We start from the raw sequence: 51,610 nt of genomic DNA on the forward strand, positions 1-51,610 counted from the left end.
ATTAATTAATTAATTAATTAATTAAAATAAATATTAAATTATTTATTATTTTATTTGACTACATTAATTATAATTAATTAATTGTATTAATTATTTAATTTAATTAAAATAAATAAATTAATTTTATTTTAATTTGTATTAATTTTTTGTCTTATGTATTGTAATTAACATTTTTATAAAAGTATTATAATTAATTATTTATTTAATCTGATTGAGATAAATATCAAATTATTTAATATTTTATTTGACTATATTAATTATAAATAATTAATTATATTAATTATTTAATTTGACTGGAATAAATGAATTGATTTTGTTTTAGTTTGCTTTAGTCAAAACTAATTTTTCACGTAGATTTTGGAGTCAAATATAACTCTAAAGATTGTTTTAATTTGTTTTATTTAATTATCGTTTTTTCTATTTTAGTTTTAAAGATTATTTATTAATATAATAAAAAAATAAAAATATCAATAATCACTCATATAATTAAAATAAATAATATATATATATTATTATTATTATTATTGTAGAATAGTGTGATTGTTTGCTTTTCTTTAATGGCAACTTTGTCGATTAAAATAGTATAAGAAATTCAAGAAAAATGTGTTTACCAATTCAAGAAATAATAATTTATTTTTTAATAAAATAAATTATTAAATAATAAATGTTATTATAATTTTTTTTACACAAATTAATATTTAAAGATGGTATTCTATTAATATTATCAAAAAATATAAACCAATTTAAATATCTAATAGCTTTTGTAAACATAAGTTTTTAAATTTAAAAATTTAAAAATTATGTCATAAAATATGAAATTTTAACCGATAACAACTGTTCATACCCTGGCCCAATAACAAAGGTCCAGGCCCAAATAAAAGGCCTAGTCCAAAGGATTAAGCCTTGTTACGTACCGACCTTCACATAGGAAGTCGGTAACAACCACGACTTACTCTAAAGAAGTCGGGCATAAGATTAGCTGGCAGATAAACACTCATTCAAATGAGTAACTGCCCCTAAAATCTCTCTAACCGCTTCATAAAACCATATCTTAACCTCCCAAAGATAATGGGACGGTTAACACCCTAAAGATACGGCACTACTCCAACGGTGGTTATTGGCTCACCACTATAAATACACTGACACCCCTCAGGTATCTCTAAGCCCAATACTCTCTAGACCTGCTCACACTCTTGCTAACTTAGGCATCGGAGTGTCTTTGCAGGTACCACCCCCCATTCACTCGCGAGTACAAGTCGGACGGAGTCTCCCGAGTTGCACACTCACACGGAAACCTCCTCCTTCACACATACGGGCCAGCCAGCGCCATCCATTCAGGCAATCTCCGGTTACCCACCGTAACAACAACGTTGATCATATTATTTTGATTTTAAAATGAATATTACTATAAGTATGCTATCGATGAGAAATTGTTCTACTTTAAAGACAAATATTATTTTTTTACGGTATTTTTTAACTCGATAGGCCAAAGGCTAATTTACCGTAGATTGACGTTCTATTTAAGAGTCTACCGCGAGCTAGTGAATTGCTGCACACACATGACAAAATTCAAATTCTTGATACTTTAGTTAAGTGGATAAGTGATATAAATACTCAACCAACCCAAATTATTTGAGACAATAATTTTAATGTTTTTAAAATTAAAAATCATTAATCCTTGATTTTAATTGTAATTTTATAAAATATTTATACTGATAATTATTATATATTTTTTTTTGCTTAATTTTATTTAATAAAAGCTTTATATATATATAAAAGTGGGCGTGTGAATGATAAACCTGAAATAATGTTAGTATGATCCTTTCTAATTATAAACTAGGTGTTTGTTGAGTCCAATCTTTGCACCTCTTCTCTTCTGAATTCTGATCCAGTGTGTATCAATCATAAATAAATAGTTATTAATATTAAATAGTGTTAATTATTGCAATGTCAAATTTTCTTTGCTGAAATATGCAGTTTAATTAGGTTTGAAAAACGCTAAGATTAGACCAGCCAACAATATTGGCAACGGAGGAACTCCGCTACAGAATATGATCATATCAGCAATTAAAGAGAAAATGACGTCATAAACTCTACATACACCTAAATATGATCCAAGCAATTTGAATCTACTTGATATAAAAGTCATTCTGAATGAAAATATTTCTAAAAAACAAACGAAATAAAGTGAGATAAAGTGTACATGAGAGAATTCTAATATTGAAGTCAGTAAAAAATTTGAAAATAACGAACGGTTATTAACTTGAAAAGTAAGTAACTGTTTTAACTGCATGTAGAGTTTATCTAACTACCTGCTATGCTTAAAGTCCCAAGTTTAATTTCGAAATGATTATGTAAAAATATTTTATAGAGTCATCTAATTTTTTATAATTATTCAACCAATCAATGTAAAAGATAATTATTTTATATTAATAATTTATGAAAATTAAAATCTTTATAAAAATACAAAATCAATTATAATCTATAGGTCAAAATATGTAAACAACTTTTATAGCATGAAAACATTAACTTTCATTCTCTACTAACATAAATATGTTGAAAATTCAGGTGCAGTCGATTTTAAGTAAAGTTGATACGTAAAAGCCATTAGATGATTTGACTGATTTAACTAAATTTTCATCTAACGACTCTCAGATATCAACTTCACATGAAGTCTGACTTTACCTGAGTTTTTACCTATAAATATAGATATAAAAAATAAGAAAAATTAATAATTATAAAAGGCAATTCTTACTATATAGATATTGATAAAGTAAATAAATGTTGATTATTATGGAACCATATGTTGGTATGTATATAAATTAATGGTTGTCCTGTCCAACCAATGTAGAGGAACAGAACAAGGATGGTGGTGGCTGGTCATCTAAGCTTAGATAATTTGTGTGTTTTTCTTTTTCAAATCCATTATATTAATTAATATTAAAATATTCAGAATGATGTTTCCTATGTATCTTCCTTCCTTATTCTTGAAACACATGCACTCACACCACTCTGCAATTTGAACCCTCAAATTCGAATCATGGATCTGGAAAGTACCTTCCTACACAAAACAATAATATTAATTCGAATACTATAAACAAGACAGCTTTTTCTTTTGCCTGTAAAATTATTCTGCTACATTTTTTTTAATTATTTTACACATATTATCTTCTTATTAGATGTTCTGAATTTACTCTTTTATTTATTGTTTTTTATTTAACATAATAAAAAATGTTATAAATTAATAATTTAAAATTCGTAGAAATATAATTTAAACAGAATAAGTTTAAAACAAAAAGGAGAGACTAATATTCAGATCAAATTATCTCAATTTTATGTATATACCTATATATATACATCGATTTTTCCAAAGTACTTGATACTGGGACCTTCTTTAATTCTTTTGACCTTTTAAACTCAGTTAGAAGAAGAACAATGCGATGCCTCTTTTAGATTTGTAAGACTACATATCATGGATCTGGAAAGTAGGATTTTTCAAAACTCTAATAAGGTAATTGGGCACCCTAAAACAAGTTCAAGTTTTGTTTTTTTTTTTTTGTTTTTTTATTATTTGAAGAATGTTATTAGTAGTGTCTAACAAGCATGTTTGTTTGTTTGAACTTTGAAGCAGAAAGAATCATGGAGATCAGTTCTGACACTGGCATATCAGAGCCTTGGAGTGGTGTATGGTGAAATAAGCACTTCACCACTTTTTGTGTACAGAAACACATTCTCTGAAGACATTGGTCACACTGACACCAATGAAGAGATTTTTGGCGTTCTGTCTTTGGTGTTCTGGACTTTAACATTGGTTACTCTTGTTAAGTATGTGTTCATAGTGCTTAGAGCTGATGACAATGGTGAAGGAGGCACATTTGCACTCTACTCTTTGCTCTGCCGCCATGCCAGGCTTCGATCATTCCATAATTGCCAGCTGGAGGATGAGGAGCTCTCCGAGTACCGGAGTAGCCGCTGCTTTGGCGCCGATGTGCCGGAGAGAAGCCTTAACTGTAGGGTGAAGAACACCTTGGAGAAGCACAAGTTCTTGCAGGGTGTTCTGTTGGTTCTTGCTCTCATTGGAACTTGCATGGTCGTTGGTGTTGGGGTGCTTAAACCTGCTATTTCTGGTAACTATGACAAGTTTTCTTTTTATTTTTTGGGAATCAGAAATTGAAAATTTTGGGGCTGTGAGTAAGTGTGTTTGTCTCTGTTAGAATATAACCATTAATGTTACTTTTTCCTATCAACTTAAGTTTTTGGGATAAGTAATTTTATGACACAGTAAATCAAACAAACTCAGAAGAGGTTCTTGTTTGAAAGGGAGTGTTAGAGATATAACCATTAATATTTTTTTCTCCAGCCAGATTAAGTTTTTGGAATGAGTAGTTTCGTGAATTGAATGCAGTTTTCTCAGCTGTGTCTGGCCTTGAGCTTTCAGTGTCCAAGGAGCATCACAGATGTGAGTTCATCATCATTTACTTTTATGGTCTCAATTTCTCAAGAATGATAAGGCATTTGTATTGTTACTTTACACCTTGCCTTTGGTAATTTGCAGATGTAGAAGTTCCAGCTGCATGTTTGATATTGATAGGCTTGTTTGCACTTCAACGTTATGGTACACACAGGGTTGGCTTCATCTTCGCCCCCATAGTTCTTACATGGCTTCTCTGCATCGCCGCCATCGGCATATACAACATTTACTATTGGAACCCTCATGTATACAAAGCACTCTCCCCATATTATGTTTTCCAGTTCATAAAGAAAACAAAGACAGCAGGGTGGATGTCCCTTGGTGGAATTTTACTATGCATAACAGGTTAGTTTCTTTTCTTCATGCAGAGTTTTGAAGTATTACTATGTTTTTATAATACGCAGCAGAAGTAATAAAGTAATCCTAAAGATCTATTTTGTGCTGTAACGGACTCTTTCAATTTTGACAGGATCAGAGGCCATGTTTGCTGATCTTGGACACTTTTCGCCATTATCCATCAAGGTATGTCTACCTTACCATCATATTTTTCTGCACAACCTTCATTCAAAGTTTGATTCATTTGCAATTGTGTAGATTGCCTTCACTGCTGTGGTTTATCCATGCTTAACTCTAGCATACATGGGACAAGCTGCATATTTTTCGAGACATCACGACATCAAACACGAGTATGAGTTTGGGTTCTATGTATCTGTCCCAGGTAGGTAACACAACACAAGTGTTTTCATTCTGAAAAAGAAGAGAGTGGAAGGAAGTCTCAGTTTCTTGTGTTTTTGCAGGGAAGTTGAGGTGGCCTGTTGTGGTGATAGCAATACTAGCCGCAGTTGTTGGCAGCCAATCCATCATCACAGGAACTTTCTCAATTATCAAGCAATGCTCAGCACTAAACTGCTTCCCAAGGGTTAAAGTGGTTCACACATCTTCAAAGATTCATGGCCAAGTTTACATCCCTGAGATAAATTGGCTATTGATGCTGATGTGTTTGGCTGTAACTATTGGTTTCGGAGACATAAGGCGTCTTGGCAATGCATCAGGTAAACGTGCCTTCTCCTATCAGCTTAAGCTTTTAGAAAAAACAGTGAACTAAACTCATAAGTCATAACAAGTAAACTCATGACAGGTTTGGCTGTCATCTCAGTCATGCTGGTAACTACCTGCTTGATGTCACTGGTAATTATACTGTGCTGGAAGCAGAATGTTTTGCTAGCACTGGCCTTTGTTGTTTTCTTTGGAACAATTGAGGCTGTGTTCTTCTCAGCTTCCATTATGAAATTCTTTGAAGGAGCATGGGTACCAATTGTTATGTCAGTTGTGTTTCTTTCAGTAATGTATAGCTGGCACTATGGAACTGTAAAGAAGTATGAATTGGATGTCCAAAACAAGGTTTCAGTGAACTGGCTACTGAGCCTTGGACCAAGCTTAGGCTTTGTCCGAGTTGGCGGCATTGGGCTTGTCCACACAGAGCTAGTTTCCGGCATTCCAGCAATATTCTCACACTTTGTAACCAATTTGCCTGCTTTCCACCAAGTGCTGGTGTTCCTCTGCATCAAGCATGTTCCAATTCCACATGTTAGACCCCAGGAGCGGTTTCTAGTAGGCAGAGTAGGGCCAAGAAACTTCAGAATCTACCGGTGTATCGTCCGATATGGATACCGTGACATCCACAAAGACGACGATGAGTTCGAGAAAGACCTTGTATGCAGCATAGCTGAGTTCATAAGAACCGGGAATTCAAGCAATGAGGGTGAGAAGGATGATCATCATGATGTGATGGCAGTTGTAGGCACATGTTCTAGTTCTACTCATCACATTATTATGAGTGATGAGAATGGAACGTTAGAACACAAGGGACAAAAGAAAAAGGTACGGTTTATTGTGCCGGAGAAGCAGAAGATGGAGAGTGATGCAATGGAGGAGTTGAAGGATTTAATGGAAGCTAGGGAAGCTGGGGTGGCATACATTATAGGACATTCATACATGAGAGCCAAACCAGGTTCCAGCACTTTGAAAAAATTGTTGGTTAATTTTGGTTATGAATTGTTAAGGAAAAATAGTAGGGCACCCTCCTATGTACATAGTGTACCTCATGCATCAGCTTTAGAGGTTTCCATGATGTACTATGTTTAATAAACTTCATGTATTATTATCTTATATATATATATATATATATTTGTACATGTTTATATCCCTAGCTTTAGAGGAAAGTATGCAACTCATACAATCACTAAGCTTTGAAGATGCTGACTGCTGAGCATAGTAATGGGATTTACTTGTCAGTAGGGGTGTCAAAAATCCCCAGGCATCGGCGATCCCCGCGAGAATCGCTCCGAACGGGCTTCGATGGAAGGGAATTTTTTCTGCGGAGACGGAGATGGGAGATAAGATTTCCCCGAAGTAGATGCAGGGACCCGAGCGAGGATCTCCGTCTCCGTCCCCGTATTCCCCACAATTCCCGTCCACTGTTGTATGTAGTCCAATTTCATTAACTAATCCATCAACTAGAATTCTTGACCAGTTAATGATTTTGTTAATTTATTTTGACTATCCCACTTGTTTAGTTATTATTTCATCATCATCACAAGCTTCATTCTACTATGCTACTTGTTTAGTTATTATTTCATCTATTTTTTTATTAGATTCTATCTATCAGCCTTTAGCTATGTTGTACAAATTAGCCTTTAGCTATGTTGTACAAATTATTATTATGTATAAAATTTTAATTTGATACTGTTTTATTAGTTTTGATTTTCTAGTCATTTAACTTGAGTCTTGTCTTCTTCAATTGTTCTTTTGCTATTTCTGTTTTTTATATATCTTTGTTTCTTGTTAATTTATTTCTAATTCTATAATTTAATTTATTAATAATTCTGAGTTGATTTTGAGCTGCTGGATTTAATTTATTTTGGCTTGTTTTAATTTATTGTTTATGTAGTCATTTTTAATTTGATATTTCTGTATTAAAAATTACTGTATAGGATGGATAGCTTTAACTCAACTCCTATTGAAAATAATAATGAGATAGAACCAACTCAAGATGATGAGGGTCGAGCAATTGAAGCACATATTCAAGGAACACAAGAGGAATGACACGAAGAAACACAAGAGGGAGGACAAGAAGTTAGCCAAGAAGTGCAAAATAGTCCTAACAAAAAAGGATTAACTTCTGAGGCTTGGAAATATTTTAGGAGGGAGAAAATAGATGGAAAGTGGAAGGCAATATGTAAATATTGCGAAAGAAAGATTGGAGGTGACACGAAGCAAGGAACTAAGCACTTGCATGATCACATTAGAATTTGCCCGATTCGTACTGTTAGGGGACCAAAGCAGTCAATATTAAAAATAGTGCAACAATCATCAGGTTCTACAGGAACGGGAAGGCCAACGGATTCACTTTTGGTTGGAAACTTCACATTTAGTCAAGAGGCAGCACGACGAGCACTCACAAAATGGGTTATTAGGGATGAACACCCTATGTCATTTGTTGAGCAAGTGGGTTTTCATGAGTTTATGGTTGAGACTCAACCTTTGTTCAAATTTTATACAAGAAATACATTGAGAAATGATGTTGAGAAGATGTATGAAGCTGAAAAGCCAAAGCTTCTAAAATTGTTGGGAAAAAATTCAAGCCGCATTGCTATAACTACTGACATGTGGAGTGCTGATTGTCAAAACAAAGGCTATATGGCGATTACGGCTCACTTTATTGATGATGATTGGAACTTGCAATGTCGACTTATAAGGTATTATTTATGCTTTTAGCATCTTTTAAATATTTGATTTTTTAATGTCATGATTGTTTATTATATTTACATTATTCTAGGTTTGCATATGTGCCTGCACCTCATACTGCTGAAGTTCTTAGTGATGCTTTGGTGAATTTCTTGTATGATTGGAACATAGATAGAAAATTATCAACTTTAATGATTGATAATTGTAGTACAAATGATGCCATGATTCATCTTCTGCTTGATAAGATTTTACCATCTAACTTTGTTAAGAGAGGAGAATTTTTTCACATACGTTGTTGTGCTCACATTGTTAATCTGATTGTGAAAGATGGCATGAATGCAATATATGGTTCTATTGAAAAAATCAGAGATAGTGTTTCTTTTTGGGTTGCAACACAGAAGAGGGAAGAAAAATTTGTAGAGACTTGTAGGCAATTGAATATAAATTATAGGAGAAAGCTTGCACTTGATTGTAGAACTAGATGGAATTCAACTTATCTAATGCTTGCTTCTGCTTTGCCATATAGAGAAGTTTTTGAGCGTTTAAGACACCGTGAATCTCTGTATAAAGTTGTACCATCTGATGATGAGTGGGAAATGGCAAATGAACTTGTTGATAAATTAGAAGTCTTTTATAGTGTGACTGAATTATTCTCTGACACTTTATATCCAACGACAAATGTACTTTTCCAAGGTGTGTGAAATGAGATTGACATTGAATGAGTGGTTGTGTAGTTCAAATGAGATAGTTCATAGAATGGCAACAAATATGATTAGTAAGTTTGAAAAGTATTGGGATCAAATTAATGAAGTCATGGCTGTGGGAGCTATCTTAGACCCTAGGTATAAGATGAAGTTATTGAAATTTTTTTTCCCTAAAATATATGGATCTCAAAGTGAGAATCATCTGAGCAAGGTGAAGAAAATGATGGAAGAATTAGTATGTGAATATCAACTTAAGGCTCGGGTTAAAAGAAGAGCAACAAATGATGATAATTCAGCTTCTACTTTGGATGTTGGACATGATGAAGGATCTTCAAAGAGAAAATTTAACTCTATCTACTTGCAATTTGTGGAAGATACATCTGAAGACTGCGCCGCGAAAACTGAGTTGGATTTCTATTTGGAAGAGAGTGTTATGGTAGATAAAACAAATTTGAAAAAATTTGACATTTTGGGCTACTGGAAAAATATTGGAGTGAAATATCAAACTTTACAAAAGATTGCAAGAGATTTTTTAGCCATTTCTATTTCTACTGTTGCCTCAGAGTCTGCTTTTAGCACCGGTGGTCGAGATATACATCCACATCGCAATAAATTGGATTGTGAACTTGTTGAGGCGTTAATTTGCACTCAGCACTGGATACACTCTTCAGGTAAAAGTACTAAAAACTCAAATTTTATTTCGTATTAAAGTTCAATTTCTTGTTAAATTTAACTCTTGTAAATTGTTGGTTGATATAATATAGATAAATCAGGGTCGAAAATTCCAATTCCTTGGGACTATGTGATGGATATGGGGATTTAGGAGTTTAGGTAATTATTTTTTTATTATGTCAAATTCATATTAAATATATGATATTCTTTTTTATGATGTATGTTAACATATTTATATTTGTGTTGTATTTTAACAGAGAACATGGAGTTGTTTGTTGGAAGTTGAAGACTTTATTTTATGGCTTTTTTTTTAAGAATGGAAGTTGTATTTTAAAATTTCGTTTTATGGATTATGATTTCTTATTTTATATTTCTTGATTTGTAAGTTGTAATCATGGATAAGATATGTATGTTTGTGTGTTGTAATAATGTTTTTTTTATTTTTTTATATTTTTTTAAATTTTTTATTGTAATTTTCATATAAATATTCAACATAAAGAGATGGGGAATGGGGACCCGCGGAAAACACGGGAAACGCGGAGAATGAGGATGGGTGCAATTATCTCTCCACAGCGGGGATCGGGGCGGGGACGGGGAATAAATCTAAGGGCGGGGACGGGGAGCAGGGAGGCATCCCCCGCCCCCGCCCCGCCCCATTGACATCCCTACTTGTCAGTATAATGCCATACCCCTTTTTTTTAAGTTGGAGTCCAATGTTTAAAATGAAAATTATTTAGAGAGTAAAGAGACAATTAAATTCCTAAAGATTTTGACTTTAGAATAGTTAATTTTTTTAAGAAAAGAAATATTAATTTAGTTCTCTATAATAACAAAGGATAAACACGTTGTATTTTTTTATCAATTTTATCACATAAAATTTAACGGTGATACTTATATGTATCATTAATTATTGTGACATGTCTATTTATGAAAGATTGTTATATAAATAATAATTTTTGGAGCGAAATTTCACATGCTTTAGAAAAAATTTTAATAAATTGATAGCGGTTGATAAATATTATATACAAACTTCAAAGATAATAAATATTTTATTGTCTAAAACTACATTGTTTCTATTCTCATGTGATAGTAGGGGAACACACACCACTATAAATAACAAAAGAAAAAGTATAGGTAACCAACAACATTTTTAAACAATATGAATTAATAGGGGTACCTAGCACTCCCCATAACGAAATACATAGATAATTTTATTTCGTTTTATACTATCTATTAATGGAATGACATACATATCTATTATTTATTATCATGAAGGGCCTAATTGATACTTTTTTTTTTTCTTTCAAAAATCTAATTAATACTAAGTTACAATTTTGATGATCTAGTTATCACTTAACTCTTATTTAAATATCTAAATTTAGGTGTTAAAGACACTTGATAAAATTTAAGGATTAGGAGAGAAAGCGAAGTTAAATATTAAAATTTAAAAATGTGTAGTAGATATCAATATACAATGAGTAAATAGCTATTTTTGATCATAAAAAATTCGAACGTCAACAAAATTGAACACAGAAAAACTAAATGAACTTTATCTCCATGAAAGATAACATGAGGTTAAAAGTTGAAAATGATTAATAGTAAGATTAATTTTAGAATTTAATATATTTTTTAAATAAAGTTAATAAAAATTTAACGGATTAAATATTTTTGTTGAACATAACTTTTAAATTTTTTATGATAAAAAATAACTATTTATTTGCATACAATATATGATTAGGTTTTTTTTTTCACTACATACAATATATGATTAGTTAGGTTCAACGTAACTCTCACATCAACAATAAAGTTATGGGCTTGATGCACGTTGTCTACAACCCAATAAGAAAAAAAGAGTATGGGATAATTTTGCATACTGACAAATTTAACACATTACATATATGATGACAAAAGAAACCCATATATAATGACAAAAATAATTACATGTATAAATATATCAGAAGCCAATTTTTTCAATTTAATTTTATTCTATACATATATTCACTTATGTTTGTATAAGTCTAATATACTTCGCTCACAAAAAAAAAAAGTCTAATATACTTTAAATACAATAAGCAAAAATTATATTATCTATAATTTTAGGAATAACAATACCACTCGAATCTGTAGTTATTCACTCCGCTTCTACCCGTTCGAGGCAGGTAATTACCCGCCCCGCACTGGAGAGGGTTTTTGAGAGAGGCGGGACAGGTCGAGTTTAGATAATACCTACCCCGCTATATATATAATATATCATTTTAATATATAATATGTATAATATATGTAAAATAATTAGTAAATGATTAATAATATTGTATCATATTTAAATTTTTACTTTAATTTATGTTATATATGTGATGATGGTTATATAAATTTTGAAATTTAATTTTATTTATTAGATTTTAATAATTATAGGGGCGGGACGAATACCCACAAAGACGGCAAAGTCTCGCCCCAGTGCGGGGGATGGGGACCTTCCACTTGAACAAGCTAAAAGGAGACTTCTCCTCTTAATAGGTGCCCAGTACAGGCATTACCTGAACAGAAGGTGGCCGACTTACCTACAGATCTTCGACCTGGAGACTGAACAACTGTGTGCCAACATAATTCTTGCCGACTTGGAAATGCAACAAGAGAGTTTATCCGACTACGAAAGCATGTACACCTGTTTACTCGAGCAGCCCTCCACGTTAGATATCCTTTTTAGGGATTCCTTTAGAAGGTAGAATAGAAGGTTTTCATGTTTGCGCTCATTTCGAATTGTATTTCTCTGCCTAGTTAAGTAGTTGAGCCCGGCTTTTCAAAACATTCTAAGGCTCATCCTGGAGGACAAATGATTCTTCTAACGCTTCTATTGACTTGATTTGGTTTATATTGCTATTGAAGCCAAATATTTGTGTGGTTAACATGTTTGGGTTCTCAGGTTTATGTTACCATTTTGCTAAATGAACAGACCAATGTCAATATGTTTTTAAGGTTTGCATTGAAGTAAATATAACTTTTTTTTAACATCACGAATTATAGGTTAAATAGGTCCACTAAGATACTATTATAAGATAAATAGGTCTCCCACATGAAAATGGCGCCGTTTGCATTCTCTGTCTAAGTATGGACGAATTTGTCCTCCCCAAAACGACGTCGTTTTGTCCTTGGTTCCAATACGACGTCGTTCTGTCCAGCATGGATGGGACCAAAATGTCCTAAAGGTGACATGTCACAGTTAACCTGACATGTCACCATTTTAACTGGATCAAACGATTTTGAGGACGTATCTGGGGGATATCTGAAAACCTCAGGGTCGAAATCTTAGTTAAATTTTGTGGAGGATAAAACTGTGATGATAAATTTTTTGGGGACCTATTTAAACTATTATTCAATAAAAATTAAAACTATGACAAAAGATCGAATACGAATATTTAATAAATAATTCTCGAATATTTTATATTTGACTCGATGAAGCGTGGACTTCCTCCAAACTTAACCTTTCAATAACAATAATAAAAGAAAAATCAACATCGGAATATTCCTATACTAAGCAAGTTCCTGGCATAATTAAAGGAACATTCTATGAAGGGATGCGATTTAGTACTTCTCAGTTGATTGGAGTATTAAAACTCCTCGTAGAAAGTTAGGAACAAGTTACGGATGAATTAAATCTCAAAATAATCTCTGAAATTGATGTCGTGCATTAAAATTGTCTTTGAGATTTCAATTGTACCAATTAGTCTCTGATCCATTTTTCATAAATGACGTGATAACATGACATGATAATGTGAACTGTAAATGACACGTGTCACTTCATAATTTGACCACGTATAATGGTATGATGATGTGATGACTAGTGACACGTGACATGCTGACGTGGATGGTTATGCCACGTGTCATAATATTATTTGGCCACGTGTCTGTTTGTGACACGTATCGCAACAGTATTCGTCCACGTGTCATCCATTATATCATAGTTGTATATGTACCAAATTAGTCCTTTACTTTGCATTAAGTGACTCATTTTAATCACTGAAATTGAATGTCGTGCACCAAACTAGTCCCTTCACCAGTTTTTTCTCATTTTTTTCTATAGATTCAAAATTTTCAATATTTTTTAATGCATTAATTTCAATTCTATTTTTTCACATGTTCTTCAAATAAAAGTGTTTTTATAAAATGCTTTTTCTCTTGCGAATACCCTAACCGCCGACTTGGAGTTGACGTGAAAGATTTTCAAGCACATTTACTGCCATCTCCGACCTCTTTCAGTGCTTTTATAAAATATTTTTTTTTCTTACGGATACCCCTAATAACCGCCGTCTTGGAGTTGACGTGAAGGCATTTCAAGCTTCCATCGTTACCATCTCCGACCTCTTTCGTCTAGACTGCAGAGGTCAAAGATGGTAGTGAGGGTGCTCGAAGTCCCTTCAATTTAGCTCATTTACACATAACGAAAACGTATATTTCATAAAAAAAATATTTATTTTAATTATTAATTTCTTGTTAAAAACACATGTTTTTTATGAAAAAAATGTGTCTAATCAATCATATAATTATTTTTTATAATAATATACTTATATATTATAAAATTTACCAATGTTAAATTATTAACAAAATTATATAATTAAAATTAAAATCGTAAAATTTTTTATGAAAGCGCTTGTATTTAAACTATATATGAAAAAATATAATTGAAATTAGTGTATCCAAAATATTAAAATTTAAAAAAAATAGAAAAAATTAGTGAAGAGACTAGTTTGGTGCACGACATTCAATTTCAGAGACTAAAATGAGTCACTTAATGCAAAGTGAGAGACTAATTTGGTGCATAACTGCATATACAACGATGACATAATGGAATACACGTGGACGAATACTGTTGCGACACGTGGCACATACGAACATATGGCCAAATAACATTGTAACACATGGCACAACCATCCACGTTAGCATGCCACGTGTTACTGGTCACCACATCATCATACCATTACACGTGGCCAAATCATGAAGTGACACGTGTCACTTACAGTCCACATCATCATGCAATGTCATCACGTCGTTAGTAGAAAATAGGTGGGACTAATATGATGCATTTTTTCAATCTCAAGGACGTAATTGGTGCAATTAGAATCTCAGAGACGATTTTAGTGCACAACGCCAATCTCAGAGACTATTTTAGGGTTTAACTTGTTACGGTTTTATAGTTTAAATAATATTTTTTTAACAGTTTAAATAATGTTTGGGCTAATGTTATTTTTTGGTTTTTACATGCGCTTGTTTTAGGCTTTTTTTATTTTTAAATTGCTATTGGATCTCAGATTCGCGACGGATTAGTCCTTAACCTGTCGGGTTTGGGGATACCGTTTGGGTAAACCAAAAAAATAAAAAATAAATTTTTTTTAACAAAAAATAATTAAAAACTTTAAAAAGTTAAAAAGACAAAATACTTCTTTATAGTGAATATAAAAAAAAGTATAATATGTTTTAATTAATTGCAAAAACGAAAAATATTTTTTTAGGATTAGAGTTTTTTTTTTTTCTAAAAATAGGGAAGTTCAAACCTGCAACCTCTTATGAGTATGGAAAGATTATGTCATTCGAACTATAATTCATTGGTAAGATTAGAGTTGTTTGATTTTTAAAAAATAAAAAAATTATGTTTGAATGTAAAAAAAATAAAATTATCCGTGTTGAAGATTTAGTTTAAACTTTTAAAATATCCATTTAAAATTTAATTAAAAAGATAAAAATATATTTTTAATATTAAAAAATTAAAATATCATGTTTAAGATAAATTTTAGAGTAAAGTATCGTTTTTGTCTCCAACGTTTGGGGTAAGTCCTAAAGTTGTTTCTAACGTTTCAATCATCCTATTTAAATCCCTAACGTTTCCTCAATGTTGTACTGCCGTACGGCAAGAAAAAATTGAGACATTTTATAACGTTAGTGACTTAAATAGAACGAAAACGTTGGGGGATAAAAACCATACATAAAAATAAATTTTAATTTTATCCTTCAATAATATCAATTTTTTACTGTATATAATATTCAATTATTTTTTAATGAGTAAATTACACTTAATCACACTACTTTCATTCTATTTTTTTTTATATTAACTTATAACTTTAAGTGTAAAATTATCAAAAAAATAAATTTATTTAGAATGAAAGTAATGTGATTAAGTCTAATTTATTTAGATGTGATTAAAAAATAATTAAATAACTATATGTACCGTAAAAAATTGATATTATTGAAAGATAAAATTAAAATTTATTTCTATGTATTATTTTTGTTCCTAACGTTTTCGTCCTATTTACGTCTCTAACGTTTTAAAAGCGTTTCAATTTGTTTCTGTCGTCAATTCTGTTAACAGATTTCTAATGGCAGGACAACATTGAGCCAATTTTAAAACGTTAGAGACTTGAATAGGACAATTTAAATGTTAGAAATAATTTTGAGACTTATCCCAGAGGATAAAAATCATACTTTACTCTTTAAATAATTAAAGTTGCTTTATCAAATTAAAAAAAATTGAATTGAATTTTTTTTCTTGGGTAACTAAAATACGGGAATGTGAATTTGAATTTAATTAATAGAACCAAATATATTATTTAGTATTAAGTTTAAATATTAAGATGTTCTTTTAGGATTAAATTACTTAAATGAGTTAGAAAGTAAAATTTTGAATTTTAATTTAAAACACTAAAATAGGAACAAATAGTTATTTTTTTAAATCAAATAAATATAATTAATCATATAAATATAATAATACGAATATGTTTATTTTTATGAAATTAAATTAAGTTATTAATTAAATTATATTTATTTAAATTTTAATTTAAAAATTTTATAATTTAAAATTTAAAATTATGTGAATAAAATTAGATTAAATAAAAATTAAAATATACCACAGTACGATTTAGATAGTATAATGACTAATGAGTTTATGAAATTTTAAAATAAAATAAATGTTAAAAGATAAAAATAAAAAATTGTTATGAAAAACAATAATTTTTTTATTTTATTTCAGTAAAAAAATTAATATTAATAACATATTAAAATTAAAAAAAAAGTTGTTTAATAAATAAAGATGAGAGATTAATATTTTATGATTATTTTATGATTTTTATTTAAAAGTATAATTTTAAGTTAGTATTAATTTTTAAAAAATATAATTTTTTGATATTAATTATTTAATGATATTATCAATTTACAATAAAAACTCTATTAATAAAATATCTCTTAAAATACTGTACCAACACATTAATATTAATAGTATAAAAAAATTTTAAAATTTCAAATATTAAAGGAGTATTATAACATTTACTTTTTATGAATATTATTAATGTACGAATATTATTAGTACTTTTAGTACTCTTAATATTATTAATGTATGAATATTATTAGTACTTTTAGTACTCTTTTTTTTTATTGAGTATCGTGTGATATTAGTACATTACAACTATATAATAGAATATGAAGATGATATGAAATTTGAAAAAGAGAGTAAGTATTATTACCTGTGAGGGAGGGAGGCAAGTAAGCAAGCATCAAGTTTGTTGCTCTTTACACTGACTGACAATTTTGCCCTTGACTCTCCCGTCCCAATCCCATGTTCCAAAGGTGGTTGTGTACCTCTCTCCTTCACTCCCTCCCCACCTTCCCACTAATAACCGCCAAACCCAAACCCACCCTCCTCAACTCCTTGACGCGCCTCTCCATACTAATGTGCCACTCTTACTCATCTAGAATGGGCGACGCCAACCGGATCCCTTCCATGCATAAAGCCAACTGCACCGAACTCTTCCGCTCCCTCGAATCCTCACTCGAATCCTCATTCAGCTCCGAATCCCTCCGACCCGAACCGAATTCGCTCATAATCGTCATCTGCGGTCCCAGTGGCGTCGGCAAGGACGCACTCATCCAACGCCTCCGGGACTCCCGCCGCAACCTTCACTTCGTTATAACCGCCATCACGCGACCGAAGCGCCCTACCGAAGTTCACGGCCAGGACTACTACTTCGTCTCGAAGGAGGAGTTTCTCTCCATGGTGGAGGGCGACGGGCTTCTCGAGTACGCACTGGTGTACGGTGACTATAAGGGCGTGCCAAAGCAGCAGATCAGATCAGAGAGTTCATGGCAAAGGGTTATGATATTGTGTTTAGAGTTGATATATAGGGTGTGCAGACGCTGAGGAAGGTGCTGGAAAAATCGGCAGTGTTTATTTTCTGGTGGCCGAGGTGAGGCGGCGATGGTGAAGAGGCTGGTGGATCGGAAGACGGACGCTGGTGAAGAGGCTTGTGAGGATAGCGACGGCGAAGGAGGAGATGAAGCACGTGAAGAATTTTGATTATTGTGTAGTGAATGCGCAGGGAAAGCTTGGGAATGCGGTGAAGTTTGTGGAGTCTATTATTTATGCTGAAAAAACTAGGGTTAGACAGAGGAGTGCTGTCATATAAGTTTTTGATGTATAGCAGCTGATATGCTGAGGAATCTACTACAATTTTCGTATGTGAGCTCTTCTGCTTGTCATTGACAAGCATTACGTTCTTGATGATATCTTCGTGGACAGAGACATGTCATAATGCTGCTTTTGATTCTTGCCGCAGCAGCATCAGATGGAGTAAGTGTTGAACTCTTAGTCAATAAAATTTAGCAGTGCCTAATATGATTCGTTTAATTTTGTTCGTTGATCTGGTAGGATATTTTGATGTAGACATTCAATTGAATTCACTAGATGAAAAATTGCACTGATCTAATGTAAACTTTCAAACTTATTCATGAGATAATGGAATCAATCATAACTGTATTCAGCTCAAACTTAAATGCAGTTTTTACCTTTTATATAAAAAAAAAGAAAAAAATTAAAAATTATACTAACTCCCTCTTCATATTTTATTATACAACTATGATCTACTAATGTTACATAATACCCAATAAAAAAATACCGAGAGTACTAATAATATTTATACATTAATAAATATTCCTTTGCATACTTTACCACCGAATAGGAATATTTAGATGCTAACTAATAACTACTAACTATCATTTTTGTAATTTACATAAAACTAAACAAAACAAATTTTGTATAACACAAACATAGAAATTTTTTAAAAAAAATACAATTTTTTGGATAAAATATAAAAATTTTGTTTTTTCTTTTTTTAGGTAAAATAACTTTAAAAAGAGTGTATTTAGTTTGTATTTTTATTTTTAATTTTTATAAAATATATTGTGAAAACAATAAAAAAATTAATAAATTTTTAAAAATAAAAAATACTAAAAAAGAAAAAATATATGCAGATAATATACACCTAAAATATAGGTGTATCTACTATCTAGATGTCTACTATACTAATGATGTGAAGAGGAACATTAATTTTGTTGGACTTTTTCATTCTGGAGTCATTATTTTTTAATTTATTCTATTATATAAAAATTAGATTTTAGATTTTCAACTTTTAATGATGCAGCTGATGTGGTATGTTTATGTTTTTTGAATTATTTTTTTTAACTCATTAAATATAAGTTATTACGATAAACTAACTATATCAACTAATTGATTTGATTAGATATTTAAATATCATATAATTTATTATAATTTATATCAGTTTGATTAGGTAGTATTTACTAATTTATTTATTTTAATATTCTGTTAGTATTTTTATTTTATTTCTTTTAATTTATTAAATCAAATTTATTGTATATACTAATTAATTAATTTGATTAATTTATTTGTTATTAAAATAATAAATTTATAAATAAAATAGGTAACTAAGATATTTGAAGGCACAAGATAATAAAATTGGTTTTGACTTTAATATCACTAGAAGCTAAATTTAATTATTCAAATAAACACCACTAATTATGTTAAAAAGGTAATTTTGTAATAATAATGTGATTCACATATTAATTTTTTTCGAATAAATTCATTTCAAATAAATTTGACAACAAAATTAATATTCATTAAGGAAATAAATTTATTTAAGACTATTTTCTAATTATAAATAATAATAAGACGTATGAAAAAATATTAATGTCATTATTCTTATTAATTAAATCATAATATTAGGTAGTTGATAGTTTTATAGGCGTAAATTATTAAGTAATTACGTAAAAATTAGCAACAAACAAGCAATAAGGATTTAGAATAAATCTATTATATAATACTAATTTCATAATTAAAATATGTCACATATCATATTCTCATATATTCTAATTATTATCTATTTTATTATATAAAAATTAGATTTTTACACTTAATGATAGAGTTGATATGACATGCTTACGAGAGTGTTTAGCAAATTATTTCTTTTAACTCATTAAATACAATTTATTATGATAAATTAACTATATCAACTAATTAATTTGATTAGATATTTAAATATCACATAATTTATTATAATTTATATTAATTTAATTTGGTAGTATTTTTCAATTTATTTCTTTTAATATTCTGTTAGTATTTTTTAATTTATTAAACTAAATTAATTATACTAATTATCTGTATTAATTAATTATTAAAATAATAAATTATTTATGAATAAAATAGATTCTCGATATATTTTTTACTAATAATTAAATCAAATCAAATGATATTTATTGAGCTAAATTTAAATCATGTGAATTAAGGACTAAACTAAAATAATATGATTTTTTATTTATTCAAATTTAATGCAATAAATGAAATTAATTTTGTTAGAATCATGGTCTTTTGGTCTTCTATGTATAGATAGCCACACAAAATTATAAAAATCATCATTTTGATCGCGTTTGCTATTTTATCCTTTTTTGTATGTATAAATGTACTCATAACAAAAAGGTATGGGTGAGTGTTTCATTAATTGTTTGTTTAATAAATATTATAGTCTAAAATATTACGAGAACAAATATTAAAGCTTCCTTAATACTAACATTCGTAGTGTATGATAGGTGTTCTATAACCTTTTTGGATTTAATTGTTTCTTTATTATTATATGTTGTTCTGTTTAATTTATGCTAAAAAGACGCCTTCTCCTAATTCTTTCCACTCTACTAATAAAAAATTTCTAAGAATTGTCAAATCCAGATCGCTAGTTGTTCTCGAATAGCACCCGCTCCACTAGAAATTTCTCTATTTCGAAATGTATCGAAACCTGTATAGTAAAAAAAAGTGGTATGCTATATTTCCAGGATTGGATTTCATATTCGAATAAACCTCGTAATCGTAAGAAAGTAGGCTTTTTAACGACGGATCTAGCAGACGAAAAATTTGGATAGGATCCAACCAATAGATCAATGGGATCTCAGTAAAAGTCGTAGGTATTATATTTATTTTGCAAGCTCTTAAATCTCATGTCCTTGATGGATATTTGTGATTGAGTAATTATTAAAAAAATTGGTTTAATATCTATTTTATATTCTATTTAAATTATAATGGTGAGTAAATATTTTTTTTCAAAATAAATAATACTATTTTTTCATAAAAATAACGTTTAAATAATTGTGAAATTAGATTATACCACATATGATGATAAATATTTTAGCATTAGATCTACTATAAAACAAATTTTTAGAAATATTATGTTGTATTATATAATTTAGTTATATTTTTCATATCTTCAATCTATATTATTTAAATTGGTATATTTCTAAAAAGGGTTATTCAATTTTTTTAATTTATTAAATCAAATAAGTTACAAACTAATTAATTATGTTAATTAAATGTCTAGATATCGTATAATTTAATATAATTTAATTTATATAAATTCATTATTTTTACCATTTATTATTTATCGTAATAAATTTTAGAAATAATTTTTGCAAGTTATATTTTTTTATCTGCATATATACTCAACTTTTAAGAATACTTTTTTTAATTTTGTATTTATAAATAAATTGTTTTCTACTTTAATTTATGAATTTTTTTTATTGCACAATTCACTTTAACAAAAATAAATTAATTTATGAAAATTTAAACTTGAGTACTTGCTATGGTTAAACTCAAACTTTAATTTATTTTGTCATATTATTATATAAATATTAAATTCTTTGATTAAATACTTATTTGATTATGAAATGATATTATATGTTACTTCATTTTGACAATTAAATTTTAGTTACTACATAAATATTATATTTTAGGTAATTGTATTTTTTTGTTATTATAAAAATTATTATATAATTTTAAGATCTTTTAATTATGTTTATTTTTTAAAAGTATTATTATTATTGAAGAGTAATAATGTTTGTGATAGTCTAAAATTGAGAAATAAAAATACAAATATTAATATACTGAGTTTTTGAAGTATAAATTTTGAAATAAATATATGTGATTATAATTAATAATTATAATTAAAAGTCTTTATTTTATTTTAATTTTTTCAGGACAAGTTTATCTTAAATTTTATTTCTTTAGTAATTTGTATTTTTTGTACATTTAATTGTTATTAATTTATATAAATTAAAATGTATAACTTAAAAAATAGATACGTGTCTAAAAATTAAAAAATATCTTTTTTTGTTAGTAAAAGTTTTATGTCGCTTTAGCTTTTTTTTTTCATCATATCTTATATTTTTACTATAATTAAAAGTTAGAGATAAATTATTAAATATAAATTTGTAAAAAATGTAATATTTAATGAATTATCATAATCACATTTAAAGGTATTTAAGTTATTTTCATATAATAAAAATGATATGCTTCAAAAAATATTTGTATATAATTTACTAACAAATATATAAGATATTTATCATAATTTTTATTTTTAACAAAAAATCATTGTATTAAAGTGATGCATTTTAAAGATGTATAAATGAAATTTTTATTAAAAAAATTACAAGATAACAATGCAAATTTATTTTAATTTTATCCTTAATATTTAGTTTTAATTTTACTTTTAGAGTTTTAATATTTTCAATTATACAATTAGAATGAACAACATTAATTATAACTAATCAATTATATTGTTTGATTTGACCAAAATTAAAGAAATATTAAATTATTTAATAAATAATAAATAAAAAATAAAATAAATAAATTTAATTTGAATTACTATCTTATTATTTTCTATATCTAAGAATCAAAATTTTTATATATTTTGATTAATAGTTCTTAAAGGAGTTATTATTTTATTTTCTAATATTTTAATTTTTTTTATAATATTTTCATAAAACTTAATTAATAGGTTCTTTTTCACAATATTTTTCTTGAACTTTTTAACAAAAATATATCTTAATTTTTGTCTTTCATCTTTTATATTCATTAATTATACTAATTTTTTTTACAATGTATTTTTATCAACTACATGTATTGTTTTTCTATCTTTTTTGTTTTTCTTTTTAATTATTTTATTACCTTATTTTTAATTATTTATTTTACTTTCACTCATATGTTTATTGTATTTTACTTTATCTTAGTTTCAATTTCATAGTTAACTTTCAATTATATAAAATTCAATAGTTTCTTTCAAAACATGCTTAAATATATTATCTATTATATATAATCATTAATCATTAGGATAAACAAATAAATATAAATTGAATATATAATTTAATTTTAATTTAAACTAAAAACTAAATGAATTGTTAGAAAAATAACAACTAATTTTATTTTTAATTTCTCTATAATTTATTTAAAAGTAAAAATTTTTCTATAACCAGAAACAGCGTCAATAACAAAATTATAAGTCTCTATAAAATAAAAAATATATATAAAATAAATAACATATATATAATTTTAAAGTTATTAATCATAAACTATGGACAAATTTTAAAAAAAAAATCTTATGAATCAATATGTAATTTTTTAATATTTTTTAAAATTTTTATAATATGTGGGTAAATTACTTTTATAAACCATTTGCATACTAATTTTACGTATATCCCTCAAAGTAAAAAAGGCTACGTGCATGTCTCAATTTACATATCTATGCTACTAAATCGAATGAAAGAAATTCGATTTACAATGAACTGGATTGCTACTAAGTGAGTATAAATCGAACTTTATTACTTCGATTTAGCATGAACCATATAAATCAAAATTTATAGATTCGATTTAGTAGGGGATGGCATCATTCGAATTCTTTGAATTCAATTTACTTTCGAATCACAATGTCAAGTAATTCGAATTCATTAAATCAATTTATATAGAAATGTAAATGGAGACAACTAAGTAACGTTTTTGGGTTTGGAGGATTCAGATAATTTTCAGGTGGCTTTGGTTTATCAACGTAAATTAACCTAATATGTGATATTAGTTATTATTATATATATGAAAAATGTGACTTATTTATGCATTGTTTGGATTAGAAGAATTTGTAGAAAAATAAAATACTAGAGAAGAAAATGGATGAAAAAAATCATTTTTCATTGTTTGGATCAATAAAAAATTTGAATAAAAAACATAAAAATTTATGTAGAGCTCATGAATTTTTTTTCTCTTTAAAGTTGCAAAAAAAACTAATGCAGAAGTGTAAACATGAATAAAAAATACAGAGTTACTATTTGAATTGTAATTTATATATAATATATAAAAACATTAATATAATTTTACTCTATCATAATTTTTTCTCTTCTTACTTTCTCTTTCATCCAAGCAAAAAAAAATTTTTCTTTAATTTCTTTTCATTCATTTTTTTTTCATCTAAACAACATACAAAAAAAATATGCTTTTCTTTTCATTTTCTTTTCTTTCTTTTTTTCTTTTTATTTTTTTGTCATCTTATTTTCTATCTTATATCCAAACAATAGTTTAGTGTTTATCAATTTATCTTTTATTAATATTGTCATAACAAAGATACATGTGACTTTATAAAAATGATATAACCTAACCTTTGATTATCTGATAATTTATTGAGTGGCTAGAATAGCTCCACGTCACGAACCAATGAATGCTAACAACAGGGATGATCACAAAATAGTCGAAATGGATATTTGCAGGGATTACTTGCGTTTTGGGGCTAAATGGAGACTCATAAAATCTTCACGACCTGCCACGCAAAAATGGATGGGGACTAGGGGTGGCAAACGTGCCAAAACTTATCAGGTTGGCCCGCATAACCCGGCAAAAAGGCAAGTTGGGCTGAAAATTTGAGACCGCCAAACTTAAAAAGCCCGCCTACCCCGCACTGCCTAATCCATGGGCTTTGGTGGGATTCGGCGGGGCGGGGCGGGACAGGCTTTCCTGTTGGGCCAAGCTTTTATTTTGTCAGGGCCATTTTTTTACAATTATCTATGATGTTATTGATCTACAAGAGGATGAAAATGATAATTGAACATGTTCTAAGTTATATTTTGGATTATACTTTATGTTTGATTGATTATAAACTTGAAGATGTTTAATTATATATTTTGGACAATATTTGTTTTACTTTGGACAATGTTGGTTTTGTTATTTTGTTTCAAAAGATTTGGGTTATAATTATGTTTATTATATATTTATAATTATAAATACTTTAATGTGTGTGAATTTAAAAATGATAATTTTTTATGTTTTTAGAAATTATAAATTTATTGAAATTATTGTGAAATTATATATATTATTTAATATTTAATGGTTTATAAAAAAAAAGAGATCCCGCTAACTCGCTAGCCTACATTAGACGGGGCGGAAGAAAAATTCAGAACCGCCTTATTAGGCGGGGCGGCGCGGGGCGGGCTACCCCACGAGATGACGGGATTTTGGCGAGATAAGACGGGCTTTCCCGTTTGCCATCCCTAAAGGGGACATGGACACAAGTACCTATCTCATGGAACCTATTAAATATACACGAATATAAAATTATTAATTTATTCCAATTTATATATACATAAATTCATTCCTTGAATTTAGTAATCCTAATTTCTGTTTCCAATTCGAATTCTTTCTTTTTCTTCCAGACTCATTCTCAACTTCGATCCTCTGTCTCTCTAACTCACTTTTTTTGCTTCTCAAGTCTGTCACTACGTCGTTCGGTATCGTCCTAACAAATTATGTTATGTTATTATGTTGAAATATGTTTTTATGTTTTCTCCTTTTGAAATGTTATTTTTCATAACGAATACGTTATAAATTGTGTTGAATTATATTGAAATGATTATCTTATGATTATTATATTATGTCAAAAGTTTTCAAAGAATATTCGTAGATACTCGAGGAGATATGCGTTCCTTAAGGGGTAATTAAACAGGAACTTGTAATGACGGAGAAAGAATAGGAGCATTTTTTTTAAATAGGAGTAAGGGATGGAAATTGGGCTTCTCACGCTCTCCTGAGTACTCGTTACCATATCTAACTAGCAATGGAGATCCAATCTGAACCGATTTAAGAGGAAATACGTGGACTTCATCTGCATTGGGCCTTTAAAGTAATGAACCTAAGTCGGATTTGGAACCCTAACAATAAATTTTAGTTGATCTTGCTTGCATTGATGTCTTTCTAGGTCCAAATATATCCTGGATTGATATTTTGAGTCATTGTTATAGCAAATACCATACTATTTAATATTATAACACTTGGTATATGTAAAAGTTAGATATATTTACAAGACATTTTTTAATTCAAATTTCAAAAATTAATTATCTTTTTTTTAGTTTTAAATATTATTTTTCAATGTAACAAAAAAGTGAAAATAACAATAATCACTCACATAATTAAAATAGATAATCTTAATATATGCATGACACTATATATATTAAGGATTATTATATATGATATATAATTTTTTTTCTGTAATGACTATTTATATAATTTATTGAATAATTATTTTATTTTAATATTTAATAAATTTAACATATAAAATATTATTTAACATATAAATTAAATAACTTAAATCATCATCTAGGACAATAAGTATAACAGTATAAATACTTATTTATTTATTAGTAGTAAAAAATATATAAATAGTATAAATTGATATATTTTTTAGTTTAAAAGTAATAATAAAGGTTATTGATTAAGTTAATTATATAATTAAAAAATTATGAAAGTTTTCTTAAATAAGAATAAAAAAAAGATCACTATTTTCACATATTACAAAGTTTATGAAAAAATTTTGGATAATAAATCAATCCTCAATAGATTATACATTAATTCTGTCAAAAAAATGAATAATCAGTACATTGGATATTATTATTACGTACTAATATAATATATATTATTGATTATTAATTTTATAATTAATTTTTAACCCAATTTTTGGTAATTAAAATTTAAATGATTGAATTTATTAAATACTGAATATTTTGTATTTAACCAATTTATTTTTTAATTGAAATTAAAAAAGAATGAGTTGTTAATCCATTCTAAATTTAAATTTGAGTAAGAAAATAAAAAAAAATAAATTTTATCTCACTAACCAGAATTAATTTCAAGATAAGAAATTACTTTGTATATTATATATATTGTAGGATAGTATGGTTATTTGCTATTTTTTAATGGTAAATATTATCAAATAAAATAGTGTAAGAAATTAGAAGAAAATATATTTACAAGTTTAGAAAATATTAATTTATTTTTTAATAAAATAAATTATATATTTAATAACAAAAGTTATTATTAGTTTCTCTTCACGCTAACTAATATTGGTGTTTCAATACACCACTTTACCAAGAAATATTAATCGATCTAATAACTTTTGTAATGATATAAGTTTATGAATTTGAAAATTTAAAATTATTTCGTAAAATGTGAAGTTTTAACAAGTAAACAATATTGATCATATTATTTTGATTTCAAGAATGAATATGATACCAACAAATAAAATTATCTCAAGTAAATTTTAATAAAGACAAAAGTCCATAAATATTACTATTAATGAAAAATTAATCTATTTTAAAGACAAATATAATGTTTTTCTATGGATTTTTTAACTCGGCAAATCGATGAATAATCTACCACATATTGATACTCTATTTATTAAAGGTCTGTCACTAACTAATGGATTGTTGTACACACAATACCAAATTCAAACTCCAAATACTTGTTTAAGCAGACAAATGAAATGATCATTCAACAAATATAAATTAATTAAAATAAATATTAATTATTTTTAATATTTTTAAATTATAAATATTTATAATAATAATTACTATAGATATTTTTTATTTAAATTTTAATAAAAGAACATGCACTAGTTAAGTTAATAAACTAGCATATGCTTACCATACTGATTAATTTATTTGCCTTCCTTGTAAATATTCGTATCAAATAATCAAATCATATCGAACATTATAAAGCCAATCAAATTCTTCTATTAACATCGGGTCCAATGTTCAAAACCTACACATAACTATTCTTCAGCAAACAATGTCTTTTCTATCAAGAAAAAAAAAAGTAAAGAAATACTATTAACTATTAAGTAAAGAGTTAAAAACGGGACAACCAAAAAATAAATAATATCAAATAAATTTCTTAGCCTCTAGCCTTCGTTGAATACTAAAACTAGCAAATCTAGATCCAACAAAATTCGTACTAAATATAAATATAAAAACATACTGTGACTTGTGAAATAATTATCAACATGATTCCACTACATGCGACTATATATAGTATCTTCATCATTTAGAGTGAATCAATTTTGATAAAATAATTATTTTTTTTTTAAGTAAATAAAAATAATAAGATTTATATCGTTTTCAGATATCATAATTAATGAGAATAATGTGAACACCACAAGTAGAAAAGTGGCATGGAAACTAGCTAGAAAGTAGAAAGATTTGGCTTTGGCCGCCATATCTATTTTCCACTTAGCTATACTCAGATCACATGTCACTCCATTAATTAACAATTTCAACGTTATCTAAAATGGACAAAATAATTAATGATCTATCAAAACAACAGTGTTTTCTATTGTTCAAATGCAAAAGGCAATGGCTCCTTCTCCTCTACCTGTCCCTTTCAAATTTTTGTAGTTCTGAATTTGTGCAAGCCAACCAAAAAAAAAAAAGTCAATGGGACAAATATTTCAAACTTTTTGTTGAGCTATATATGCTATCATAATTCATATCCTACAGTTCAAGTGTTGAGTAGAGATTAATTTTCATTGGACATTTTATCCGTCTTAAAATTCAAAATTATTAGATAAAAAAAAAGGTTTACTTGAGGAGTTAGGTTGTTTTAGGATACAATCCATTTTTGGAATAGCAACCTTTTTTAAAGTTAAGAGTAGTGTCTCTTATTCATAAAATTACATAAATACATTCTATTCATAAAAAAAATTTCTATAAGTATTAAGGAAAATGAATCCTTTCTAATAAAAGATATACTTGAGAGAATAAAATATAATTTCTCATCTTTAATTTTATAAATAAAATCAAAATTAAATTAAAAAAATAATGAAGAGTTAAAATTAAACACTTAACAGCATTCCATTTTTTTTTTCCAAAAATTCACTCCCAGGTATTAAGTATGTTTGACATTTACAGAGGCAATTGAAGATGTCATTTCCGTAATTTCGAGTCTTACATTTATTTTTGTGGATAAACATCAGCCCAGAGAAACAAAAGCACTTCCCTCTAACCGTCATTTCCACCAAACGCGGCGACCGGATAAGACGGGTCCCACATTTTTTAGTTTTCTTTAAATATTTTTATATATAATATATTTTTTTCTAAACTTTATCAAAAATATTTTAGAATATCTAAAATTTTATTTTAATTTTATTTTAAATTTTTATTTATATCAAATATATTTTTTAGCACTAAATTTTTTTAAAATTTAAGATGAGTTTAACTGTAATATTTAGTAATTAAGAATTAATGACAAAACTTTATTTTTGTCTTATTTATCTTAAAAGTTATTACTAAATTAATTTTATATAAATAAAATTTTTTAAAATAAAATTAAAACAAAATAAAATTTATGAGTATTTTTTAAATTTTTAATAAAATTTAATAATATAAAATATATTTTTTCCAATATTTATTTTATATATGAGTTGAAGCAGATAAATTAATTTCTCCTATTAACATTAGTTAATTTTTTAAAAAAAATAAATTCTAAATTTTAAATATAAAATTTTAAAACTTAAATATTAAATTTTATATATTAAATTTTAAAAATAATAATTAAAAATTAATTTTATAATAAAATATAATTAATATTAACTATTTTCGTACATTTTCTTTATATAATAATATTGCTTCAGCACAAGATAATATTTATCTAGTACTTTATTTCATTTATTTATCAGAATACTTTGTTATACATTTCATATATTAGATATAGGGACAGAGATATGCTAACTATTTAGGGGGGCGGTGTTATATTTTATATTACTATTTCTATTGATAAAATTAAAAAAATATATATATAATCTCAATCAAAGTAAGACAATAATATATAAAAATTACTACTTACAGTTTTGTATCATGAAAAGGCTATTCGACATTTTTTTTTCTATTTTCAAAATCATCTATAATTGAGTTTGTGTCGAAAATAGCTGCTAATTTTTTTCTATATAGATGACCAAATTGTCTGCAAGAAATTCATCAACCATCTTACTTTGGAGTCTTATCTTAACAATTTTCATTGTTGAAAAAGCTCTTTCTGTTGTTGCTGTAGACACTGGTAGAGTCAAAACAAGACGTATTAATCTATCAACCATGTGATAAGTTCTTGATTTTCCCGTTTCTTGCAACTTGTTGCACAATTCAGAAAGTGTACCAATGCCTTTCAAATGATTTGGTATATCATGCTGATAATGTTGCAATTGAGATTTCAAAATATTTAGCTCATTAGAAGGAAAGTCAAGGGGATAAAACTTCTCTGCTAACTTGCTAATTTCTTCAATATTAAATGATTTGAAATTGTCCTTAGGATCCAAAGCACAACTCAAAGTCAAAAGCTCTATTGTTTGCTCATTAAATCTACTATTCAACTCTTGTATTTAAGAGTCAATTGTTGCCAAGAATACATCTATTCGATAATGATGCTCAACTGTCACAATTGGTTGACGAGATCGACCTCTTTCAAAAACATATTGTGCACTCATATTAGGGACTTCAATTTCATGTTTTTCACAAAAATCTTTAACATTTGCAAGAAAATTGCACCATCTACCATCTCTTAATTGTTGAAGAAGTAGCTTTGATGTAGAAACAATATGCATTGCATTAAGAATATCTTGAGATTGTTGTTGCAGTGCTTGGCAAAGAACATTAGTGATTCCCATAATCTCTTTCATCAAGTGCAAAGTGAAAATAAATTCAAATGACAATAATATTTTACTAACACCATAAGCCTCACCTCTTTGTGCATAAGTTGTCCCGTCTTGAATGATATTATTGAGAACAATATTGGTAGCAGTAAACATTTTTACCAAACTGCAAATAGAATTAAAGTGAGAGCTCCATCGAGTATCCCCAACTCTTTGTAAAGTGCTTATTTGATTCACACTTTTGCCTGTTTCTAATTCATTTTGAGCAACCAAGTTTGCATTTTCAATTGTTTGAGCTTCTTGTAATTGATCATGTCTTTTTGAAGAAGCACTAACAATAGTGACAATAGAGTTTAAGTGAGTAAAAAATTCATGAATTTGAAGTACCTCTCTTGAAGCTTCTACCAATGCTAATTGTAACCTATGAGCAAAACAATGTACATAGTATGCTTGTGGAGAATCTTTAAGAAACAAAACTTGCAAACCATTCCACTCACCCAACATGTTGCTAGCACCATCATACCCTTGACCCCTAATATTTTCAACTTGGAGATTATAATGAGAAAGGACAGAAATCAATTCTTTCTTTAAAGTTGTTGCACAAGTATCAGTGACATGCACAAGATCAAAGAATCTCTCTTTAACAAAACTATCTAAAGTAACAAATCTCAAAACAATGGCTATTTGCTCCTTTTTAGATTCATCTCTAGCTTCATCAACAATAATACAAAATTTGACATCTCCAATCTCTTCTCTAATTGAATTTCTCACCTTAGTAGCAAGAATATGTAGAATTTCTTTTTGGACATCATTTGAAGTATACTTAGCATTTTTTGGAGCATTTTCCAAAACATTCTTTTTCACTTTTTCATTATAAGATTCCAAAAATTTCAACATTTCCAGAAAGTTACCTCTGTTACTTGAACTTTGGCTTTCATCATGTTCTCTGTATGCACAACCTTAAAATGTCAACCATCTAATGCAATCTATAGATGCTCCTAGTCGAATTCGATTCTTTTCAATCTCTTATGATGTTTGCTTATGAAGAAGTCTGTCAATATGTTGTGATTGTTTCATCAAATCATCACATGATTTCAGCGCCTTATGATGGAATGAGTTAAGACCTTTGCCAATGTGATTCAAAAGAGCACATTCTTTTCCATTATTTACTTTCTTCCAATTCTTGAAACCATTATCAATAAAAGCATTTGAACCCGTATTGATTGAAGGTTCCTTAGCAAAAAGAAAGCACGGAAAATAATATATAGCATCATCTTCTATAGGATATTCTAACCAAGATGGGAACAATTTAAACCATGAAGCTTGAAAGCGACGATAACTTTTATCACCAGAAAATAGATAATTATCAAGAATTGGTTGATTTGGCCCAACTTTAATATAAGCCCGACGAATTTCATCTCTTTTATTTGGAGGAAACTTCCAAATCATTGGTCGCATTCCAGGATCTCTTTCCAAACGAAAAACATCCAGTTGATTTGGAAGAAGTCGTGGACGCTTTGAACTATTCAATGAAGAACTTGAAGTAATGAAATTTGATGAACCCTCAAGTATTGGAGTAGTAATAGTAGAAGCATCTTCATTCTCTTGATATTTTCTTTAAAAAAATGTATCAATGGTTTTGAACTTACTCATAATTTAAATGGCCAAATAAGTTCATATAATTAAAAATATATTTAGCAAAAAGTATAAATTACAATCTAAATCTTTATAAAATATAAAAATTATATTTCAATTTAAAATAAAAATATTAAAATTCAGAACAATAATACTAACATTCTAGTAAAATTATAAATAATATAAAATTGTAATTAAATTTAAATAGTTAACTAATAAAAAAACTAAATATACAAACTAACATATAATAATATAAACTTAATTAACAAATAATAATAAATTAACTAATTAAGTAAATAACTAAATATATAAAAAAAATAAAAATAGAACCTTTTGAGAAAGAAGAGTAAAAAATCACTTGTTAAACTATTATCTTTTTTTTTTAATCTGTAAAAAGATAAAAAAATAAGAGTCAAAGAGGTAAAATTGTAAAAGATAAGAAGATTAAAGAGATAAAGAAAAAAAATAAAAAAAGTTGTTACCTACAATTTTAAAAAGCCAAAGCGAGAAGGGGAAGAGGGAGAGACTGGTTGTATGCTGGAAATTGGAAAATAAAAAAAGGGGATGGAGAAACTGACCTTGGGAAATAAAAAAGGATAGGAATTGGAAAATAAAAAAAAGGATAGAGAATAGGCTATTGAGTTGGATTTTTTTTTTGTATGAATTAAAAGGGGGTTGAAAAAGATAGAACAAAAAGAGAGGGACAGGGGCTGGGAAATAAAGAAAGGGAGGGGATCAAACTAATTTTTTTTTAAAATAAAAACTAAAATTTTGGGGGCATTGCCCCCTTTACTTGTATGTACATGCGCCCTTGATTAGATATGAGTTTAATTTTAATGTATTAATAATATAAAATATTTTATATAATTATCTATGTTATATTTATTTAAATAATTATTTATAAATATAATATAAAAAATAATTATTTTTATGAATGTAATCTTATAATTGAATATAGGGTTAAATATTTTTTTTAAGGTCTCGGGTGAAAATAAAATTTATCTTTAACTTTTTTTTATTATTAAAATTATCCTCAACATTATTAAATGTTTTAAAATTAACATTTTCATAAAAAATAATAATGCTTTGATGATTTTGTCCTTAAAACAAAAACAAAAAATCCCTCTCCCCCACCCTTACCACTAACTCTATGTCCCCTGTATCAACACATCTTTTTCTCTCTTTCTCTTTCTCATCTCTAACACTATCACTACCATACCACACACTACCTTTAACTCTAACACCAATCATAACTCTTCATCCATCACACTCTCAGCCACCCTCTCATCTAAACAACAACAACAAATGACAACAGCAATTTAATTTTGAAATGAGAATCACAAATGGCTAAACGGCAGTGGAATTAGTTCGATTGAGTCTGGAAGAGTTTGATAACTTCGAATACCGGCGTCGTCTCAAGCAGAATTTGGTATTACTGGAATAACACCCACACTTGATAGGCTTCAATGGCAGAAGCGATGAACCAGCGGCAACCGCGATGAACCAGCAGCAACAGCGGCGAACACTGCAATATCCTCTCTCTCTCTCTCTCTCTCTCTCTCCGGTGAGCCATTGGGAGCACCAGCAGCTTTCTTCCTTGTTGTACTTTCCATCGCATCCCTAAACCCGTGGTTTTGTGTTGAGTGTTGGGTTGTGTTAGGTAAGAGATTCAAGTGGAAATAGTTAAGGATAATTGGTGGTGGTGATAATGGTGATAGTGGGGGGTGGTGGAGAGAGAGAAAGATAGAGAGAGAGATGATGAAGATGCAGGGAGACAGAGAGAACTAACAAAAAAAAGGTTTTAAATTTTTGTTTTAAGGGCAAAATTGTTAAAGTATTATTAGTTTTTATGAAAATGATGATTTTAAAACGTTTAGTAATGCTGATAATGATTTTAATAACAAAAAAAGGTTGGAGACGAATTTGATGTTCACCCCAAATCTTAAGGACAAAAAAATACTTAACCCTTAAATATGCATATAAAATTATTTTTATTAATATTATATCAAAATTAAATTTATGACATATTATTACTTAATAATAGCCAATATTTTTCACAATTGCTATATTAAAAACAGGATATTGTCAATAATGTTTTATAAATTTATAGTGGATTGATATTTAAGGCGCCTAATCTAACTTTGTTATTTTTAAAGTTTTAGGCAGCACTTGGTCAAGTAGTGTGAATTATCTCAATTTTAACGTTTTATCTATTCAAAATTTTAAGAATTTAGTATAAAAGTATTTTAGATAAATGGTTAATCGTATATTATTATATTACTAAAATAATAAATTTTTAAATTTATTATTTACAAAGTTATTATCTTTTTTTATGTCTCAAAGATTAAAAGACCAAAAAACAAAACATAAACCAAATCAAATTTGCTAGAATTAATAGCTTTTTTGTATTAGAATTTATTCCAAATTTATATAAGACTTTATTTATAAAATATGAGCCAATTCATTTTTTGTTTCAGATTTAGCCAATTAATTAACAATACTATTAACTTCTTTCGAATCAGATGAAATCGAACTTCTCAGTCTTTAAACAAAAGATTTTGGAGTTGTAACATAATATCTTTTTCCTCATTTGTTTTATGGTTGGTTATAAAACTCAACATAAAATAAATATCAAATGAGTTCGTCTCACAAATAACACTAAGTGCATTAGGTTTTTCAAATTAACATAAGTTCCTACTAAGATATTAGCAGCTCACAACGATAAATAAACCAGAAAGAAAAAGCACCTGAATGGTTCAATATTCATCTCCCTCTATCATCTCTTAAAATACAATCAAAACCAACTCACTGCACTCCATAAAGAACATTAACATCACAGTTGACCTTAAAAGTACCGTTGGGTGAAGGCTCCCACTTAAATTTTCTCTCAATATCTAAATAGATAAACAGGTTGTAACGAAAATGTCTAAGATCAAAACTCATATTTCTAACTAGCATCGTCACTTTCTTATCAAACAAAGATTCATTTGAGTTAAAAACCTTATAACATCAATACCTCTATCTTCACCATATTCCTTATGCAAAGAAGTAGTCCTTACTCGATATGCCCTATTTGAGCTAAGCTAAATCGGACAATCCTCTAGTCTCAACGAATATAAATTCGAGAATATTCCAAACTATAAATATAGTTAGATAATTTTATAAATTTTTTATATTATTAGCATATTAAAATTAAATTCTTATATATTGAAAATGTAATTTTTTAATTATTTTTTCAACTTATATTTAATATTTTCTAGTAATATATTTAAATCTATTACATAACTTAAACATAAATTATTCTCGTACTTTTTGTTTTATCAAAAGTTTAAATTCAAAGATAATAAAAGATAAAAATAGATAAAATTTAAATAAAAAAACTTTAAAAATGGAAAAAATTAACCATTAAGTTTGGCTCAACTGCAAACATTTAAACAGGAAAAAAATCTATATATATTTCTTAGATTTTATATTTTTCGTTGGTTATAATTCTTCTATATTTCATTGTCAATCATGAGAAAGAATATCAAATTGAGATGCATGAAGGCATTCATATCACGTGCTGGCCACGTGGGTTGGGTTTGATGGTGACTGGGCCCCACTCGCTTGGGCTCGTGTTTGATGGTGATGCGCGTGAGCACGTAAAGACACGGCGCGTGGGTTCGCTGGATGAAGTAGACTTGGTGTGACGAGGAAAATGGGGTAAGTGCCTAGGCTATAACGAAAGTATGAATGCGCTAAAAGTGAACGCCCTGTTTTTATTTATTTTTTATTTTTACTTATAATAATGTTAGGAAATTAGTAAGTTTGGTGAACCTCAGGGAAATTATTTTGACACAATAGGCTCCATGTTGCTCTTAATTACCGTGACGCCATCGATATATAAGAATTAAGGATTAATATTTTTTATTGGATAGAAAAACGAGACCTAGGCCCCAAAAAAAAAAAAAAAACAACAAAAAAACAAAAAACTAAACAACTATGTTTCGGATTAAGCTAACTTCTCTACAACCATCATCGATTATCAAACTAAGGGTACTAAAAAGAAGATTAATAAATTAAAATCCAGCATTAGCTATCATGCCCTTTCTCGCAAGATGGTTCGTGTATCTGTTCTCTTTTCTGTAAGTATGCTAAAATATGAGCTCCTAACTTTTATTTATATATGTTGTTATATGTCTAACAAAGTATATAGATAAAGGATTAATATTTAAATTTATATTCGAGAAATTTTTGTAAAAAGTAAAGATTTAGTTTGGTTTTTGTCTAATTTTATGAAAAATAAGATATCTTTTATCTAAAAAATATTACTTTAATTTTTTATTTTTTTTATTTTAAAATAGTATGATTTTTTTGTTAAACTATTCGTGAAATAATAATATAAATTAGTTTTATGAGAATTTTATTTATAATTTGTAAAAATTTTAAATTTTTACAAAATTATTTTTAACAATATAACTAGTTATAATTATTACTATCACTACTTTTTTTATTTTTATCATTATCACTTTTACCTCTACTATTTTTATATATTATGCAATCATATTTTATCATCATCGTTATTTCTTCTATTATCATTATCATTAATACAAATATCATCATCAATATTAATATTATATTATTTTATTTCTTATTCGATACTTTTTTTTAAGTCTTTGTATTATAATTATTTTTTTCTGCGACATCATTCGACAATGGTCTTTTTCCACTTAACCACTACTGGTGAAAAAATTCTTTAAAAATAAACTTATTAATAGTTTATGAAATTTTAAAACTCACATAAATTACAAATAAAACCCCCACAAAACTAATTTTTATTATTATTTATCAGATTTTTTAATAGATAAATCATATTGTCATAACATAAAAAGGTTGAAAGCCGTTTTATTTTCTACAAGGGGCGCCTTATCTTCCGTAAAAATGAACAAAGATAAGATAAGATATTTACTCTTTTAATTTGGTTCCTACAAAATTAAATTAGTCGTATTAATCTCAAAAGATATATCATAAGTCAATTTTTTATCAGATAACATGTCACATTTAGTGACACATAATATGATAATATTACAAATTAATATTATGTGTCATAAAATAATTGGTTGATGTATTATATCAGTAATATGACATAAATTTATATAAAGTTAAATTAGTTCTAAAAGATACATATGAATTATTTTTATTTTTTAAATTTAAAAATGATTCATGTGTATACTTGAGAAAATAATTTGATTTTATATAAAACTATGATATGTTAAATTTTAAAATGACAAGTGACATGTCAAATGTTATTGACGTAAAACATTAACCAATCGTTTTATGACATAGACTATTAACATGCTATATCATCATATTATATGTTATTTAATATGACACATTATTGTCTAATCGATATTTTTAATAGAAGGATTTATTTAACGTGATATGTTTTAGGGACTAATATAAATAATTTAATTTTAAAGGATTAATTTAAAAAATAAATAAATTTTCAAAGGCGAATTTAAATATTAACCATAGAAGTTAATTAAATTTACAATTTTGCTAATAAATGTTTCGAATATAATTATTAAAGTCTTAATAAAAAAATTTAAATAAGTTAAGGATCTTGTTAACATGTGTTTAAATAAGAATATATTTTAAAAATATTATAAACTTTTTATTAAAATGTATTAAATATATATTTTTTATATTTTTAGTACATTAAATACATACAAAATATAATATTTTTTATTAAAATTTATCTATTTTGTACATTTAAGACACATGTTAAAATTATAAAATTAAAACTTTTTTATTAAAAATATAAAAAATTTAAAGCTTTAATATATTTATTTTATATTTATTAAATAAAAATATTTTAAAATTTTTATTAATAATAAACTTATCACGTACCTTTGAGATACATATTAGTAAAATTCTTTTTATTATTATCCTCCTAAAATGTGTCTTAAAGCACAAGATAACTAAATTCAAAGTTAAAAAGCTCAACATTTTTAATGTATATATAATTATATTTGTGAAAAATTAAAAAAATTTTCACTAATAATAACTTTAATAACATGGTAGCTAAAATTTTAATTTAATTTTATAATTTATAATATTATTATTAAATAAGTTGATCAATTTTATAAAATTTGTACTAAATATGATAATTTACAATTTAAATCTTATTATAATTTTATATTTTATGTATTTAATTTATTTTTTTAATTTCACAAAAAATTATATTTTTTATGTCTTGTTAATAAATGACTTAATTAAATTCTTTAAATTTATGAGAATGGACACTTTGCCACTTATTGTGGTTTTGTTTGGATAGAATGCCAATGCATTAAAATCGGCACTTTGGTGCACAATAGCTACTTGCATGTTTGTAGTAAGGTAATCAATCAATTGGTGACATTTCCTTTAACTATAAAAGGGATTAAAATAAGATGATCCAGAAGTTAGGATATTGGGCATTATTAATGGATTAATGGGTACATATTATCTACACAGGAGAAAGGAAAACTATAATTTGGTAGTTCCACCTAAAAGAGCTACCTAATTATTTAAGTCACAAAAGAAATCATATTTAAAACATGGGAATATTTTTTAGTAAGGAGTGAAATTAACCGAATTGTAACTAAATTCTTAAAAAAATGCATTATATATGATGCTTTTATTTTTTCAATATATTTTTTATTTTAAATGAATGATTTTTTACTCTCCACCCAACTTTTTTCCACTATATTATTACTCTAAAACAATCCTTCTCTATGAAGTGAACATAGGACAATTAGCTTCTTGATGCAAATAACATCAAACCAAATATTAGCGGAATGTCAATTATCCCAAACAATTTGCGGCTAATATAATTGATTTTTTTATTTGAACAATGTTATATGACTAGTAATTATTATCATATTTTGTTAGTATTTTATTAATAATAATTTATATCTATATTTACAGATATTTTGTACATAAAAATTATATAGTTTATACTTATATTTATTAGAATTTTATAGACATGAATCAATATAGTTTATACTCATTTTTCAAAATTTATATATATAATAAAATTTATTTATTAAAAATTATTAAAAATATTTATACTGATTAAATAATAACAAAAATATTAAAATTAATGTACTTGTTTGGACACAATTAAATCGATAAAATAATTCTTTTTTAATATTTTTTTATTTTTTAGTGTATTTGTTAAATTTTTAATAATAAAAATATAAGTATTAAAAAAATAATTTTTTTGAGAAATTATAATTTATATATTTTTTAATTTTTTCTTAATTTTTTCATATAATAAACGAATAAATAATATTTTTATTTTATTTTATTTAAATATAATTGATAAATTAAAAAATTAAATGAGATATTCAAACGTATAATTATTTTCATTTTGTACATTTTTTTTAAAATTATTAAATTCTTTTTAAAAAAATGGTGTCCAACTTATTCCAATATCCGTTGGGAATTTCTGTTCTTAATTTTCTTTTAAAAAGAAGAGAGGAAAGAAGGTAGGTGAAAATAAAAATGGGAAAAAGTGTGTAGGGTAGGAGGCGTGTGGCCTGAACTTATCCACAAATGCCAGCTAGGAAATGGCGTGTGTTGGAGCTGACTCAGCCTCTCCATGACCCAACACTCAAAATTTTTTTATAGTATAAACAAAATTACTCAAAGTCACTTTATAATTATTTATTTTATAATTTTTTATTAAATAATTATTGTAATAAATCAATATAAAAAATTTATTTTTATACTATATACAAGAATAAAAAAAATAAAGGGAGCAAGCTCTTCTTTTTTTCCCCTCGTTCCAAGAGCTTCCAGCATTGTAATTACCAATTGCAACCCCCTTGTCTTCGTTTATTTTCTTTCCTTTTTTATTTTATTATTATTTTTTTTTCACCCTAGGCTAACTAGCTAGCTGTCATTTACTTGCTACCAGCTCATCACTTCATTCATTCCTCCATTCATTAAACCCTTTTCTGTTTTATTTGTACATAATTACCACAAGTGCCCTTACAAGAAGGTTATATTTTTTTGGGGGTAAAGATAGTATATTTATTTGGAAAAAAGTAACTTTTATTCATCTGCTTTTTATAAGGGACAAATATTTGTTTGTTTGTCATTTTAAGGGAACAAAATCACTGAATTATGAGTTGTTAAGATAGTATATGATATAACTATACACTATATATAATCTTTTGAAAATTGTGCTAAAAATCTCCCAATTTAGCATGTAAAACACTTATCATTTAATTAATATGATATTTTTATTATTACACACATTTATTTAATAAATAAAATGATGAATTATTAAGTATTAAATACACTAGTTATTTAAAACAACAATAATCGGTATATTGGCAAATCAATTACCGAATTTTCATTTACTTAGGTGTAGGTTTAAATTTGCCAGACATGTTTATGTTTATATAAAATGAGTTTATTTTTTATGTATTGAAAATATAAAATATTTTACACAATTATTTATTTATATTATTTTCAATAATTATTTATGTATCAAATATAAAAAATAATTATTTTTATTAATATTATAATATATAATGAAATGTATAAGTAAAATTTATTTATCGAAAATAGTGCATAAAAATTAAATTAATATAAAATATAAATTTATTTTGATTCTAATTTTGTTGTTAAAAAAAAAAAGCTATTTGAATCCTATTAGGCCATTACTATAACATGATAAATTATTGTCTATGCTAAAAATCTTTCATAATGAATTGGGTTGCCTACTTGCCTTTGTCATTGGTCATTTAATTTGGATGTGTTAGGCTTTTAGGCATATACGGCTATAGAGCTAATTAAGTTTGGGGTTATATTTTTATAATATAATTAAGTTCTATTATTTCAAATCAAGGGTGTATGTGAAACAGATTGTTTAAATATTCTGTACTTTTTACATGATTTTAGTGGTAGGTATACGTCTAAAGTTGTTGACTTAATTAACAAGATTTAAGAATTTTTTTTCAAGATTTTAGTATGTATAATTTGATTAGATAATTAAAAAAGTAAATAAGATAACAGATTAAATAATTAGATATAAAGCTATAAATAATCTTAATCATGTGATTTGATCTAAGACTAGTGATGTTTTTCAGCAAATCATCATTTTTTATTTAGAATAGGTATTTTTGTTTTGATTTTTTTGTTTAAACTAAAATTAAAAAAAAAATCAAAGGCCTTATCTAAACCCATAAATAATTAAAATAGGCTGTGACATGTGACTTTCATTGATGAACAATGAGTATGGGTGGTGAATGGTGATGATGACTTTGGTATGAAATAATGAATATTTTGGGTAAAAAGTACTTGGATCAATCTCTTATCCATCTTCAGCAGCCATAATTGGACCATATTAATTAATACTCTCTATCTATCTGTATCTAGTAGTATACAGCTGCATTGTTAAATCAGCATGCATTTCATGCAGGCAGTGTCAAGAGCCACATGAGTGCGGGTGAAAAAACCCTATCCAAATTGCTCTGGGTTTGTTTTGGACTGACAAAAAATAAGTTTTAATTATTTTAAAAACTTAATTTTTTTTAACAGGTTAGACTCAAATTCATGAAATAGTTTAATTAAATATATTTAATATTTTTTATTTTATTTTATTACTTTTAGAAATTATTAAATTTTTTAACATATTTTATACTAAATTAGATTTATCAACCGGTCCAATCTAATACTCAATAATAAATAGTCTATAATAAATTATAGGATAAGTTTAGACTAATAAATTTATTATTAAGAGTGAAATTATTCTAGTACATTTCCACTCTTACACCTAAAGCAACAATTTTTGCCAAATTTTTTTATTATTATATAGGAATGGAATTACAACAATTAATAAGGATTAGTTGTTGTGATCTTGATTTATGATGATAAAAGATTGTTTAACTAAAATAGAAAAGGGTTTGTTAGTTGTTAACATTCTTCAGGCATCTTAGCCATGAAGGGTCACATTTAACGTTTTTATTCATTGATAATTGCTAGTACTATGAAAGTAGCCCAAGGCTTTTCATGTGTTCAAGAATCGGAATTACTTCGAAAGGTCATTCACATCGTGTGTGAAAACAATAATATTTTATAACTAGACGTAGTTATAATATACAAAAATTTTCAAGTGTATTTGTTTGGTTTAAATTTATTTATTTTATAAAAAGAAGGGAGCAATTAGAAACTAACACCATTATGTGCAAGTTGGACGAACGTGACCCCGATGATTAGACAATTATTTAAGTAGGAGGAATCCACAATAATCAATAATTAATAGGACCAACACATGCTGTATAGGGCAGAAAGCCAGAAATATCTAAGGAAGAAAATAGATTACACAGTTATTATATAAATAAAATATTATTTTTATCTCTAATACATAATTATTATTAAAATTTAAAATTTTGTAAAAAAATAATTAAAAAAATAAATGTCACAAAAAAATTTTGGTTATATTTTTTTAATATATATAAAACATATAATTTAATTAGTAATATTATTAATGTTTATATCACTCATTTTGTTAATTATTAGTATTAAATTTAGTGGTAAGATAATATTAAATTTATTTAAAATTTTTAAGACATAAATTAGATATTTAAAATATTAAAAATTAAATTAAAATTTAATCTAAATATTAAAAATTAAAATAATATATTAATTTATTTTAAAAATATAATTTCAATCACTGCAAAAAAATTAAGAGAAATATAGAGATATAGAAAAAAATGATACAAATCATTACTAATTTAGATGAGTAAAAAAAAAATATGTAGAATATAAAAAAGAAAAAATTTAGAGCCAGTAAATTTGTTAAAATCTAGCCAGCACTTAATCAACAAAATAAAAATAATAATTTTTTACTATTAAATAAAATCTCATACTATTAAATATATTATTAATAACTAATTAATAGCTACAATTTACAAAATCTGTTGCTCCTACCAATCCTCTATAAAAAATTGAGTGTAATATTGGTTAATCATTGACTAAGGGCTATTAGTCCTTCAGGGTTTGTCTAAAAAAATATAAATTATTAAACTTATAGAGAGAAAGTGTGTGTTTAATATATATATCCATATCCATTATTAAAGAGTAAAAGTCCTTGTATAAGCGTGAGAATAGTTAGGTCATAGGTGCTTGGTCTGACAAAATGAAATGTGCTGGATGTACTTGAAAACTGAGGATAAGATAATTCAACTTCAACTACATTTGGTGATAAGGAACCCACTTGCCTTAATTAAAACACCCAAACACACACATGTTTTAATATAAAAAGAATATAATATAAGCTGCTTTAAAAAGAATGTAATACGCCGTGACCACTTTTAGGCTTTTGTGTTATGGAAATATCATAATTTAATTGGAGCGGAAAAGTTATAATCTGGCCATTGAAAGTTACATTATAACAGATAAATTGATTCTCATTGTAATAACAATTTTAAAATATCTTAACATGCATATTTAAAACACAATAAACTATAGTTATGGAGAAAAAAAATTATATTTAACTATTACAAAGTAAGAATCAAATAAAAAAGAATTAATTATTGTTATATATATATAAATAAATAATAAAACCTTATTTCAAATTAGTATTTGTAAAAGATTTAATTATTTATTAGTCTCTGTAATTTTATTAAATTTTTAATTAGATTTTTATATATTTTTAATTAAATTTTTATATTATTTTAATTTTATAATTAGATTTTTTTATATTAAAATATAAAAATTAACAGAATATTTTTTCAAAATATTTACAGTAAAAAGTCTAATTAAATTTTTAATTATAAATATATTCAATTTGTAAAAAAAAATCAATTAATTTTAATATTTTTTATACTAAAAAAACTTAATTATAAAATTAAAAATAATATAAAAATTCAACTGAAAAAATATAACATTTTAAAAATAATAACTCATGGCATATTTATTTTTCAGAAGAAAAGGGTAAAACAGTAAAAGCGGATGAATTGTGAACCATGGTTAGAAAAGCAAACTGCAGTTGAAGTTTGCTGCTAAATGGACACACATGCAGCCTATCCGTTCATATTTCTATCCAACTTGTCAATCAGACACAAAATGTTTTTAAATAAAAAATTTGAAAAGAAAAATTAAAGAAAGAAAAACTCTATCCATCCACTCATCGAGTTCCTTATTTTACAGTGACCCATGCAATATAAAAAAAAATTATAAAAACTCTCTCTCTCTCTCTCTCTCTCTCTCTTACGAGAGTTTCCGTTCTCGTTTTTTCTTCCTTTCTCCAAACACTGACTCTCTCTCTCTCTCTCTCTCTCTCTCTCTCTCTCTAAAACGCAGCCTCTAACTTTCTTTTTCATCACCATCGCCGGAAAGGTTCGACTCGGAGTCCTGAACACTTGACTTCTGACTCTATCTCCATTTTTATTTATTTATTTATTTACTTGGAATTTGATTTTGCTTTCTGTGATCCGTTCCTATCTGTGTGTTGAATTATTTATTTATTTGTGTGTGAGTGGTGTGATGGTTCTGTGAAGTTTAGGCAGTTACACGGTTTTCTGTTGTGTGTGTTTTGTTATTTTCGTCTCCGGAACGAAACGGTGCTGATCGTTTACCGGTTCAGTGGGTTTGCGTCTTCTGCTTTTGCTTGCTTGCTTGCTTGGTTGTTAAATGCAGTGTGAATCGTTGTTGATGTTAAAACGGCGTCGTTTGAAGTGAAGTTACTCGTATTAACGTGGTGATTATTAGGTTGAATCTGGTTGTGAATCTCGAACTGCTAAGTGCTAACGGCTGATTCGGTGTTTTTCGTCGTTTAAGGATCTAACCGTTTTGAACCCCAATCTGCTATTTTGTGTGTGTGCTGGTTTTGGGATACACATCACATGATCAAGTTATTTATCTTGTTTTTCAACTTTTTGTGCTCTTTTTTGGTGATCCATTGAAGTTCACTGTTTTGTGACATTTTTTTTGCAGAATGGTCTAGACGGGAAGATGATAAATTGATTGATTCTTTTGATTTGATTTGGATTGAGATTTTTAGACCATTATGTATTTTGTGAAAGGTGGTTATCATATATTTGAGATCATGTGAAATGAATGGTTGTTTATCATTATTCTCTGTTTCACACGTATTTTAAACTGTGAAGGCAGATTATGTTGGTTTTATATTTTGTGGATTGAACTCCTTGGTTGTGGCTGCTGAAAATTATACTAGTTTTATTTTTCTTAACCGTGGAGTTAATGTCGCAAAGATGATTTCTATACACAATTAATTTATGGGGGAAATAGAATTTTATTCATGGAGGTGGTGTGTGCATATGGATAAGAACAAACGATGTTATCATTTTTAAATTCATCTTCTCTTTCTTATGTGATCGTTTTAAGAGTTGAGATGTGCTGTTAGAGTGAATGGATATTTCATGAACAAAATTGAACCACAGTGGTTGTCTGGTAATAGTGACTGTCAGTGGTAAAGATGAAAACTAGCTAACTGGTAAACTTGCAAAGTGAGGATGTTTCTTCATCTACATGAAGTTATATCATTACAGTGTACATGAATGCCCTGAGGATTGTATTTTGTAGTAATTGTTTTGGGCATTATCATGTTTGGATCACTAGAATACTTACTTGTGTGCTTCTTTGCCTCTTGTTTTTCTCTTAGGACCCTAGAAAGAAGTAATTTATTTATTTATTATTTTAGTTATGATTTGATAGGAGAGAAGGACATAAAAGAAAGGTACTCCTTGACTGGCCATGGCATCAAGATCATATGCTAATCTCTTTGACTTAGCTTCTGGAGGAGATTTGCTGGATATTCCTCGCACCCCAAGAGTTCTTCCAAGGATTATGACTGTTCCTGGAATTATCTCCGACCTTGATAGTTGTGGTGCTAATGATGGGGATTCAGATGTAAGCTCCTCTGGTTGCCGGGAGCGGAAGATCATTGTCGCAAACATGCTGCCATTGCATGCTAAAAGAGATGCAGAAAATTCTAAGTGGTGCTTCAGTTGGGATGAGGATTCAATTTTACTACAATTGAAAGATGGTTTTTCTTCTGATTCGGAGGTAATTTATGTGGGTTCACTTAAGGTTGATATAGATGCCAGTGAGCAGGAAGAAGTTGCCCAGAGATTACTGGATGACTTCAATTGTGTACCTACCTTTCTATCCCATGATCTCCAGAAAAAGTTCTATCTTGGGTTTTGCAAGCAGCAGCTTTGGCCTCTCTTTCATTATATGCTACCAGTGTGCCCCGATCATGGTGATCGCTTTGACCGCATACTATGGCAGGCTTATGTTTGTGCAAACAAAATATTTGCCGACAAGGTTATGGAAATAATCAATCCTGATGATGATTTTGTCTGGGTTCATGATTATCACCTGATGGTTTTGCCTACTTTCTTGAGGAAGAGATATAATCGAGTTAAACTTGGATTCTTCTTGCACAGTCCTTTTCCTTCATCTGAAATTTATCGAACTTTACCTGTAAGGGATGAAATTTTGAGGGGACTTCTGAATGCTGATTTAATTGGTTTTCATACATTTGATTATGCACGCCACTTCCTTTCTTGCTGCAGCAGAATGCTAGGTCTGGACTATGAATCTAAGCGAGGACATATAGGACTTGATTACTTTGGCCGTACTATATTTATCAAAATTTTGCCGGTTGGCATTCACATGGGTAGGCTTGAATCTGTATTAAATCTTCCTTCTACATCTGCTAAACTAAAAGAGATTCAGGAAGAGTTTGAGGGTAAGAAGGTGATTGTTGGTGTTGATGATATGGATATTTTTAAAGGCATCAGTTTGAAACTTCTAGCTGTGGAGCATCTGCTGCAGGAGAATCCAGATATGCAGGGCAAAGTTGTCCTTGTTCAAATTGTAAATCCTGCAAGGGGTTTAGGGAAGGATGTTCAGGAAGCAAAGAAGGAAACATATTTAATTGCCCAGAGGATTAATGATACCTATGGTTCAGAGGAATATCAGCCTGTCAAACTCATTGACCGCCATGTTCCTCGATTTGAGAAGAGTGCTTATTATGCTGTAGCTGAATGTTGCATTGTAAATGCAGTAAGGGATGGCATGAACCTAGTCCCATACAAATATCTTGTCTGCAGGCAACAAACTGCTAAACTAGATGAAGCATTGGGTAGGAAAGTTGATTCTCCTCGAACAAGCATGCTTGTTGTGTCTGAGTTCATTGGTTGTTCACCTTCTCTTAGTGGGGCTATCAGGGTCAATCCCTGGGACATTGATGCTGTTGCTGACGCTCTGAGCTTGGCCCTTACAATGAATGATTCTGAGAAGCAATTGCGCCATGAGAAACACTATCGGTATGTCAGTTCTCATGATGTAGCATATTGGGCACGCAGCTTTATGCAGGATTTGGAGAGAGCCTGCAAAGATCATTACACCAAAAGGTGCTGGGGAATTGGCTTGGGTCTAGGGTTTAGAGTTGTTTCTCTTTCTCCTGGATTTAGGAAGTTGTCTATTGATCATGTTGTTTCAGCTTACAAGCGAACCAATAGAAGGGCCATCTTTCTTGATTATGATGGTACTGTTGTACCGCACTCTTCTATAAATAAAGTCCCCAGCCCGGAAGTCATATCTGTGCTAAACGCTCTGTCTAGTGATCCCAAGAACATTGTTTTCATTGTTAGTGGGAGGGGAAGAGATTCTCTGAGTGATTGGTTCAGTTCATGCCAATTGCTGGGACTTGCTGCTGAGCATGGTTACTTTTTAAGGTGGATCATTTTAATCTTACAGATATTGGGAACCTTTTGAACCCCATTTCAGAAGAATTGAAATGCAAAATAAATAAAAGCTAAACCACTAATATGTTCTTCTTAATGCATGCAGGTGGAATAGAGATTCTGAATGGGAATGCAGTCACTTGTCTGCAGACCTTGACTGGAAAAACATAGCAGAACCTGTCATGCAGTTGTATACAGAGGCAACTGATGGTTCCAGCATTGAAATTAAGGAAAGTGCTTTGGTGTGGCATCATCAAGATGCAGACCCGGATTTTGGTTCCTGCCAAGCCAAGGAATTGTTGGATCACTTGGAAAGTGTACTTGCAAATGAACCAGCAGTTGTTACGAGAGGCCAGCATATTGTTGAAGTTAAGCCACAGGTAATGTTTTCTTGAAATTACTTCCCTATGGTCTTGTGTTTAAATTGTGCAGGAATCTGGAACTAACTTCAATGTTTTACTATCCTCACTGCAGGGAATAAGCAAAGGTTTGGTAGCCGAAAAGGTTATATCAACCATGTTTAATGGTGGTAATCCACCGGATTTTGTTATGTGCATTGGCGATGATAGGTCTGATGAAGACATGTTTGAGACCATTTTAAGGTCAGTATCCTGCCCGTCATTACCGGCGACTCCAGAGATTTTTGCCTGCACTGTAGGTAGGAAGCCGAGCAAGGCGAAGTATTTTCTTGACGACACTTTGGATGTAGTGAAGTTACTTCAGGGTCTTGCTTCTTCATCCAATCCAAAACCCAGGCATCTTGCGCAATTCCAAGTTTCTTTCGAGAGCACAATTTGAGAGTTTGAAGGTAGGGCAAGGCAACCTTTGTTGATTTGTTGTGCTGCACTACCTGGGTGGATTCTTCAGCTTTGAAGCAGAGAAAAAGTTTTGGTTATTTAATCTTAACATGACCGAATCGCAACCATGCTGTTGTCGGGCTTCTAATATTCCTTGCTTGCATGGTTCCTGGTGGTAGGTTTTTTCTGAATAGTGAGCCTCATGGATGGCCTGACAAATTCTTCTTTTCTGTAAATGGTAATTGGTAACAACATCAATTGTTACATTTGCTGGTGCAATGACGCCGAGATCTTAAGTTGTGCTTTTTGTTAGAATGGTGTATCGGTGTTGTGCACCAAAACTTGTATAGTTTACAATATTTTTCTTACAAATATATAATGGCAATCGGGTTTGATATATCTTTGCTTCAAAAACTGTTTAATTCGCGATCAGAGGCAGAATTTAATCAAATTTATAGTATAGTTGTAGCTAGCAGTGTATAGGCTTGAAGTACTTGGTCAATTTGAATCTATTATTTATTATATATTATTAATTTTATAATTAAAATATTTTATAAGTCATTTTTTTATTGTAATATTTTTTTAGAATTAAGAAATTTTATTTTTTATTCTCTTATTTAATTTTTTTATATATCATTATTAATGATTAATTATAAATTGTAGCTTAAATTTTATTTGTAATTAAATTAAAATTAAAATATAATTTTATTGTATTACTAATTTGATAATTAAAATATGTCATATAAGATGATTTTTTTTTTCAAAATTAATGAGTTTTTTCTTTCTATTTTTTTCTCTATTTCTCTTTTTTTATTTTTTTTATCTTTCTCACTCTAAGTTAATTTCATAATTATCAATGTAAATTTTTTTAAACTAATATATAATTATATTTTTAAATAATAAACTTGAAAATTAATTATTTTAATTTATACGATAGACTTTTTTTTCCAAAGATAGTAGGTTATATTTCATTAATTATTGAAAAATGAAATACAAAGATGTCCAAAAGCAGGACAGCATAATGAAAGGTGGGGATTTTCCAAAAACACTACACTGAATGTATTCATCCAACGGTGCAAGGTCGAAAAACGAAAAAAAGAAAGAATGATAAATCAAATTGAATGCAATTAAGAGCTTGCCTCATGGAGATGACGACCTAAACTGGGAGTTCTTTGGATTTCACGAAGCAACTTGACAGAGCTTGCTAGAATGGCAGACGGCATTGAAGTAGAACCTTCAAAAATCAACTGGTTGCGAGCTTTCCAGCAGTTCCAGCAAATGATGGCAAGCAATTGAGGATTACGGTCATCATTCTTCAACAGGTTAAGCATCTCTGTTGATGCAATCCACCATGTCCAAAAGTCATTAGGACTCTGAGGGGGAAGACAGTCACGAAGATAACTCTGAGACCATACATCTTTAATTCTAGAGCAATCGATCAAACAATGAGTGACTGTTTCGGTGGCTTCATGACAGCAGAGGCATATTGGTGATATAGATGGGATGCGGTGATGAATCTGAGCAAGCACCGGGAGCCGGCCATGGAGAGCTTTCCAGATAAATAGCTTAATTTTGTGAGGCAAGTTCAACTTCCATAGATCAATCCACGGCATTTTCTGTTGCATATAATTAGGGCAAAGCTCCAGAGGCGGATGGTAAAATAAATAGCCAATTCTGTAACCTGAAGTTGTATCATATTGTTTGGATTTGTTCAAATCCCATTGCAATTTGTCCCTACTCTGCTGAATTTTAACTGACAAAATCCTGTTTGCAACGTCTTGGGGAAATAATTCTTGAATAAGATTCTGATTCCAATTCCTATCTTCAGTAATTAGATCTTTAACTCTTGGAACCAACTCAGCAATAGCTTGTCTATTTGGCATGTCAGAAATCATTAAAGGATACGGAGGAGGCAGCCAAGGATCCTCAAAGGTTCGGATATTCTCTCCAGTACCCACAGCCCAATTAAGACCTTTTTCAACAATCTTTCGGCCTTCCAGTATACTCCTCCATCCCCAAGAAGGTAAGACTCCAATTTCTGCCGTTATAGCATTACCATTGCTAAAGTATTTACCTCTTAGGATTTTGGACAATAAGGAAGTAGGCTGTGTTACAAGTCGCCAAAATTATTTGCCTAAAAGCGCCAGATTTTGGATTCTGAGATCTTTAAATCCAAGGCCTCCTTCTTTTCGTGGGCAAGTCATAGTGTCCCAGCTAATCCAAGCCATCCGCCTTTCAGAACCTTTTTGTCCCCACCAGAACTGAGAAAGTAGAGAGTGAATTTCTGAGATTAAACCATCAGGCAACTTGAAGCAAGACAATGTATAAATAGGAATAGCTTATCCCATTGCCTTAAGCAATACGTGTCTACCACCTGACGATAGAAGATTGCGCTTCCACCCTTGGATTCTTTTCCGAACCTTTTCTTTGATCATACTAAAAGAAGCCTTTTTCGATTTAGAGACTGTAGAAGGCAAACCAAGGTATTTATCCTGAGCCCAATATGATTAATATTCATAGAGTTAGCCAGTAGTGTACGAGTAGTGGATGGAGTGTTGTGGCTAAAGAATACAACAGATTTATTAAGATTTACCCTCTGGCCACTGATGCTTTCATAAGAATTCAATAAATGCAGGATATTTGAACATGCTTTAGGATTAGCCTTACAGAATAAGATGGAATCATCAGCAAAGAGGAGGTGGTTGACCTTGGGACATCGTCTATGTATCTG

General features: G+C 28.3%; 3 protein-coding genes and 1 pseudogene across 8 annotated transcripts; 3 read left to right on the forward strand and 1 right to left on the reverse strand.

The window, feature by feature from the left end:
- The first annotated feature begins 2,847 nt into the window (after positions 1 to 2,847).
- Positions 2,848 to 6,664, forward strand: LOC112791814 (potassium transporter 6). 2 transcript variants are annotated; one of them, XM_025834791.3, is made up of 8 exons: positions 2,848 to 3,511; positions 3,632 to 4,127; positions 4,406 to 4,459; positions 4,556 to 4,816; positions 4,941 to 4,993; positions 5,066 to 5,189; positions 5,269 to 5,523; positions 5,610 to 6,664. In XM_025834791.3, exons 1-8 carry the CDS (start codon positions 3,473 to 3,475, stop codon positions 6,614 to 6,616), a joined length of 2,289 nt encoding a protein of 762 aa, XP_025690576.1. In that variant the 5' UTR covers positions 2,848 to 3,472; the 3' UTR covers positions 6,617 to 6,664. The 2 variants fall into 2 exon arrangements, with proteins under 2 accessions (XP_025690576.1, XP_025690575.1); XM_025834790.3 differs by having other exon boundaries at positions 3,064 to 3,511; positions 3,629 to 4,127.
- A 10,567-nt stretch (positions 6,665 to 17,231) lies between these two features.
- Positions 17,232 to 18,145, forward strand: LOC112783039 (guanylate kinase 3, chloroplastic-like; annotated as a pseudogene).
- A 12,280-nt stretch (positions 18,146 to 30,425) lies between these two features.
- LOC112783047 (uncharacterized) lies at positions 30,426 to 31,592 on the reverse strand. The gene has a single exon (XM_025825785.2). It carries the CDS (start codon positions 31,590 to 31,592, stop codon positions 30,426 to 30,428), a length of 1,167 nt encoding a protein of 388 aa, XP_025681570.2.
- Positions 31,593 to 44,401: 12,809 nt separating this feature from the next.
- Positions 44,402 to 49,276, forward strand: LOC112791815 (probable alpha,alpha-trehalose-phosphate synthase [UDP-forming] 9). 5 transcript variants are annotated; one of them, XM_072212732.1, is made up of 5 exons: positions 44,523 to 44,705; positions 45,303 to 45,391; positions 46,044 to 48,073; positions 48,189 to 48,462; positions 48,557 to 49,276. In XM_072212732.1, exons 3-5 carry the CDS (start codon positions 46,083 to 46,085, stop codon positions 48,878 to 48,880), a joined length of 2,589 nt encoding a protein of 862 aa, XP_072068833.1. In that variant the 5' UTR covers positions 44,523 to 44,705; positions 45,303 to 45,391; positions 46,044 to 46,082; the 3' UTR covers positions 48,881 to 49,276. The 5 variants fall into 5 exon arrangements, with proteins under 5 accessions (XP_025690577.1, XP_025690579.1, XP_072068833.1 ...); XM_025834792.3 differs by lacking the exon at positions 45,303 to 45,391 and having other exon boundaries at positions 44,402 to 44,705; XM_025834794.3 differs by lacking the exon at positions 45,303 to 45,391 and having other exon boundaries at positions 44,515 to 44,705; positions 46,030 to 48,073.
- The last annotated feature ends 2,334 nt before the right edge of the window (positions 49,277 to 51,610 follow it).

Source organism: Arachis hypogaea, chromosome 13 (assembly GCF_003086295.3).
Source record: "Arachis hypogaea cultivar Tifrunner chromosome 13, arahy.Tifrunner.gnm2.J5K5, whole genome shotgun sequence".
In the NCBI taxonomy this organism is placed as follows: Eukaryota; Viridiplantae; Streptophyta; class Magnoliopsida; order Fabales; family Fabaceae; genus Arachis; species Arachis hypogaea.

Coding starts and splice junctions, on each gene's coding strand:
- LOC112791814 (XM_025834790.3), top strand. CDS start 3,473: ATGGATCTGGAAAGTAGGATTTTTCAAAACTCTAATAAG. Junction 3,512..3,628: donor TTTTTCAAAACTCTAATAAG/GTAATTGGGCAC, acceptor TGAACTTTGAAG/CAGAAAGAATCATGGAGATC. Junction 4,128..4,405: donor GCTTAAACCTGCTATTTCTG/GTAACTATGACA, acceptor AATTGAATGCAG/TTTTCTCAGCTGTGTCTGGC.
- LOC112783047 (XM_025825785.2), bottom strand. CDS start 31,592: ATGTTGAAATTTTTGGAATCTTATAATGAAAAAGTGAAAAAGAATGTT.
- LOC112791815 (XM_025834792.3), top strand. CDS start 46,083: ATGGCATCAAGATCATATGCTAATCTCTTTGACTTAGCTTCTGGAGGA. Junction 48,074..48,188: donor GAGCATGGTTACTTTTTAAG/GTGGATCATTTT, acceptor TAATGCATGCAG/GTGGAATAGAGATTCTGAAT. Junction 48,463..48,556: donor TTGTTGAAGTTAAGCCACAG/GTAATGTTTTCT, acceptor TCCTCACTGCAG/GGAATAAGCAAAGGTTTGGT.